The sequence below is a fragment of the Ranitomeya variabilis genome, chromosome 4, assembly GCF_051348905.1.
Source record: "Ranitomeya variabilis isolate aRanVar5 chromosome 4, aRanVar5.hap1, whole genome shotgun sequence".
Lineage (NCBI taxonomy): Eukaryota > Metazoa > Chordata > Amphibia > Anura > Dendrobatidae > Ranitomeya > Ranitomeya variabilis.
Window position 1 is genome coordinate 91,573,425 of NC_135235.1, and position 60,636 is coordinate 91,634,060.

A 60,636-nucleotide genomic window follows, 5' to 3' on the forward strand; every position below is an offset into this window, starting at 1 on the left:
AGGGCAGAGCAAAGTACTGCAGTGCGCAGGCACCGGGCCTCTCTGACCTTTCCGGCGCCTGCGCACTGCAGTACTTTGCTCTGCCCTCAACAGGACAAAGTACGCCTGCGCCGGAGCCGCGGCGTGAAGACCAGAAGAGGACGTCATGGAATGAAGATGGGAGGCGTTGTACCGGACCTGAGATGCCCATCGGAGCGGGACCGCCCCTGGGTGAGTATAATCTAACGTCTTTCTCCTCTTTCAGGTAACATCGGCGGCTTATCTACAGCATTACAGAATGCTATAGATAAGCCCCCGATGACTGTGAGCTTACCTCACTATCGATTTTGGGGGTGACAGGTTCCCTTTGCGATTTTTTATTATTTTTAACCTGGTTTGTGTTGTGTATGCGTTTTCACAGCGGAAAACCGCTGCGAAGGCGCATACACAACAGGTGCACATAGCCTCGACGGGTCCGTCAGAAAGACAGGCCCAGTGCACCCGTCACATACGTTTTGACACACGTACGTCGCTACGTCTCGGCGACGCAGCAAGACGGGAGAGTCCCAACAGAAGTGTGAAAGAAGCGTAAGCAGTACTGGCAGGTCAATCAATATGTGACGGCTTATGGCTTGGGCTGAGGCCCTCAGAACCGGTGTGAAATGGCTGAGAGATCTCCCGAACAACGTGAGCCTGACCAGGGAGGACGCTGAAGAACCGAATGGTACGATTCATCCCGGAAGCGAGCTTAGTGACAGGAACAGGAACGCAGGGAAAGAAACAGAATTGTGTACTGTGAAACCTGATGTTCACGCTGTAAAGGATATGGATGTGCTGCGTACAGAACCAAGTAAAGCTGTTGTTGTTAAAGTTGAGCTGGACTGTCTCCCTTTGTGCGGTACTGTCCATAAGGAGCCTTTGGCAGCCCAGGGTGGACGGCGCAAAGACCCAGGACACAGGTACGCAGAAGGAAAGACATTATTGTGTTGTGAAGGGAGGCCAGGGTGTGATACAGGGATTGCTCTCAGGCATGACTCCCGCCCTGGTTCACCCTTTACATACACACCATGTCACCAAAAAAAGCACGGTGAGTATCTGTATCCCTATATACAGGCCCATTCACGGTTTCCAAGATTGTAGACACCTGTGATGCTAGTTAGTGGACACATCGTGATTTAACATGTCCATTTTGTCACTTTATTTTCAGGGGTGCCATCATTTCTGTCCAGGCCTATTTCATGGGTTTTATTTTTTTTTTATTCTTTGGAAGCATGGTTGAAAAACAATGTCTGATTTAATTTGTTCATTTTCATAGATTTTTTATTTATTATTACTTTTGTCAGATTCAAGTTATTTCTGTGACCGTTGTGGATTTTTCTGTCATTAAACCAGGAGTACTGACAATTTTGCCATGGGTGTAAAGACAAACAAAATGCACCAATTATGTGGAGACCAATGCGGGAACCCATGTCTAAAATGTTATAAAAGCCCAATGTAAGATAATGGACTAGTCCAGATGAGGGTTTTATCCCACTGTTTTTTAGAGACTCCTAAATAAAACTAATTCATAAAAAGAAATAGATGCCACAACAAACATGGCGTCTGTTTTTAACTGATCCAATGTAGTGATTACGTAGGAAACTGTATTAATTTACAATTATCCATAGAGTGAGAGTAAACAGCGACATTTCTTAATAAGCAGAAATCATTGTAGAGTAGAAACCCATTTTTATTAAAAATTTGTATGCACATAAAGCAGATGAAAAAACGATTAAACATTTCTTCAATATAGCGGTCCACATTTCACACAGTTCTCTTAATCTCAACACAGTATAATAGAGCAGCCGCTGATCTGTAGCCGGACCCTCTGTAATGAGATGTGCAGGGTGACATATCTCACACAACCCTATCTGCAGGATACATCTCATTTGTAAGTTCTCCAGTTGTACAAATACCACTTATGTATACAATGTATTCTGGAAAGATGTCGGTGATGACTGTGAAATAACAATATTGTATCCCCCATTGAACAGGAATGATTAGTGAGGCCAATTCCCAGTTGCAGACAGTCAGTGATGGTGATGTAGAGTTGATCACCATTACTTGTTGGCCATTAGGATCGTGGTCATTTTCTGAAACCATCTGACTTTGAACTCGGCATCAGACGGCATTATGAAAGAGGTCAATGTCTGAGTGGTTTTTATGTCCGTTTGTCCTTCCTCCTTTGTTCTTTCTGCCAAAAGATCCTCACCCATAACCTAAGCGTTAAAGAAAAGTTGAATTGTCAACATTATTATTTTCTCTAATTTAGCACTGGAATTGAATTTCATGTATTAAATGAAAACCTTCCCTATAATGTCCGCAGGACTGAGCACCAACACATAAGCCCCCAAATAGTGTCCCATCTCTTCCCCAGTCTGTGCAGTGTACAGGACCCATTAATGGTCGTCAGTAATGGTGAAGGAAGGCAAGAACAAAGGGAAAACTGATTTTTCATGGGGCATTTGGAAAATTAAACTTATTCTCCCATCAGGATGGCCCGTATATATAAAGGCATCCCACACTATCACAGTCATGGTAGAAGAGGGGGATTGGTCAGACGGGACAACCATTACAGCCACCGGATCAGTTGTTATTGACCACTTTTCCAATAGCCTTAATCAATCTCATCTAACGTTATTTTCTCAAGAGAGAATAAAAACTGACCTAAAAAGTTAAAAAAAAAAAAAATGTTCTCACTTGCACTATGAGCGTTGTTTGCCCTTCTAATAATCCAAGCTTTTCTAATAGTTTTTCTATTTGCTCCTGGGTCTTCATATTATTTTCCAGTACAAATGATGCCTGCTGGGGCTGTAGGAGCCGTAATAGGAGCCTATGAGAAGAACAATCAGAGGTTAGGCAGACCTGTGCGAGACGTTACCAGACGCCCGTGTTGTACGCACCTGGTGTATCCGTGTTTTTCATGGACACAACACGTACCCACTATAATCTATGGCACTATTCACACCATCGTGTCCTGTCACAGATCTTGTGCCCATTTTTCTCCGGTATCATGGATGAAAAGAACCAACACAAGTCTATGGGACTGTGAAAACACGTACAGCACACGGATGGCATCGGCGTACTGTCCGTATATAATGTTATAAAGAATAAGAGAAATGTTGTAATTTATTAATTTATCTGTGAAAAACACCGATGACAAAACGGACACATGGACCAAACACTGAGGAACACGGATGGACACCGCCACCATTTTTTCATGTACGTGTTTAAACAGATACACATTGTATGACACGATGGTAACAAAATTATACAGGCGTTATCCACTGCTCTTATACTGACGATCTCTCCAGATGGGCACAACAAATGGCAGTATGGCACCCTCGCCGATTAACTGTTATCACCTCTGTCCAGATGCAGACACTGCTCAGAGTGGAAACGCTCAGTCTGCTGTCGGGCAGATCAGATATTGAGGAGGACTGGAGGTGATCTGCACCAGGCAGTGGCCACTGGTGTTACGCTCTGTACACAACTTACATCCAGCCGCTGCCAGAGCTATAACCCGCTTATTGGTGGAGGTGCCAGGAGGCCGACCTACAACAATCTGATATTGATGACAGATTCTATGGATAAATCATCTGTACTAAAGTTGTGGAGAACGCCTTTTAAGATCCCTGCATTTTCAGAGAACCTTCAGCCAATATCTGAAAAGCACTAATTAAAACGTCTTTCTTAGAGGTCTCAACAAGACAGAGGAACTGATCCAGAGTGTACAGGTAAACCTAGCAGTCCAAGTAATGGCGCAGAAGACGGCAACCATCCACATCGTGCTCCATCCCTTCTAATCTGACTGGAGTGAAAATTATGCTAAAAGTGTAAAGCCTGAGCTCAGGAGATGTGGTCTCAGACACATTGGAACTGATCAATCTCCATTCAGCATTATGAAGGTAAAGCCGCAGCACTGGCACCACTCATATATATTGTATTATGAGCCAATCATTCCCTTTCAGAAGTGATTTGTGTAATAGAGGGGGATAAGGCACCGTATATAGCAGTCTAGTCTCTGATAGGTGAGAGGGGAAGAGTCTTCATCTTCTCCTTTCAGAAAATGTTACCGTTATCCTGCTGGTCCTCGGCTTTAGCGAGTATGTGCTCTACTGACGATTCTGGAATATAGACAGAGCTGCGTGCGACCAATGACGCAGTAATGCTACAGTGGAAGGTGAATCTAACAGCTAGGTGGGTTTTATTTGTTTGTTCCACCAACTTTTCTTACCTTCAAACCCACATTCACCTCTAAACGAGGGTCACAAGCCACATCCAAAAGCCCCCACAGTAGAGACACCCAGAGCCTCCATTGTCAGTGCAATGATAGCAAAGCTTCCCCACAGAAATCCTACCAAGACATCCAGGGGCTCCTACCTTACCCCATTTGTCATTCTCGCATCAAGCATTCCCACCATACTATCGAATTCAGCTTCAATCACGTCCTCAGCCTTGCAGTATCATACTATCTCCAGCTTAGAACTCGAACGATGGGAGCCGGCCCCCCAGTGAAAGCCACTTGCAGTTTCAGAATGGCTCTCACCGAGGGTAAAATTACCATGTTTGGCTCCAATGCATTAGAAACTCTACCCAGTTCATTCACTAGCAGAGCTGGGTGAAACTGGTGTGAACACGCCAAAAAACTCTTAGCTACAAAAAAAGTTTTGAGACTTTTCAAAACATTTTAAACAAGAATTCTGGCATAATCACTTTGGTCAATCGGGACCATAGTGCTCCTAATATTTTTATACTTCATTAAAACATCATCCTCCCAAGAGCTGATTGTGTTTGGTCACTTATGCTGCAGGACTGCTCGTCCGGCCTCCCGATAAGGGAAGGCATAGAATGCAAGTCCGCAAGGACAGGGTCCTCTCCACTCTGTACCAGTCTGTCATTGAAAATTTGTTTACTGTAAACAATATCTATAACTCTGTACGTAACCCCTTTCTCATGTACAGCACCATATATATAAATAATAATAATAAGTGTTGCTTTGTATGTTAGGAAAACAAATATCTCCACAGAGTTCCAAGCTTCAGAGACTGGTAGCTCTGTAGAAACTGGGTAAGAATAGAAAAAGAGAAGAATAGAAAGACCACTATTGTACGTGTTTACTAGAGGCCACCTGGACAGACTGAAGGTATGGATGAACTCTTTACATCAAATGTCTCTGTTCTCAAAAAAGTATGACATAGTGATTATGGGAGATTTTAACTATCCAGATATTTGTTCAGAATCACTCTCAGGCAAAAGTAATGGGTCCAGAAATTCTCACTGTGCACGTGGTAATAATCCCGAATAGAAGGAAGAATTGGATGCATTTAAAGAGACCAGGATGGATGAACACCGTACCTAATCACATCTTAAAAAGGGAAAAATAAAATCTATATTAAATGGAAAGGTGGGGGGACATATCTAAAGAAGTATATAATGCTGTCTGCAGGGAATGCAGGGCAAGTGTTAGAAGAACTAAAGCCAGTAAAAAAATGAGGCTTGCAAGGGATACTAAAAGTATGTCAAAAGAAAAGTCAAAGATGCTATATTTAACAGGGAGAAATGCAAGATTCTACATCTGGGCAAGAAAAACAAAAAGTACATCTACAGAATGGGAGGAATAGAACTAAGCAACAGCACACGTGAAAAAGACTTGAGTATACTAATAGATAAAAAACTGCACGAGCCAACAGAGTGATGCAGCAGCAAAAAAGGCAAACCGTTCTAAGATGTATTAAAAGAAGCATAGAGCCTAGATCACGTAATGTAATTACTACCCTCTAGTCCTCCTTGGTCAGGCCTCATCTGGAATACTGTGTCCAGTTCTGGGCACAATATTTTAAAGAAGACATTGGAAAACTGGAGCAAGTTCACAAATGAGCTACTAGGATGGTGAGCGGACTGAAAAGCATGTCCTAAGAGGAATATTTAAAGGATCTGGGAATGTTTAGATAGATTGTAAAAAAGAAAAGAAGATTAACAGGAGACTTAATAGCAGTCTACAAATATCTGAAGGGATGTCACAGTGAAGAGGGATCGTCCTTATTCTCATTTGCACATGGAAACACAGAAAGCAACAGAATGAAACTGAAAGGGAGAAGATACAGATTAGATATTAGAAAAAACTTTTTCACAGTGAGGGTGATCAATGAGTGGAGCAGGCTGCCACGAGAGGTGGCGAGTTCTCCTTCAATGGAAGTCTTCAAACAGAGGCTGGGCAGACCGATGGTTTATTGAGTCCTGAGCTGCATTGAGAAGGGGGTTGGACACGATGACCCTTGCGATCTCTTTTAACTAACATTGTATAAAAACATTCTATATCATCTACATACCTTGCCCTAATGAAGCAGGCACATGACCACGTCCACAGCTGCTCCCCGTTTGTGTCGTCCGTCAGTGAGGAAGGGTCACTTCTATTACAGGGTCCTAGTACGGAGTTATCATCTCTGGATACAGTGGGGTCTCTTGCTCTCGCAATGTCATGTACACATTGTTGTGCTCCCAGTGGTGACTGAGCCCATAAGCTGAATCTATTGGAGTTATGTGATGGATCCTTGCAGTTAGTGATGGAGAGGAAAAGTGTTATGTAAGATTCAGCCAGACAAATCCAGAACTGTGGATTGAATGGATGCAGAGAAATCAGTTGTTGCAAACAAGACATTTCTTCTTGTAAATTCCCCAAATGATGGTGAATAGTTGCTTGGAGATTTAAGACCCCAGTCAGGTGATCAGTGTTGCTAACACCTTCCACCTACAAAAAATAAAATCTGCAGTCAATTCTGATACATTCTGCCACAGATTTAACCTTAGTCTTTCACCTACTGTAATGTAGAGTACCATGATAGCATAGACGGAAACATCCAGAGCCCACAATACATTTATATGGAAAGGAGTTTGTCACAGAAACAATCCTATTAAATAGGATCTGTCACTTGTCAGGGATATATATAATCCTTTTGTGTAAATGCCGCTTTTTTCTTCTTAATCTGGCATTGTTTTTTTCTTTTCTTTGTGCCACTCCACCCCTCTGCCTTTTATATATGGTAAATCTTGTCCCTTTAGCTAAATGGGAATGATCCAAAACTCCTCTATATATTAAAGTCTTTTAAAGAGCACTCCGATTTGGCTGAAAAGACTACTTTACACAAGGAGTAACGTGCCAAAATTCAGAAATGGAGAAAAAACAAAATGATGCAAATTTAGGAGAACAGAAACAATTACACATTTATGACAAGCAATCGCTTCTCTTCAAAGGGAATTGTTCAGCAGCAAAAACTTGTCTTATTGTACTTTAAAGCAGAGGTCCCCAACCTTTTTTGCACCAGGGACCGGCTTTAAGCAATACAAGTTTTCCATGGCCCGGTGGGGGTGGGGCAGGGGCGGGGCTTTGGTCATATGGGGGTGGGGTTATGGAGGGATGGAGCTTAGTGCATACTTATCATATAATTATGACATTTATAATGAGAATGTGATTCAACTTACCATAGGTTCAGAATGAGTGGGAGCACCATGCTTGTTTCCCTGGTGCTTTGCACCATTATTGCCCCATAGCTGTGCCATATAGTGCTCTGCACCATTATTGCCCCATAGCTGTGCCATATAGTGCTCTGCACCGTCCATTATTGCCCCATAGCTGTGCCATATAGTGCTCTGCACCATTATTGCCCCATAGCTGTGCCATATAGTGCTCTGCACCATTGCCCCATAGCTGTGCCATATAGTGCTCTGCACCATTATTGCCCCATAGCTGTGCCATATAGTGCTCTGCACCATTATTGCCCCATAGCTGTGCCATATAGTGCTCTGCACCATTATTGCCCCATAGCTGTGCCATACAGTGCTCTGCACCATTATTGCCCCATAGCTGTGCCATATAGTGCTCTGCACCGTTGCCCCATAGCTGTGCCATATAGTGCTCTGCACCATTATTGCCCCATAGCTGTGCCATATAGTGCTCTGCACCGTCCATTATTGCCCCATAGCTGTGCCATATAGTGCTCTGCACCGTTGCCCCATAGCTGTGCCATACAGTGCTCTGCACCATTGCCCCATAGCTGTGCCATATAGTGCTCTGCACCATTATTGCCCCATAGCTGTGCCATATAGTGCTCTGCACCGTCCATTATTGCCCCATAGCTGTGCCATATAGTGCTCTGCACCATTATTGCCCCATAGCTGTGCCATATAGTGCTCTGCACCGTCCATTATTGCCCCATAGCTGTGCTGCTGCTGCTGCAATAAAAATAATAAAACACATACTCACCTGTCTTGCTTGCAGCTCCTCGGCGCCATCTTCCCGGCGTCTCTCCGCACTGACTGATCAGGCAGAGGGCGGCGCGCACACTATATGCGTCATCGCGCCCTCTGCCTGCAGTCAGTGCGGAGAGACGCCGGGAAGATGGAGACAGCGCCCGGCGTGTGGAACGAGGACAGGTGAATATGACATACTTACCTGCTCCCGGCGTCCCGCTCCTTCCCCCGGACAGCTGGTCTTCGGTGCCGCAGCCTCTTCCTCTGTCAGCGGTCACCGGCACCGCTGATTAGAGAAATGAATTATGCGGCTCCGCCCCTATGGGAGGTGGAGCCGCCTATTCATTTCTCTAATGAGCGGTCCCACGTGACCGCTGAACAGGGGCGCCGCGGACCGGCTGAAAAACCCCAACGGCCCGGTCCTGGTCCGCGGACCGGCGGTTGGGGACCTCTGCTTTAAAGTAATAACTGATGAAACCTAGTTTATTTTAATTAAGAAAGCTGCCAGAATAGCGACATTCAGCACTGTGCAAAAGATTTAGGCAGGTGTGAAAAAATTCTCCACAATAATAATGGTTTAAAAAAAATAGAAGTGTTTATTTTTAACAAATAACAAAATGCAAAGTGAATAAAAAAAGAGAAATCTACATAAAATCAATATTTGGTGTGACCGCCATTTGCCTTCAATAAAGCATCAAAGCATTAATTCTTGCACTTGCAGTTTTTGAAGGAACTAGACATGGAGATTGTTCCAAACATCTTGGAGAACTAACTACAGATCTTCTGATGATGTTGGCTTGTGCAAAACCATCTGTCTCTTCGTGTAATCTCAGACAGACTTGATGTTGAGATCTGTGAGGCTGCATCATCACTTCTAGGACTCATTCTTCTTTGCACTGAAGATTGTTCTTAATTACATTGATTGTATGTTTGGGATCATTTTCCAGCTGCAAAAACACTTATGTGCCAATCAGACGCCTCCCTGATGGTATTGCATGATGGATAACTATCTGCCTATATGTCTCAGCATTGAGGACTCCGATAATCCTGAAAAAATCCCCTACTCCATTTGCTGAATTGCATGGACCATCTACCGTGCTTCCCCGCTGCCTGCAGACACTCATTACTGTGCTGCTCTCCAGGCCTTTGGCAAACAAACCCTCTTCTGTTACAGCCACATATTTCACATTTTGACTCCTCATTCCAAAGCATCTGCTGCCATGTTTCTGCACCCACATCATATGTTTTTGTGAATAGTTGAGTCACTTGGCCTTGTTACCATATTGGAGGTATGTTTATTGGACACAATTATTGCATGATGACAACTTCTGCCCAGACTCTTCCAAACTATAGATGGGTGTAGCTGGGTCCCATCAGTTGCTGCCTGTTCTGAGCTGATGACACTGCTGGACATATTCCAATTTCAAAGAGCAGTTAGACTGATCTATCTTTCATCTTTCCTTGGACGACCATTGCATCTATAGTACTTAACATTCACATTTCTTGGTCTCCTCAATGAGAAACAGTGTCAGATACTTATTCACCATTTAGTACCTATAGGGAGGTGTCAAAATTATTAACTACAGCCGGACAACGACTCTAAATATACAGACAGACAATGTCAGTAAGAGAATACAGAATGAAATACATACTACAGTACAGCAAATGAACAAGTCAATCAATATGCAGTGAACAAGGAGGGACCAATATGCAAAGAAAAGGAAAACAGACATATTCCAATGTCACATATACTACGTACACTACCATGAGGTTGTAGATTATGCAGGCCTGGGTTCAAACTAATTTATTAAGAAAAATCATCTCCTCTCGCCGAGGGCCACATAAATAGAGAATGGACCGGGCGGGCCACCCAGGACCAGACAGATGCAAAAGATCCCGGTACCCCCACAGTGCCACAAACTCTGACACCAGCTATGAGGATTGACGCTCCACCTGTCAACTAGCCCCAAAGGGCTGCAGGCAGTTAGAGGTGACCCGGGCACTCCTCAGGGTCAGTAACCAAAGGCAGGTTCCATAGTCCTATGTAATGGGCTTCTCCATATTGTCATGTAGGAATCTAACCGCCTAGGCCACTAGCCACAAATCTCCAGACAGCTTGATAGAAGGTGGAAGAACGTCTGCGGCCTCTGCAACACTTGAGGCACACATCCAGGAACTGGGGCTGGACCCTACTCATGTAGGATATAGAGTTGTGTGGCTCTGTCAGAATTGTTAGGAGAAACCAACCCTGGGGTCTCCAAAACAAGCTCCCCTTGCTTGTCTGACACTGGAACAACATCTGACTCCAAAGTTGTCCACAGATTGAAAGTACTATGTCGTCCTGACAATAGACGAAGAGCATGCAGGTAGTGATGTATCCAGCTGTTGGGAGGGTGTGGGTGATAAGTGTCCAACAACGCTCAAACTAGGAGGAAATCTTGTAGGGCAGGTGGAGCATTCGAAAGCTGAGCTTGCCTAAGCTTTAGGAAATGGAAGAGTATAGAAGATTTCACTCCAAAACATGGAATGGGGCACCGGCAGCAAAGACCAAACTCACATAAACCAAAACCAGACCGTCACTCCAAAACTAATAATTCAGTAAGAGCACTTGCTGCTATGTCAGAGAGGGGTATGGTTGTTAGAAAGAGGCACAGAAAAGTTTCCCTACCTTGATCTAGACCAGTGTTCCCCAAGTCCGGTCCTCAAGAGCCACCAACAGGTCACGTTTTCAGGATTTCCATAGTATTGCACAGGTGATAATTGCATCACCTGGACAGGCAAGCATTCAATCACCTGTGCAATACTAAGGAAATCCTGAAAAAATGACCTGTTGATGGCTCTTGAGGACCGGAATTGAGGAACACTGGTCTAGACTGACCTAGCCCGCCTGAGAATCAGTTATGTATTGAGGGGACCCTCATGGAGGAGCAAAACAGTATGTGGAAAGGGTCATAGGGTCGGACAATGACCTCAATGGTTCTTAGGGAGTCATCCCTGTTCCACCTCCATATAAGAGAGCTGAATGACCCAATAATACACAAAAGGATAATAATATGCCCAATAATAAAGTCTAGGGTCTAAAAAAGTCACCCCCCCCCCATATCCAAGTATATCACAGGACAGGGCGATGGATGTTAGTTCTGAAAATGAATGAAGAAAGTTGGAGTTCAGTATATTGAATGTATTCAAGTTCACGTATATTGGGGATATTACAGGATGTGAGCCACGACAGGCAGGAGTAACTTCTCTTATCCCCTTATCTTAGCTTTCATAACCAACAAAAGAGCGAAGATGTGTAGCGAATTGTCCTAAATTTCTAGATACTAGGACTCCTAGATAAGATTATAGATAAGAAGGATGCTTGTCGGGAGGTAGTATTCAAGATCTACAGTGAAGACAAAAGATTTATCCCAATTGAGTTTTAGACCAGAGACGAGGTCGTACTCATCAATCACACTCAGTGCTGCTGATACCGACATGTTAGCAACTTGCAGGTACAGGAAAGCGTTGCCTGTGTAGAGACTAAGTTTGCTGTGTATTGGGGCCTGGAAACTGTCTCTTCAGAGAGGAAGAGGACCTGAACTCTAGTGCCACCTATAGGAAGTAGCAATCCTAACAGTCAATGTCGACCCTTTAACGACCCTTGTCACATGACTTAGGATAAAAGCCAAAACCAGATCTCAATTTGCAGACATGGTGTTTCAGTATACTGCCCATCATCAGTGCAAAGTGTGAGATCTGGTTTGGTGTCTGACTAGGATTATTTCCTAGAGGAGCATTGAGGCTTAAAAGTCTCCTCATCTAGGCATGCTTAACAGGTCACCCTCCTCAAGGAGAAACATTACCCCTTGGATTGGCGCCTGGGTAGACACCTGAATTTCTGGGGTGGAGCGGATAAGGGCTGCCAGTGGCTGCAGTGCAGTCGCACACAGCATTGGGGACACAGGACATCCCTGCTGCTTGCCCTGGATCTGGGGGAAGCATACACGCACCACAGTGTTCATGTATAGGAGCGAACAGGGGAAAGAAAGACACAAAATGGGTTTATCTACCACACTGGTCTTGGAAACAGACCATTTCATGAGTAAACAGGGACAGTGGAGTAAGATCTGGGATGGAGCGGCAGAGGTAATAATAGAAGGTAACTGCAGCCAAGGTGAGGTCCGACGCCAGGGCAAGATCTATGGGGGAGAGGGAGTGAAAGGATAACAGGAGCGTGTCCTAGAGGAGGAGATGGGGGAGATGGAGGAGCGCCAGACCCAGGTCATTCACCATACACTGCAATATTCAAGAGGCGTCCACATCAGTATCAGGGCTTGACGACCGGCTCGGGCCTTATTTTTGTCCCAAGTAGGGTTAAAATCCTGGAGCCAGATTACTGGTGGGGCACTATTTAGTTCCATGAAAGCAATAGCTATATGTATGACTGCTGGCGTCAGTGGAGGAGGTATATAAATATCTAGATGGGCAACAAGCACCGTACAGGAGAAGAATACACGTATACCCTCTTTATCAATTTCATTGTTGTGAAGGGTGCAGCGTGCACATGACTAGGATAACAACTCTCCGAACAAAATATGGCCTTCTACGCGAGACAAGCAGAGGGGGACGCCTCGGCCCTATAGTTCAAGGATTTTACAATGATGGTGCGAGATGGAGACCCCAAGGGGAAAGGGATGGATAGGGATGTGATGTGCTCTCTGTGCAGTGAAGACAGCCGAGAAATTATCACGGCCATAGGTGGAGATCAGCGAATTTCCAAAAAAAGGGTCATGGATCTCACCCATGTGCCTATTACAACAATTCACACATTATATCGGCAAAACCTATTTCTTGGTCCTTTCTCTCATGAAGAGTAACAAGTTGGAGCGTATCTGCTGTTCGGCCTCCATCACCCATTCTCTTATTTTCGGAGCATCCTTGTAGGATAGATGTATCGCCTTAGAGCTCATCAATTCTAGATATAAGCGCTGTCTGGAATTGCTGGATAGCCAGGAGGACTTTCTGGGTGCCATTATGGAAGTCAGATGAAGGCTTGCCTGGAGAGTCCTTCTGGATGACCTATTATGCTGAGAGTAAGCGGTTGGGCCCTTAGATACCATTATAAGATAGAAATGTAGGGTGCAAGTCAAAATGTAATAAAGCAATAGAAAGTGTGTTAGCAATAACTGCATGGAGGTGAAGCAGAGGAAAAAAAGACACTACATCTCAACTAACGAGGGACGTACTAGAAAATCTCTGTCAATGATAAAGTAAATGTCCAGTGTGCATGAAAGTATAACATCCAGTGTAAAAGAAGCAGATCTCATTATTTCCCAAGGACACTGCCTCACTAATGGGGTACTCCAAAAAAACAAAGAGGACCTGATGGGGGAGGGGGTGATACAGACAAATTCATAGAGAACTGCATTTGTGTAGACAAAGTAGAACTAGAAAATGAGCTATAAAGCCTGAAAAGGACAGTCCCCACAAAGCCAGAGTTCATGTTGTAGATGTCACATGCATCAGACAATGAGAGCGGAGCACTTACTGAGAGGTCAGTGATATGTGCAGAGATAGAGAGGTTGCAGTTTTCACATTCACCACACAATGGCAGCAGAATACCACACACAGAATAAGTTCAGAACTAACAGTCTTGTGTGTTACCTGCGGCTCCTTTCCTCCTGTCAGATGTGCTCATTATTGAACCATAGGGCCACTTGTACTGGTATGGCTGACATCACTCTAAGTGCGTCCGATATGTCTGAGGGCGTTTCTGTGCCCTGCTCCTCAGGCTCCTCTTCTCCCTCTAAGCGCTGGTAAGTAGGTGATGGTATCAGGTGGAGCAATGTCTACCCTGCACCTGCAGCACACAGAACTGCACCCCTGGTCCCGGCTAACTGCGCCATCTTGTGGCAAAGGACAGCACCAATCAGTGAACAGAAGAGCTGTCAAGGGGCCATGTATTTCCAAGTCGGGTCCCACAGTCTGGGGCCGTTCACAACAGGACAAAGGCGAGCAAGGACCTCTGGTCTTCTGCTCAGCACAAGTGAGGCCGTGACTCCGAGCATTGTGTTGGCCATGCTTATGAAGAACAGCCATACTCATCTGGCAATGGGCCCACAAGCTTCTTGTCGACAAGAGGTGCAGGTCAGAGCTCACATGGACACATACGCTCCCAATGGCTGCTGGACATGCCCACCCCAACACAACACTCATTTCTGAAAGCATTCTTACCTTGCAGTAGTTTTCCCCTACACCATAACAGCGCTGGTTCCTGGCTTCTTCCCTTCCTTACCTCAGTGACATCTATGTAAGGGGCTGGTTCTAAGGATCAATTCTATAACAAAACCAGCCCCCTTTTCCATCTCTACATCAGCCATAGCACACTGAATGCTTGAACATAGTCAGTTAACCCTCGCCTCCCTCATTTTGTGCCGAGACAGGGAGGGAGAGGAGCTGCCGAGATCCTGGACCAATGTGAATATCTCTACAGTGCGATAGCTTTTACCTAGAGTATATTGGAGAGTTTCATCCATTGTTACACTTAACACAATAAAGCAACCTTTTTTTTTTTTTTTTTTTTTTTTTTTTTTTTTTAAGCCTAAGCCGGACAAATCAATGTCTCCTAATACATTACCAGCAATTCTGCAATCTCCAGCGCTTCTTTGTGCCTCCCCAAACGTATTAAACAGCGCGCCTGACTTTCCTGGACATCTCTCCTCATTGCATTGTTTGCCAGCGGTATTAGCGCATAGCAGTCGCTGTACACAGTAAATGCTTTCTGAGAGGGAAGAAGAAAAATCACCATTATTCTTCCTAAAAGAAAGAGGTTAGTATAATGCTTTTACCACTTTATAGCAAAGTCGATTTATAGGTAAAATCTTTCACACAAAACTGATTTCGTGCAATTGTACAAGTCTGGCCATTCTATAAGAAAGTCAACTAAGTAAAAAATATATTGATTTATTATAGTTCTGTGAGTACAAATCATTACATAACCCCGGGTTCACCTTTATGTTACACACAAAGCACATGGTTCACTTGCTTAAAGGGATTATTCAAGACCGTTTACAAAGTTGCAAGAGTGAATGGATCTTTATAAAAGAAATAAATGTTGAGCCCGCACCACTCCAGCACCATTGCTCCGACATCCAATCAGTGGTATCAGCAATCAGGTAAGTGAATGGACGGTACGGTACATACATACGTGACGTGGTGGACCAGATGTATTATCTGCCTCTGCGCCCACCCAATGCACATCAGCAAACAATAACTATTACTGAAAACCCCGGTTCAGTGGTATCTGGCCTGTGCATTTCTCAAGCAAATACCCTAAGCCCAGATGCCATGGACTTTTGGGTCAGAAGAATGGATCAGTGGCTAAAACTGCCCCATGCTAAGGGCATAGTGTCATGTCCATCTTCCACTGTGATGTCAGAGAGGGTATTCAGTGCGGCTGGTGGATTTGTCACAACCAAGCGGACCAGGTTATCTGCCACAACTGTGAAGAACCTAATATTAGTCAAAATGAATCGTGCATGGATCAGTGGAGACTTTCATTCACCTATGGCTGATGCCAATGATGACATTGGGGATACCACCTGCCTGCCTGCTGTCTGTCTTCTATACAATGCTACTGCCAAAGCCGATGGCCCACACTCAGCCGGGCATCTGCTCCCTGTCCATCATGTCTCCTATCCTGTAATGCTAATGCTGGGGTCGCTGTTGCAGTCCATACACTGCCAGACATCGTCTTGCCTGATCTGTCAGATTTCTATACTGTGCGGCTTCTACCACTGAATCTACACAGCCATGCCGGCCACACATCCCCTGGCTGCCCGCTATGTCTTATAGTGCTATACCAGGCTGCTGCTCCTGGAGCTGCCATTGCTGGCCCTACACTGCCAGACATCTCCGTGCCCGAACCGTCATGTCCTTACACCATGTGGCTCTGATGGTGACACTGCTGCTAGATGACCAAAAATATCTCCTGCGCTTGTCCAGTGTGTTGAATAGCTATGAAATTCTGATGATGGGGAGCGTAATCTCTTGTGGGGGCTCAAAAATGGAAAAGGTCCCAAAATAAGGATATGTTTTTCCCTGCTTATTAACAAGCCATTGCTTCCTCACTTTGAAAACAGCTAGCCTGTTCCTGCTCAGTAAGTATAGGGATAGCTTTTCACAAACAGTCCAAAAATTATAATTTCTTCATTCAGAAAAGGACAAAGCTCATGATGCTTCACAAACAAGTTCTGGTGATGGCAGAGTTCCCAGCGGACGGACCCCACTGATCTATAAGTCATCACCGATCCCATGTATGAGGCGATAACTTGTTCCAACTGAAAATACCCCGGTAATGAAGCTCACACATGTAACAGTCAATATCCCATACATTTCCCAATTCTGCCCTTCCTGCCCTTGAATTTATAGCCAATGATTCCGAGATCAAAGAAATATGAATCAGTTACCAAAACCCCTGCAGACTATTCCTGATGTCTTATAGGATTTGGATACATTTTATCAGAGAAGATGTCAGCGGTCACCATGTGGAGCAGGTATTCTGCCAGCGCTGGATCAGGTAGCTTCCATCAGTCTGTGATAACTGACCGTTCTCTACACTGCTGTTGGGTGGGCTTCTGGGGCTTCACTATATAGGGGTTGTCCATCTTTGGGGACATTTTTGTTTTTACTTAAACGCGTGTATTTTGAGGTAAAAATTATTTTTACAATGAAGTTTCATTAAATGTTTTCCACCATTTGCCTCCTATAATCTCTGTGCTGTCTACAGAATTAGCTAACTGAGCATCTATCAGTGAGCTCCTTCTCTCTTCTTAAATGCAAGTTTGTAGCTCTTTTATGTTTTTTTCCTGAGAGTCGCCTAGTAAATTTCAGTAGTGGCTTCTCTATCACATCCTCTTTGTACAGTTAGGATTGATTCTAATATCTGGTTGTGTTTTCTTCAGTTTACGTCACACCTGAGGAGCAACTGAGAAGACCGGCGTATTGTATCAAGCTTCTCCTGTCACCCTCTACAAGAAGGAGGTCAGTGAGAAAACTAAGTTCAGGTAGTTATGTACTCGGATATTCCCAGTAATCCTTCTAACTTCATCTCTTCTCTTCCTAGCGCTTCGTGCCAACCAACCCAGAAGCCCAGAGAAGGTATGCTATAAGGAACGAAGAACGGCCCGCTCCATCCATAAGCATCCGAGCCAGGGAGAAAAGGAAATGACGCTGAGAGAACTGCTGGACTATCTGGACGTAGAAGAAGGCAAGAAGGAAAAAAGAGGAGATGGCCGCACAACCTCCGCCACCAAGCTTCTCCCATGACAGGAAAGAAGAACATCATGTGGACCGTCCTGCTGGGACCTATCTGCCGATAACATCAGATATGGCATTACCGGTCCGTAAGTATAAAAAAAAACACTACAAATAATAGTAGCATAATAGTAATATAGTGGCAATATGTAAGTATTAGACTAAGAAGAGTAATTCGATTAGTGATAATAAGAAAGTCATAAAATAGTAATAAGATAACAGTAGTAATAGTAGTAGGTGGAATAGCAGTGTGATCCAGGGTTCTAGGACTGATCGCCTTTTAAAAATTTTTCCCCAATGACAAATTGGCCAAATGTGTCCAAGGTTTTTGCCTTCTTCTAGATCAACAGTGTAAGAATAGGGTAGTATTAATGGAAAGACAGAATAATATAGTCATAAAATAGTAGTATTAACCCCTTAAGCCCCGAGGGTGGTTTGCACGTTAATGACCGGGCCAATTTTTACAATTCTGACCACTGTCCCTTTATGAGGTTATAACTCTGGAACACTTCAACGGATCCCGGTGATTCTGACACTGTTTTCTCAAGACATTGTACTTCATGATATTGGTAAAATTTCTTTGATATTACCTGCGTTTATTTGTGAAAAAAACAGAAATTTGGTGAAAATTTAGCAATTTTCCAACTTTGAACATTTATGCCCTTAAATCACAGAGATATGTCACACAAAATACTTAATACCGTATATACTCGAGTATAAGCCGACCCGAGTATAAGCCGACCCCTCTAATTTTGCCACAAAAAACTGGGAAAACTTATTGACTCGAGTATAAGCCTAGGGTGGGAAATGCAGCAGGTACCGGTGAATTTCAAAATTAAAAATAGATACTCCATACCGTTCATTATGGCCCCATAGATGCTCCACATAAAGCTGTGCCACATATAATGCTCTGCACCGTTCATTTTGGCCCCATAGATGCTCCACATAAAGCTGTGCCATATATACAATGCTCTGCACCATTGCCCCATAGATACTCCACATAAAGCTGTGCCATATATACAATGCTCTGCACCGTTGCTCCATAGCTGTGCCATATATATAATGCTCTGCACCGTTGCCCCATAGCTGTGCCATATAGTGCTCTGCACCGTTGCCCCATAGCTGTGCCATATAGTGCTCTGCACCGTTGCCCCATAGCTGTGCCATATAGTGCTCTGCACCGTTGCCCCATAGCTGTGCCATATAGTGCTCTGCACCGTTGCCCCATAGCTGTGCCATATAGTGCTCTGCACTGTTGTACCATAGCTGTGCCATACAGTGCTCTGCACCATTGCCCCATAGCTGTGCCATACAGTGCTCTGCACCATTGCCCCATAGCTGTGCCATACAGTGCTCTGCACCATTGCCCCATAGCTGTGCCATACAGTGCTCTGCACCATTATTGCCCCATAGCTGTGCCATATAGTGCTCTGCACCATTATTGCCCCATAGCTGTGCCATATAGTGCTCTGCACCATTATTGCCCCATAGCTGTGCCATATAGTGCTCTGCACCATTGCCCCATAGCTGTGCCATATAGTGCTCTGCACCATTGCCCCATAGCTGTGCCATACAGTGCTCTGCACCATTGCCCCATAGCTGTGCCATATAGTGCTCTGCACCATTATTGCCCCATAGCTGTGCCATATAGTGCTCTGCACCATTATTGCCCCATAGCTGTGCCATAGTGCTCTGCACCATTGCCCCATAGCTGTGCCATATATGCTCTGCACCATTGCCCCATAGCTGTGCCATATAGTGCTCTGCACCATTGCCCCATAGCTGCGCCATATAGTGCTCTGCACCATTGCCCCATAGCTGTGCCATACAGTGCTCTGCACCATTGCCCCATAGCTGTGCCATATAGTGCTCTGCACCATTATTGCCCCATAGCTGTGCCATATAGTGCTCTGCACCATTATTGCCCCATAGCTGTGCCATATAGTGCTCTGCACCATTGCCCCATAGCTGTGCCATATATGCTCTGCACCATTGCCCCATAGCTGTGCCATATAGTGCTCTGCACCGTTGCCCCATAGCTGTGCCATGTAGTGCTCTGCACCGTTGCCCCATAACTGTGCCATATAGTGCTCTGCACCATTGCCCCATAGCTGTGCCATATAGTGCTCTGCACCGTCCATTATTGCCCCATAGCTGCTGCTGCTGCAATAAAAAAAAAAAAAAAAAACACATACTCACCTCTCTTGCTTGCAGCTCCTCGGCGCCATCTTCCCGGCGTCTCTCCGCACTGACTGATCAGGCAGAGGGCGGCGCGCACACTATATGCGTCATCGCGCCCTCTGCCAGAACAGTCAGAGCGGAGAGACGCCGGGAAGATGGAGACAGCGCCCGGCGTGTGGAACGAGGACAGGTGAATATGTCATACTTACCTGCTCCCGGCGTCCCGCTCCTTCCCCCGGACAGCTGGTCTTCGGTGCCGCAGCCTCTTCCTCTGTCAGCGGTCACCGGCACCGCTTCATTAGAGAAATGAATAGGCGGCTCCGCCCCTATGGGAGGTGGAGCAGCCTATTCATTTCTCTAATGAGCGGTCCCACGTGACCGCTCAGAGGAAGAGGCTGCGGCACCGAAGACAGTGTGACAGGCAGGGGGAGCGTCAGGAACGCCGGAACTAGGTGAGTATATGACAGTGCTCACCCGCCGACCCCACCACCGATCATGACTCGAGTATAAGCCGAGAGGGGCACTTTCAGCCCAAAAATTTGGGCTGAAAATCTCGGCTTATACTCGAGTATATACGGTAAGTAACATTTCCCACATGTCTACTTTACATTAGCACAATTTTGGAAACAAATTTTTTTTTTTTTGTTAGGGAGTTATAAGGGTTAAAATCTGACCAGTAATTTCTCATTTTTACAACACCATTTTTTTTTTAGGGACCACATCTCATTTGAAGTCATTTTGAGGGGTCTATATGATAGAAAATAACCAAGTGTGACACCATTCTAAAAACTGCACCCCTCAAGGTGCTCAAAACCACATTCAAGATGTTTATTAACCCTTCAGGTATTTCACAGGAATTTTTGGAATGTTTAAAAAAAAAAAAAAATGAACATTTAATTTTTTTTCACAAAAAATTTACTTCAGCTCTAATTTGTTTTATTTTACCAAGTGTAACAGGAGAAAATGGACCCCAAAAGTTGTTGTACAATTTGTCCCGAGTACTCCGATACCCCATATGTGGGGGTAAACCACTGTTTGGGCGCATGGAAGAGCTCGGAAGGGAAGGAGCGCCATTTGACTTTTCAAGACAAAATTGGCTGGAATTGAGATGGGACGCCATGTTGCGTTTGGAGAGCCACTAATGTGCCTAAACATTGAAACCCCCCACAAGTGACACCATTTTGGAAAGTAGACTCCCTAAGGAACTTATCTAGATGTGTGGTGAGCACTTTGACCCATCAAGTGCTTCACAGAAGTTTATAACGTAGAGCCGTAAAAATAAAAAATAATATTTTTTCACAAAAATGAACTTTTTGCCCCCAATTTTTTATTTTCCCAAGGGTACCAGAAGAAATTGTACCCCAAACGTTGTTGTGCAATTTGTCCTGAGTACGCTGATACTCCATATGTGGGGGTAAACCACTGTTTGGGCGCATGGCAGAGCTCGGAAGAGTGCTGTTTGACTTTTCAATGCAAAATTGGCAGGAATTGAGATGGGACGCCATGTTGCGTTGGGGAGCCCCTGATGTGCCTAAACATTGAAATCCCCCACAAGTGACACCATTTTGGAAAGTAGACCCCCTAAGGATCTTATCTAGATGTGTTGTTAGAGCTTTGAACCCCCAAGTGTTTCACTACAGTTTATAACGCAGAGCCGTGAAAAAAAAAATATTTTTTTTTTTCCACAAAAGTTATTTTTTAGCCCCCAGTTTTGTATTTTCCCCAAGGGTAACAGGAGAAATTGGACCCCAAAAGTTGTTGTGCAATTTGTCCTGAGTACGCTGATACCCTATATGTGGGGGGTAACCACCGTCTGGGCGCATGGCAGAGCTCAGAAGGGAAGGAGCACCATTTGGAATGCAGACTTAGATGGATTGGTCTGCAGGCGTCACGTTGCATTTGCAGAGCCCCTAATGTACCTAAACAGTAGAAGCCCCCCACAAGGACCCCATATTGGAAATTAGACCTCCCAAGGAACTTATCTAGATGTGTTGTGAGAACTTTGAACCCCCAAGTATTTCACTACAGTTTATAACGCAGAGCCGTGAAGATAAAAAATCATTTTTTTCCCACAAAAATGTTTTTTTTAGCCCCCCCAATTTTTCTTTTCCCAAGGGTAACGAGAAATAGGACCCCAGAAGTTGTTGTCCAAATTGTCCTGAGCACGCTGATACCCCATATGTTGGGGTAAACCCCTGTTTGGGTGCACAGGAGAGCTCGGAAGGGAAGGAGCACTATTTTACTTTTTTAACGCAGAATTGGCTGGAATTGAGATCGGACACCATGTCGCGTTTGGAGAGCCCCTGATGTGCCTGGACAGTGGAAACTCCCCAATTATAACTGAAACCCTAAACCAAACACACCCCTAATCCCAACCCTAACCACACCCCTAACTCCAACACACCCCTAACCCTAATCCCAACCATAACCCTAACTCTAATCCCAACCGTAAATTTAATCCAAACTCTAACCCTTACCCTAGCCGGAAAATGGAAATAAATACATTGAATTTTTTTTATTTTTCCGTAACTAAGGGGGTGATGAAGGGGGGTTTGATTTACTTTTATAGCGGGTTTTTTAGCGGATTTTTATGATTGGCAGCCATCACACACTGAAAGACGCTTTTTATTGCAAAAAATATTTTTTGGCATTACCACATTTTGAGAGCTATAATTTTTCCAGATTTTGATCCACAGAGTCATGTGAGGTCTTGTTTTTTGCGGGACGAGTTGACGTTTTTATTGGTGACATTTTCGGGCACGTGACATTTTTTGATCGCTTTTTATTCCGATTTTTGTGAGGCAGAATGACCAAAAACCATCTATTCATGAATTTCTTTTGGGGGGGGCGTTTATACCGTTCCGCGTTTGGTAAAATGGATAAAGCAGTTTTATTCTTCGGGTCAGTACGATTAAAGCGATACCTCATTTATATCATTTTTTTATGTTTTGGCGCCTTTATACGATAAAAACTATTTTATAGAAAAAATAATTATTTTTGCATCGCTTTATTCTGAGGACTACAACTTTTTTATTTTTTTGCTGAATGATGTATGGCGGCTCGTTTTTTGCGGGACAAGATGACGTTTTCAGCGGTACCATGTTTATTTATATCTGTGTTTTTGATCGCACGCTATTCCACTTTTTGTTCGGTGGTATGATAATAAAGCGTTGTTTTTTGCCTCGGGGTTTTTTTTTTTTTTACGGTTTTCACTGAAGGGGTTAACTAGTGGGCCAGTTTTATAGGTTGGGTTGTTACGGACGCGGCGATACTAAATATGTGTACTTTTATTGTTTTGTTTTTTTTATTTAAAGGAATGTATTTATGGGAACAATATAAATATAATATAATATATTTTTTTTTTAACACATCTAATTTTTTTTTTTAACTTTATAAAATTGCCCTAGGGGGGGCATCATGTTATATTGACAGATCGCTGATCTGACACTTTGCACAGCACTGTGTCAGATCAGCGATCACACAGGCTGTGCTGCAGGGTTACCAGCTTTTGCTCTGAGCAGGCACTGGTAAGCCACCTCCCTGCAGGCCCAGATGCAGCCCCGCGGCCATTTTGGATCCGGGCCTGCAGGGAGAAGGAGGTAGGAGACCCTCGGAGCAACGCGATCACATCACGTTGCTCTGAGGGTCTCAGGGAAGCACGCAGGGAGCCCCCTCCCTGCGCAATGCTTCCCTGTACCGCCGCAACACTGCGATCATCTTTGATCACGGTGTGTCGGGGGTTAATGTGCCGGGGCGGTCCGTGACCGCTCCTGGCACATAGTGCCGGATGTCAGCTGCGATAGTCAGCTGACACCCGGCCGCGCTCCCCCGTGAGCGCGGCTGATCGCGCTGGACGTACTATTCCGTCCTTGGGAAGTAGGGCCCACCCCACATGGACGGAATAGGACGTCCAATGGTAGAAAGGGGTTAATAGTAAGAATATAAAATAGTAATATCTATAAAAAGGCAAGAACTTAAATTACAATAATTAAAGTCGTAGCTCAGTCAGTGCTGTAATGTGAAATAGTTATAGAAAAGTAAGAATAGTACTGAAATAAGATGAGGACGTAAATAATAGATATAAAATCTTTAAAAAGAACAAAACCCTATATATTATAATAATAACTATAGTAGTAGTAGAATTAGCATTGTAATATTAGTTAGATAATGAACAATAACATAATTACCGTATATACTCGAGTATAAGCCGAGATTTTCAGCCCATTTTTTTAGGCTGAAAGTGCCCCTCTCGGCTTATACTCGAGTCATTGTCCCTGGGGGTCGGCGGGGGAGGGGGAGCGGCAGCTGTCACATCATACTCACCTGCTCCCGGCGTGGTCCCTGCTGCCGGCAGCTTCTTCCTGCGTTCAGCGGTCACGTGGTACCGCTCATTAACGTAATGAATATGGACGCGACTCCACTCCCATAGGGGTGGAGCGCATATTCATTACTTTAATGAGCGGTACCAGTGACTGCTGAACACAGGAACAAGCTGCCAGCATCAGAGACCATTGCGGAGAAGCTGCCAGGGACCGCACCAGGAGGGCGAGTATAACGGGGGAGGGTGAGCCATGCGATATTCACCTGTACCCGTTCCACCGCCATGCGCCGCTCCATCTTCCGTGTCCTCTGGCTGTGACGTTCAGGTCAGAGGGCGCGGTGACGTGTTTAGTGTGCGCGCCGCCCTCTGCCTGAACAGTCACTGCAGAGAGAGCCGGAAGAAGGAGCGACGTGCGGCGGTGGAACGGGGACAGGTGAATATTGCAAGTGCCGGTATCCCCGCCTGCTCAGGACAAGAGGTATGTCATTTTTTATTTTATTTTTTTTAAATCGCAGCAGCAGCAAATGGGGCATAATATTCTATGGAGCATCTTATGGGGCCATAATCATCCTTTATGCAGCATTATATGGGGCAAATGTTTCTATGGAGCATCTTATGGGGCCATAATCAACCTTTGTGCAGCATTATATTGGGCAAATGTTTCTATGGAGTGTCTTATGGGGCCATAATCAACCTTTATCGAGCCTTATATGTGGTGTATTTTGTATGGAGCATTAAATGGGGCTCCTAATTCAATATGGATATTCAAAAACATTTAACCTACTGATGTCTCAATTAATTTTACTTTCATTCGTATTTATTTTTATTTTTGACATTTACCGGTAGCTGCTGCATTTCCCATCCTAGGCTTATACTCGAGTTTTATTTTTAATTTTTAATATTATTTTTAATTTTATTTTTATTTTCATTTTTATCTTTATTTTCATTATTATTGTTATTTATTATTTATCATCATTTATTATTTATTATTTTTTACTTTTTTCTGTTCCATGTACAGATTTCTGTTACATATATATACTTATATTAGATTTGTATACATATATATATATTTTTCCATACATATATTAAACCTGTATACATATATATATATAGATTTCTTCAGCGAAATCTGTATATCCATTAGTCCATTATAACTCCTCCTTGTTTTTCTGTATTTATCATCATCAGGACTCTATTGTTTCATTGTATTATCCCCTCTTCCCCCTTTACTCTTCCAGGACCTGTGGTTATATGTTTCTTTTTGTCCCACTTTACCCTTCCAGGACCTTAGATCACATGTTCCATGCCAGCCAATGACGGCAGACCGGATGGTACGCACATTGTTGCCGGATTCCTGGCATCCCCGCTTTCCGGTCTCATGTCCCCCAGCGCCGCGTCATCTGTACGCGTCCCTGGGGATCACATGGTCCGGCGGCGGCGTGTGTGCCTGGATTCCATCCAGCAACACTGTGCGTCGCTCCACATGCGTGTCCTCCGTTCATTGGTTGTTCCTTCTTTATAATCTCCTTCCCTGCTGGATGTTGCCACCCCCTGACGAAGGCTAGCGCCGAAACGCGCGTCGGGGACTGGCACATCCTGGATACAGCAGCATTGCAGGTACAAACTTGCCCTGGGCACTTTCCCTTGCTCCACTCTTTGCTTCCTTCTATTAGGATTGTTACACCTGTAAACATATTAACCATTTATGGGGAGCAATTGGAGCTTGTTTTGGATTAGTGCCTAGACTTTAGTTGGCAGCTTCCTGCAGTTAATTGTTACCCGAGCAGTTTACCTCATCATCATTTTTTGCACCTGTGCACTCTATTTATCTTTGCACTAGTGTTTGCACTTTTCTCACACATATACATATTTATTTATATATTTTATTAATTTTGGGGTATTGTATGCTAAGTAGCAAACAAACTTAAACCTATATTTTTCAGTCTTTGACTATATGATACATATATATTTATTTATTTATTTATCTATTCACATAGTACTGTTATATTTTAGACTGTGTATTTCATGCTGCTGTATCCCTTTTGTGCCATACTTTTTTGGTTTCTTTCTCGTCCCCTACCAATTTATGTATTTTTTTGTTACTAATATTTAATAAAATTAATTATTTTATGGACATCAGTTCGGTTTTTGTTCTTTATGTTTTTATACTCGAGTCATTACGTTTTCCCAGTTTTTTTGTGGCAAAATTAGGGGTCTCAGCTTATACTCGAGTATATACGGTAGGTTTGATCCAGGGTTCTAGGACTGATCGCCTTTTCTCGGGGTCAAGAAGGAATTTTTCCCCTGTGACACAAATTGGCTGAATGTGTTTTGCGGTTTTTGCCTTCTTCTGGATCAAAAGCTTTTAACATAGGGACCTTAGTAATAGTAGGGACAGAAGTCTAAAAGACATGACAGCCTATAAATCATACTAATATTAGTCAGTGATAATTATAATAAAATATTAGCAGTAATTCAAAATTATATTAATAGTGATGAGCAAAAAGGTTTGGGCTGCCCTGGTCCAGCAGCCAGTCCAGTCCTAGGTGGCAGCCAGATCAGGGAAGTCATCATTTTTGTGTCCGCCATCCTGGACGCTTCTTGCGCTTATTAGATCCTGCGACATCATAGCGTGTTAGTGCAATGCTTGACATGACGTTGCCTGTGGAATAGTGACACATAAGTGCAAGAGGGTTCCAGGAAGGCAGAACTGGCCCCGGATCAGGCAGCACAAAGGTTTTTGGTCAACAACTAGCAGTAAAAATTAGTCATCTCTTAATAGAGGTAGGTAGGGTTTGATCCAGGGTTCTAGGACTGATCGCCTTTTCTCAGGATCAAGATGGAATTTTCCGCCTGTGACACGAATTGGATGAATGTGTCCTGGGGTTTTTGCCTTCTTCTGGATCAAAAGCTTTAGACATAGGGACCATAGTAATATAATTATTAGAGTAATAAAATGATAAAATATTAAATAAAAAATAATCACCTGTATGTAGCAGAATACCTCACTTGCTATGAGCACCGACCACGAGGCGGCGCTCACAGGAATCCGGCAGTGATAACTATAGAGATCTGCGGGAGACCTCTGGTTGTCATGCCAACCCATCGGTGACTCGCAATCAAGTGACGGGGGTCACCGGTGGGCAGATTTTTGGCGCGCTTGCCGCATGCGCGTGTTAAATGCCGCTGTCAGAGTTTGCCAGCAGCATTTAATGGGTTAACAGCGGCACACAAAAAGAAAAAGGAGGGCACCATAAAAGAGGCAATGAGCACTAAATAATGAATGGGATCTCCTGCAGAATGTTATTCGCACAACATGAAAAAACAAAAGGGAGAGACACATGCTGAGAAATAGGGATCACCAGAAAACATAAAAAATGCTTTATTTAGCAATTAAAAGTGCAGACAGAAGACAACATTAAAAACCAAATCATTATAAATACACATGGCCTGCCCATAATACGGCATTGACACTTCTCCAGAAAACCATTCCTGAGCATACGTGACTAGTGATGAGTATACTCGTTACTCGGGTTTCCCCGAGCATACTGAGGTGTTCTCCGAGTTTTTGGATGTGCTCGGAGATTTAGTTTCTGTTTCCGTAGCTGCATGATTTACAGCTGCTAGACAACCTGAATACAGGTGGGGGTTGCCTGTTTGTTAGGGAATTCCCATATGCATTTAGAGAGTGTCTAGCAGCCGCAAATCATGCAGCTGAGGCAAGGAAAACTAAATCTCCAAGCACATGCAAATACTCGGAGACCACCCAAGTTAGCTCGGGAAATCTCGAGTAACGAGTATACTCGCTCATCACTATACATGACCCCAAATATGACTATATACAGACTGAGCAATATTAAACGCTTGAATGGATGGATATGCCAAGCTGAAAAAAATAAGCATAAATTAGTAAGCCCAGTATGTGATGGGTCTAAATTCACAGCACCATGTAGAGAAAATAAACAGCGTCTGTAATAAAACCGCTATATAAACAGGAGCCAAAAACTGTACATAGATCCTAAAACACCATAGTGTGGTGAAGGAGGCAGGTCAGTGAGGGATCAGTGACTTGACAGAAGCCATACAGATGAATACCTAATCACAGCACCACATGAAGACCCCCCACAGGCCGCCCCGGAGAACGAGCATATCATTAACTCAAAACTGAAAATACAGATTCAACAACAACCACAAGGATTACATCAACCAAGGTATCATTATAATCAGTACAACGGCTCCGACCGGACACTGTCTGTAGGTTACTGGGCACAATCCTGCTGAATGGTTCCCGTTAATAACTAAATATAAACACAACTGTCCACCTCACAAAGTGCAAGTTGCAAACAAATATTTTTTTCTCCCTAAAACACGACACTGGAAAACTGTGTGATTTGATAGGTGCTTGTTTTATGGACGTGAATCTACCTATCTTCCTTTACGCAAAGGCCAGAGGGTGGTATTATTTATGTATTCATTAAGAAAAAAAATTATAATCATACATTTTAAATATTAAATACCTATTTTAATAGACTAACATAACAACCATATACCCCATTCCCACTGAATGCTGTTGCCACATGTTCCTTTCAAAGCGCAAGTCTACATTGGATTTAAAGTCTACACAATCCTGTTAAAATGTCAGGTTTTATAAGGTGAAAAAGTTACGACCAAGAAGAATTATTTCAAAACTTTTTCCACCTTTAATAAAAAATATATATTAATGTGGTATCACTTAACTGTACTGATCCAAAGCATAAAGCCCTTATATATGTGGTATGATGCTCCCCACAGCCCCCTTATATACAGTGGGGAAAAAAAGTATTTAATCAGCCACCAATTGTGCAAGTTCTCAATTAAAAAGATGATGGAAGGAGGTTTGCACTCAAAATCTCACGATACATGGCCCTTTTCATTCTTTCATATACACGGATCAGTCATCCTGGTCCCTTTGCAGAGAAACAGCCCTAAAGCATGATGTTGCCACCCCCATGCTTCACAGTAGGTATGGTGTTCTTTGGATGCAACTCTGCATTCTGTCTAATCCAAACAAGGCGAGTTTTGTTTCTACCAAACAGTTCTACTTTGGTTTCATCAGACCATAAGACATTCTCCCAATACTCTTCTGGATAATCCAAATGCTCTCTAGCAAACTTCAGACGGACATGTACTGGCTTAAGCAGGGGGGACACCTCTGGCACTCCGGGAATATGTACTTGATAAAGGAGTTCTTACCTCCACAGTGTAATAAGATGCAATTGTTCAAAAGGAAAACCTTTGAAATAACAGTTTTTAAATGACTTTTATATGCATTTAAACTAAACATGTTTTCTTTTCTTTTTTAGATGAACAAAAATATATGGCACAAGAAGTCACGTATGAAAATTAGCCCAGGGGGGACACACTAACATATGGAGGATAAGTTTTGGATTTTTTTCTTATTTTTTTTCTTATTTTTTTCCTATTTTTTATGTTAAAAAACCTATTAAGCCACAAACACTTAAGGTATATGTGTTCAGAAATTAAAACCCATTTATGAACGAGGAGGATATGAAGCACTATATAAAAAATTCATATATAAAAAACAATAAGAAACAACAATAAGGGCTGAGATAAATGGAGCTGGATGAAGCAATGACACCTATATGGACTTTGAATGGGACACTTTGGCCTTAACAAGCTGAATTTCTCCCAAAGATACGATTGATTGCAGGAGGTGACCTGCATAAGGCACCTTCAGGCATACCAGGGTGTACTATAAAATTTATTAGCTCAAGCATATATACTCATACCCATTCTTCACAAAAATAATAAGAAAGAAAACAAAAAGATTTTTTATAAATCGCTATAGAGATGGTACAAATAAAACCTCAAAGAATGTGATACAATATGCAGGAGCAAATTGAGCCAGTTCTGAGTTCTTTATAAGTTCCACTTTATAAAAGTGCGTTTCCACACTCAAGATGGCGCTTGGACGTCTGGAATGATGAAATACGCATTAGCAAAACTGGGTATCTGACACACATTGATTCCAATTGGCTGAGAGCGTTCAGGAACGCTATGAGACATTAGCGCCTGCGCAGTGAAGATTATTACACGCCAAACGTTACTAAGTAGCATCCTCCATGTGTCTCGTGGTAGTCCCTTAAGGGTGAGTTTTCTCCTAATTACAGTTGAGCACAGCTGCACTTTATTGATGAGATTTGAAAGATGATTGTCTTGTTTAAAATATATGTTGCACCAGAAATAATAAGCACTAAATAAGAGGTATATAACCTTACGAGTAGGTCACAAAATTAAGCACAAGATAAGAAAGTATAGTATGGGCACAGATAATATGAAAAAAAATTATGTTTTTATCACAAATTTGTAAAAGACTAGAGCAATTAATGTATGTATTTAAACCCACAATTGTAAATGATTCACTGCTTGAGAAAGGCTCCATAGGAGCCGAAATGTCGCCTGCCATGTGGATCTGAAGTAAACCACAGATTTTTTCACTTGAAAAGGAGTGCTGCCTTATTTATTTTTATTTTTTCTAATGTTATTGGAACAATTGCAAAGTGGTTAGATTGCAATGAAGGCTTGTGCACCCGAAAATATGTATTGTGCAGTTCCGTTTTCATTGGTTTATAGGTAGGTAGGTAGGTAGGTAGGTAGATAGATAGATAGATAGATAGATAGATAGATAGATAGATAGATAGATAGATAGATAGATAGATAGATAGATTAAAAAAAGAACACACCAGCACTCCTAATGTGAACACGTGCACACTGCAAACTGCATAATATAGATAAAAAGAACACAGCAGCACATGTACATGAATCTAGGCCATGTGAAAACACAGACAAAAATTCAATATGAATTATACTTCTCAAAAATATTTTTTAACAAATTGTTTCCAAAAATTTATTTTTCATAAAACTTACAGTAATAGATGAATTGAGGAGATATATATATATATATATTGTGGTATGGCGACTGGTCATGTGATTAATGGGCGGTATGTATCACAGAGGTGGGTGGCCCTGTGATGGAAGCCTGGGTGTGTTTTGCTCAGCAGATCTACTGCTGAGGGTTTTACTATACATTGGGAGGGCTTCCAGGTGACTTGGAGAGATGGTAGGGTCCAGTCACCTACATACCCACCCAAAGGGGTGTGTCTGAACACCTAAGATGGTTGTATGTTTGAGGACCTATGGTGATGTCACCATCACCTTACGAGCCATGTGATAGGTACCTGGGTGTGGTTACAACTATGTAATGGAGGTGTGTTTGGCCCATGTGAGTGTGAGTGTTTGGGAGTCTGTCAGTGTCAACAGATTTCCATGTGTCCCGGCTGGACACTGCAGAGTGGCCTGGGTGTTGGACGGTTCCAAGTGGGGACGGACGTCTTGAACAGCACACAGAGAGACCGTGTTTAGGCTGTAGAGCCTGAGTGCTGGACATGGCACAGCCTGTGTGCCCACAGACCTGAGAGCAGAGCTCTACTATGGACATTGAGGATTCGTCTGTCTGATGTAAGACTGTTCGCCTTTTGTTCATGTTCCTATGGTTTACGGAGAAAATAAACCACATTGACTGTTTTAAGTGAAAGATCGTTCCTGTGCGCCTGACTATGGCAGCCAAGCGAGTGTCCCCCAAGACACGCAGTAAGCGCTATCTCACAATATATATATATGGTATGACGCTCAACACAGCCCCCTTATATACGGTATATGGAACGATACTCACTGCAGCCCCTATAATAAATATATATATATATATATATATATATATATATATATATATATATATATATATATATATATATATATATATATATATATATATATATATATATACACACACACACACACCATATATAGGTCCCCTATATATGGTATGATGCTCCCCACAGCCCCCTTGTATATGGTATGACGCTCCTAACAGCCCCCCTATATATGGTTTGATGCTCCCCACAGCCCCCTTATATATGGTATGACGCTCTCCACAGCCCCCTTATATATATGGTATGATGATCCCCACAGCTTAGTATATGCATTAGGATCACAAAAACACCCCTCTTCTGTGTCTTGCTCCTCTTCTTTCACCATCATTATTTCCAGTCACGTCACATGAGACTGACATGCAACTCAAAAGTCCAGGCAGGACTGCTCAGCCTACAACTGCTTCATTGCATTATGTGCAAGCACAGGGAGGCTAAAGGAGGGTCTGGCAGAGACTGGGTGTGGCGTCTGTTGTGATGTTACAAATAGTCTCTGAACAGAAAAGCAAGAGACTAGTCGGGATAATATCAGCTAGGAGTTTGTATGTTCTCCTTGTGTCTGCGTGGGTTTCCTCTGGGTTCTTCGATTTCCTTCCACTCCTAAGACATACTGAATGTATGGGATTGTAGACTGTGAGCCCCAATGAGAGCAGTGATGTCTGTACAGCGCTGTGAAATATTATAGCGCTATATAAGCAAAGAATAATCAATAAATACCGCATAGTCCTCCCGCCTGTAGGACAAGTCCGCCCTGAACTTCAGCACCGTGTGCGCCTCCAGCAGGTCATCTTGATTCACATTTGCGATAAACCACTGAGAAGAAAAAAAAAAATCATCATCAGGGTATACAATCAGTAACGCGCAGATCAGAGTTGATTTTTTTGAGGAATTATGTCATCGTGTCATCGGAAGGGGCGGGGGGCGGCGCTGCACCATGGAGCCGTGTGAGGGGAGGACCAGGGGGTGCACCATGGAGCCGTATGAGGAGAGGACTGAGGGGCTGCACCATGGAGCCGTGTACAGATGGGAATGAGGACACAGGACTCCGTGTGACTGCTCTGAGGATGTATTTTGGAATAGGGGTGATGTTACCTGAGTGGGGCTGCATAGGGAAGGTAATTATGATGAGGGACTGTGAGGAGAAGGGGGATGATGAAGGGGCTGCGTGCAGGAGTGGATGATAAGGGGATGTGTGGAGAAGGGGAGATGATGAGGGGTTATGTGGAGAAGGGGGATAATGAGGGGTTTTGCGGAGAAGGGGGGGATGATGACGGTCTGTGGGGAGAAGAAGGATGATGAGGAGCTGTGCGGAGGAGGGGGGATGATGAGGGGCTGTGCGGAAAAGAGGGGATGATGAGGGGCTGTGCGGAAAAGAGGGGATGATGAGGGGCTGTGCGGAAAAGAGGGGATGATGAGGGGCTGTGCGGAAAAGAGGGGATGATGAGGGGCTGTGCGGAAAAGAGGGGATGATGAGGGGCTGTGCGGAAAAGGGGATGATGAGGGGGATGTGAGGAAAAGGGGGGATGATGAGGGGCTGTGGTGAGAAGGGGGGATAATGAGGGGCTGTGGTGAGAAGGGGGATAATGAGGGGCTGTGGTGAGAAGGGGGGATAATGAGGGGCTGTGGTGAGAAGGGGGGATAATGAGGGGCTGTGGTGAGGAGGGATAATGAGGGGCTGTGCTCAGAAGGGGGATGATGAGGGGATGTGAGGAAAAGGGGGGATGATGAGGGGCTGTGGTGAGAAGGGGGGGATGAGGGGCTGTGGTGAGAAGGGGGGATAATGAGGGGCTGTGCTCAGAAGGGGGATGATGAGGAAAAGGGGGGATGATGAGGGGCTGTGCAGAGAACGGGGGATGAGGGGCTATGCGAAGGGGGGATGATGAGGGTCTGTGAGGAGAAGGGGGGATGATGAGAGGCTGTCCAGAGAAGGAGGGGTGATGATGAGGGGCTGAGTGGAGAAGAGGGATCATGATGAGGGGCTGAGTGGAGAAGGGGAGGTGATGATGAGGGGCTGAGTGGAGAAGGGGAGGTGATGATGAGGGGCTGAGTGGAGAAAAGGGGATGATGATGAGGGGCTGAGTGGAGAAGGGGGATTATGATGAGGGGCTGAATGGAAGAGGGTAATGTAACACCCTTGTGGCTGTGTCAGGAAGTGGGTAATGTCACTTTCGTGGGGCTGCATGTTGAAGGGACTTACACGACTCACATGGGGTGGCATAATGAAGGTCGCAATGTCACTCTCATAGGGTTGCATGCTGAGTGCCTGTGTGGAGAAGGGGGGGTGACACTACTAGCGTGGGGATGCATGCTGGGGGGCTGCCCAAGGAAAGGGATGATATTACTCACATGGGACTGCATTCTGGGGGTTGTGAAAGGGAGTGATCTCACTCATGGGGGGGCTGTGTGGGGATGGTGTTAATGTTACTTTCATGGGGCTGCAGGCTTGGGGACTGATGCATGACGGTGCTGCGTGGAGTTGCATGCTTAGAGGCTGCAAAAGTGATTAAGTTAATCACACGAGGCTGTGTGGTGAATGGGAGTAATGTCAGTTGTGCGGGGCTGAATGCTATACAGTTGCTCGGGGTAGTGGGTGATGGGAAGGGGTGGAATTCACATGCATGGGGCTGCATGTGGGGGGGTTGGTCTGCATGCTGGTGGGGCTGTGGGGGAGTAGAGGGTGAGGTCATTCATGTGCTTTTTATTTTCATCATTACTTATCCCCAACGAGGCTTAATTCTGTGCACTGATTTGTAAAATCATTGTCATAGACTTGTATGTATAAATATACTTATATCTTTCTCTATTTTGTAATACTTATTTATATATGTGTTTTAATAAAACTGTTTGAGAACTATGGGTTGATTTTCAATTCTATATTTCTAAAGCTCGGGGTATGTTCACACATTGCAATTTGCTGGGTAAACTAACCGCAGCGAAGTTCTCAGCAGTAGACCCATGCTAAATTGTTCAGATCTTGCTGGCCATTTAATCCCTGTACTTAGCAGCATTTATTGTATTTTTCCGATTAAGGCTACATTCACACTAGCGTCGTGCACTGCACGTCGCTATGCGTCGTTTTGTAAAAAAAAACGCATCCTGCAAAAGTGCTTGCAGGATGCGTTTTTTTTCTCCATTGACTTGCATTAGCGACGCATTACCACACGTCGCAACCGTCATGCGACGGTTGCGTCGGACCGTCGCCACCAAAAAACGTTGCATGTAACGTTTTTTGGTGCGTCGTCTGCAGCATTTCTGACCGCGCATGCGCGGCCGGAACTCTGCCCCCTCCTCCCCGCACCTCACAATGGGGCAGCGTATGCGTTGAAAAACAGCATCCGCTGCCCTCGTTGTGCGGCGCTTTCACTGCTAGCGTCGGTGCGCCGCAACATCGCATAGCGACGTGCAGTGCACGACGCTAGTGTGAAAGTAGCCTAAGACGCACATTCACATACATCTTCCAACCACCCCCACCCCCACAAATTTAGAAGGAAAATTGGGGTGCGTCTTATAGTCCAAATATAGCTTACGGGGCGGCGCGGTGGTGTAGCAACTTCTGTGAAATCAAACTGTCCACTTAGGAAGCAACACTGATTGACAATCAATTTCACATGCTGTTGTACAAATGAAATAGACAACAGATGGAAATTATTGGCAATTACCAAGACACACTCAATAAAGGAGTGGTTCCGCAGGTGGGGATCACAGACCACATCTCAGTAGCAATACTTTCTGGCTGATGTTTTAGTCACTTTTGAATGTTGGTTGTGCTTTCGCACTCGTGGTAGCATGAGACGGACTCTATAACCCACACAAGTGGCTCATTTAGTGCAGCTCATCCAGTATGGCACATTAATGCGAGCTCTGGCAATAAGGTTTGCTGTGTCTGTTGGGTGGCACTTCTTTGGAGGGCTGCACAGCCCTCCATGTGCTCGCCAGAGCTAGCCTGACTGCCATTAGGTACCGAGATGAGATCCTCAGACCCCTTGTTAGACCATATTTTGGTGCGGTTTGCCCTGGGTTCCTCCTAATGCAGGACAATGCCAGACCTCATGTCGCAAGAGTGTGACAGCAGTTCCTGAAAGATGAAGGCATTGAAGCTATGGACTGGCCCGCCCGTTCCCCAAACTTGAATCCAGTTGAACACATCTGGGACATCATGTCTCGCACCATCCACCAATGTCACGTTGCACCACAGACTGTCCAGGAGTTGGCGGATGCTTTAGTCCAGGTCTGGGAGGAGATCCCTCAGGAGACCATCCGCCACCTCATCAAGAGCATGCCCAGGCGTTGTACAGTAGGGAGGTCATACAGGCACGTGGAGGCCACACACGATAATGTGCATCTTTTCCTTGTCATGAGACATTTCCACTGAAGTTGGATCAACCTGTAATTTGATTTTCCACTTTGATTTTGAGTATCATTCTAAATGCAGACCTCCGTGGGATATTCATTTTGATTTACATTGATAATTGTTATGTTTTAGTGTCCTTAACACATTCCACTATGCAATGAATAAAAATTTGCAACTGGAATATTTCATTCAGAGATACCTTCGATGTGGTATTTTAGTGTTCCCTTTATTTTTTGGCGCAGTGTATTTTAGGCTTCATGTCTTTTTTGGCTAGGTGGTACGCAGCATGCATGGTGCTGTGAATATAGTCCAACAGCATGATAGGCTGTTAGGACATTTAATCTTGACTTTATTGCTGTTCTTGCATTTAGTTTGGTATATTTAGTGCATTTAATTGCCTGAGCCTCGTCACAGTTATATGCTAAACGGTTTTGACAAACATTGAGGGCTATTAACTGTTTAACAACAGCGACTATTGGAGGATTGCCATTGCGGATCCGCAGCAAAATCCGCAACGTGTTAACATAGCCTAAAGGGCATATATATAACATTATGGAAAAACAAAAAATGTGCCTAAGCACTAACAAGCAGGTAGTTGCTACTTACCTGCCTGTTGCGCCCGGCGCCGTTCTTCACTGGAACAGAGTGGTCACAGACACTCCTGCCATTGATTCAGCTGACTTTACTGACGCGACGGGGCAGACTTCCAGCGTCATTCTGATTGACAGCCGGCTCCCAGTTAGACATCGGGAATCTGGCTGTCAATCATAATGACGTCGGCAGTCCTGCCCTGTGAACAGAGCGGAGAAGAAGCCTCCACTCTGCTGAGGTGATGTTAGCAGAGGCAGCTGAATCCCTGGCAGGAGCGGCTGTGACCGTTCTGTGCTGGTGAAGAACGGCGCCGGGCACAACAGGCAGGTAAGTAGCAATTACCTGCCTGTTAGAGCTAAGGCACAGGTTTGTTTTTCATAAAGTCCCGGATATTCCGTTTAATGAAAGTTGAGAGGGAATCATCACAATTTACATCACAAGTGGTAAATTACAACAGAAATGTTCACCAGTGACCCCGGACACAGCTGTGATAATGCAATAAATATATATATATATATATATATATATATATATATATTATATATATTATATATATATATAGCACAATTCCTATTCAAGAAAACATACCACCTGTAGTGTCATTTCTTCCTCATGACCCCTCACTGCAGGGACTGCATTCTGGCCGCTTCTGTGATGAGCCGTAGTTGATTTATTTCAAGACCTCGCTCTGCTCTCCAGTCACCTCAGTACTGACCTGTGTAGAGCGAAGGCAGCGGCGACAAACCCCAAACATCACCTCCTATCTAGACCCCGACACAGCCTGTCCGCAGCCTCCTGCTTGTGACCACACGGGCTCCTTACCCGGGGCTCGCACTGCCTGGCGGGATAGGACAGCCCTCTCTGACTGGTTCGCTCTCGGGTTTCCGAAAACACGGAATCCTCAAAGCAAAAATCGCACTCCATGTTCCTTCCGTCCCTACTTCATCGTTGCACCGCAGCGTCCTTCAATGAAATCTCGGTAAATGCTAGACTAGACTGTCACTGTATGGGAAATGCTAGAGTGTATGGGCTCTTTCCGGGTGTGACGTCATTTCCGGGGGCGTGTCCTATCGGGAGGGGCGTGTTCTGAGTTCACATCATGGGCTTATTCCCTATTTACCAAGGCGGCAAAGAAAGCAGCTTGATAGCTTGTGGACGCCATGGAGTTAGTGGTTTCAGGGTGAAAAAATGCTACTTGCTGATCGCTATTGGGGGCAGGCCCTGTGGTGGTCGACCTGCTTGTCTGTGTGGGGAACCCCTGTGGTGGGATTTTGGGGGGCTCTGCTGCTGCTACGGGCTATTGTGGGGGACCCCTGTGGTGGGATTTTGGGGGGCTCTGCTGCTGCGGGCTATTGTGGGGGACCCCTGTGGTGGGATTTTGGGGGGCTCTGCTGCTGCGGGCTATTGTGGGGGACCCCTGTGGTGGGATTTTGGGGGGCTCTGCTGCTGCGGACTATTGTGGGGGACCCCTGTGGTGGGATTTTGGGGGGCTCTGCTGCTGCTGCGGGCTATTGTGGGGGACCCCTGTGGTGGGATTTTGGGGGGCTCTGCTGCTGCGGGCTATTGTGGGGGACCCCTGTGGTGGGATTTTGGGGGGCTCTGCTGCTGCGGACTATTGTGGGGGACCCCTGTGGTGGGATTTTGGGGGGCTCTGCTGCTGCTGCGGGCTATTGTGGGGGACCCCTGTGGTGAGATTTTGGGGTGCTCTGCTGCTGCGGGCTATTGTGGGGGACCCCTGTGGTGGGATTTTGGGGGGCTCTGCTGCTGGGGGTTATTGTGGGATTTTGTGGGGGGGGGGGGGACTGCTGCTGGCTGTTGTGGTGGACCCCTGTGGTAGGCGACCTGCTTGTGTGTGGGGGGCGACCTGCTGCAGGCTATTGGGGGACCCCTGACTTACTTGTGGGGGATAGACCTGCTGCAGGCTATTGGGGGTGACCCATTTTAGTGGGGGGCAACCTGCTTGTGGGGGGGGGGGAGACCTGCTGCTGGCAATTGGGGGGACTCCTGTGGTGGGATTTAGGAGTTGACCTGCTGCTTATGGGGTGACCTGTTTGGGGTGGGAGACCTGCTGCTGGCTATTGGGGTGACCCCTATGGTGTGATTTGGGGGTGACCTGCTTGCGGGGGACCCCTTTTAGTGAGGGTGACCTGCTTATGGTTGGGTCTGGGGAGGCGACCTGCTTGTGGCGGGACCCCTTTTAGTGGGGGCGACCTGCTTGTCGTGGAATGTGGGGAGGCGACCTGCTGCTGGCTATTGGAGATCCCGTGGTGGGATTTGGGGACGACCTGCTTACGGATGGAACCCTTTTATTGGGGGGTGACCTGCTTACTGGGGGATCCCTTTTATTGGGGGGGCGACCTGCTTATGGGTTGGGTTTGGGGGGGGCTGATGAGGGTTTAAGTTGGGTGGGGGGGTGGACATCCGAAGGGGGTGTGTGCTGGGTGGGGGGGTCCGCGTCCGATGGGGGTTGGACGTCCGATAGGGGTTTGTGGGGGTTGGACGTCCGAAGGGAGTGTGTGCTGGGTGGGGGTCCACGTCCGATGGGGGTTTGTGCTGGGTGGGGGGTCCACATCTGATGGGGATTTGTGCTGGGTGGGGGGTTTGCATCTAGGGGTTTGTGCTGGGTGGGGGGTCCGCATCTGGGGGTTTGTGCTGGATGGGGGTCCGCATCTGGGGGTTTGTGCTGGGTGGGGGGTCTGCATCCGATGGGCGTTGGACGTCCGATGGGGTTTGTGGGGGTTGGACGTCCGAAGGGGGTGTGTGCTGGGTGGGGGGGTCCACGTCTGATAGGGGTTTGTGCTGGGTGGGGGGTCTGCATCTAGGGGTTTGTGCTGGGTGGGGGGTCCGTATCTGGGGGTTTGTGCTGGGTGGGGGGTCCGCATCTGGGGGTTTGTGCTGGGTGGGGGGTCTGCATCCGATGGGCGTTGGACGTCCGATGGGGTTTGTGGGGGTTGGACGTCCGAAGGGGGTGTGTGCTGGGTGGGGGGGTCCACGTCTGATGGGGGTTTGTGCTGGGTGGGGGGTCTGCATCTAGGGGTTTGTGCTGGGTGGGGGGTCCGTATCTGGGGGTTTGTGCTGGGTGGGGGGTCCGTATCTGGGGATTTGTGCTGGGTGGGGGGTCCGCATCTGGGGGTTTGTGCTGGGTGGGGGGGTCTGCATCCGATGGGGGTTGGACGTCCGATGGGGGTTTGTGGGGGTTGGACATCCGAAGGGGGTGTGTGCTGGGTGGGGGGTCCACGGCTGATGGGGGTTTGTGCTGGGTGGGGGGTCTGCATCTGGGGGTTTGTGCTGGGTGGGGGTTTGGTGGGGTTGGACGTCCGGTGGGGGTTTGTGGGGGTTGGATGTCCGATGGGGTTTGTGGGGGTTGGACGTCCGATGGGGGTTTATCCTGGGGGGGGGGTTAAGCTGGGGTGGCGTTCAATGGGGTGGTGTCTGATGGGATTTATGGTTGGGGCTGGGGGCGTCATATTTGGATTTACGCTTGAGGGGAGGGAATGTCTGGTGGGCTTTGGATTTATCCTGTGGGGTCTGCTGGTTAATATGAGGTGGAGGTTTCTGACTGGGGGAGCGGGGTTTTGCTGTGTGGCCCGCTGGTTGATGTGAGGTGGAGGTTTCTGACTGGGGGAGCGAGGTTATGCTGTGTGGCCCGCTGGTTGATGTGAGGTGGATGTTTCTGACTGGGGGAGCGAGGTTATGCTGTGTGGCCCTCTGGTTAATGTGAGGTGGAGGTTTCTGACTGGGGGAGCGACGTTATGCTGTGTGGCCCGCTGGTTAATGTGAGGTGGAGGTTTCTGACTGGGGGAGCGAGGTTATGCTGTGTGGCCCTCTGGTTAATGTGAGGTGGAGGTTTCTGACTGGGGGAGCGAGGTTATGCTGTGTGGCCCTTTGGTTAATGTGAGGTGGAGGTTTCTCACTGGGGGAGCGAGGTTATGCTGTGTGGCCCTCTGGTTAATGTGAGGTGGAGGTTTCTGACTGGGGGAGCGAGGTTATGCTGTGTGGCCCTCTGGTTAATGTGAGGTGGAGGTTTCTCACTGGGGGAGCGAGGTTATGCTGTGTGGCCCTCTGGTTAATGTGAGGTGGAGGTTTCTGACTGGGGGAGCGAGGTTATGCTGTGTGGCCGTCTGGTTAATGTGAGGTGGAGGTTTCTGACTGGGGGAGCGAGGTTATGCTGTGTGGCCCTCTGGTTAATGTGAGGTGGAGGTTTCTCACTGGGGGAGCGAGGTTATGCTGTGTGGCCCTCTGGTTAATGTGAGGTGGAGGTTTCTGACTGGGGGAGCGAGGTTATGCTGTGTGGCCCTCTGGTTAATGTGAGGTGGAGGTTTCTGACTGGGGGAGCCGGGTTATGCTGTGTGGCCCTCTGGTTAATGTGAGGTGGAGGTTTCTGACTGGGGGAGCGGGGTTATGCTGTATGGCCCTCTGGTTAATGTGAGGTGGAGGTTTCTGACTGGGGGAGCGGGGTTATGCTGTGTGGCCCGCTGGTTAATGTGAGGTGGAGGTTTCTGACTGGGGGAGCGAGGTTATGCTGTGTGGCCCTCTGGTTGATGTGGGGGGGGGGGGCTAATGCTTCATTGGGGTACACAAAAAAAACATGGGTGTATGCTGCTTATGCTATGCAAACATTTTTTTTTTAGGTATTTCCCAGTAGAGTAGGCTACACCACCAACTGGCACTAAGCTAATCCGTTTTAGCTTAATGTCAGTAGGAGGCAGACATGGGTCTGGACCGCCCAGCCCAGCTTCAGACTTAGGTTTTGGGGTTTTTTTTAATAACGATTTTTCTTTTTAATTTTTTTTTTTTTTTTCAGATACGGCTTTTGAAGGCGACAGTGGAATTGTCACTCTAATCTCCCACCTAGAATTGTCACTACCGTATCATCTGTGGTCTACGAGGCAAGGCCCTAACACATCAAGAGTGTTTGTGGTTCCCCAGAGGACGTTCCATGCCACGAATCCCCCTACCCTCTCGCCCCCCCAGAGCCAGATAATGTAGGGAGGGAAGACTAATCCGTTATGTGCCAGCCGCCGAAAAGTCTGCATCCAGACTTCATCATCAGTCTGCGAAGAATGATTTGTGATCTTCAGGACAGGTATGTCCTACCAGGCAGTGAGGGGGCTACTTTAAAAAAAAAAAAAAAAAAAAAAAATGGAAAGGAAGGACAGGACAAATATGTCCTAGTTTTCCCCTGAGCAATATGGACGTCTCCTGGGGAAACCTTCCTATTCATGCAGCCTCCATGTTTTCCAGAGGCTCCTGTGACCCTTCTCTTAAAATATCCAGGCTTCGGTCTAGGCCTTCTCTGGTGGCCGGTCCACACCGCCAGTGCCCTGAACAATCATGCACGCCAACTTTCTAGTGCTTCCTAATCTGCGCCTATCAGTTTAAGAGTACTTCGCTTCTGCAACAGAGGACTAAAGTCTGCCTCCCAAGAGATCTGCTGTTCAATTTTGGTTGTTTTGGAAATGTTCTGTCCAAAAAAACAACGGGACAACTCTGGGACCCGCCAGGAAAAGACGAGACCTTCCTTTAGGCCAGGCCCCTCCTGGCATCCATGAACCCACCAGCACTGGTCTGCTAGGCCTGGATCTAGCAGACTCTCTTCGACATGATGGGGCTTTCCCACCTTGGATGTTTCGTTTCTCAGGGTTGGCTGCCGTGTCCTTCACTATTCAAGGCCGGTATTATGATCTCTGGTCCGGGACACCGAAACCTCAGACACCAGAGGCAGGCCCGGGGGAGGGGGGGGGGGCAGAGCCACATACCAAACCGACAGTCCGGCCCGCATGCACCAAAAGCATATTACAGTTTTACAATACTTTAGAAATGCATAAAATTAAACAAGCAAAGGCAGAAAGTTATTCAATGCAAAAAAATTAAGTTTTATAAAATTAGAAATGTTTCTATATCTAATGTTAAAATGATATTTATCCAGTATTTCTATAAGTAAAAGTCTGAGATTTCTGTGGGAAATGGTAATTTGTTCCTCTTAAACCTGTTCTGAATGTAAATAAAACATTGCTCTGATTAAGTCTCCACATTGTATTTTAGCCTTTCATTTCATGCGTAGGGCAGGACAAGCCCATGATGTATCTGTGTAACACATGTAAGGTGCTATAATAACAGCCTTGGGCTGGTTTCACATCAGCGTTCGGCAGGGCTGCAGATGGCAGCCTTCTTACTCCGTTAAGGCTACTTTCACATTAGCGTCGTGTGACGCACGTCTCAATGCGTCGTTTTGGAGAGAAAAACGCATACTGCAAGGATGCATTTTTTCTCCATAGACTTTCATTAGCGACGGATTGCCACACGTCACATCCGTCGTGCGACGGATGCGTCGTGTTTTGGCGGACTGTCGGCACAAAAAAATGTTACATGTAACTTTTTTTGTGCGTCACGTCCTCCATTTTCAACCGCGCAAATTCAGGAATTGCTGTTTTTTGTTAATTCTGCCTCCCCAAATTCGAATTAAAAAGCGATCAAAAAATGTCATGTGCCCGAAAATGGTACCAATAAAAACGTCAACTCGTCCCGCAAAAAGCAAGACCTCACATTACTCTGTGGGCCAAAATATGGATAAATTATAGCTCTCAAAATGTGGTGATGCAAAAACTAATTTTTGCAATAAAAAGCATCTTTTAAAAGGTGTGTGACAGCTGCCAATCATAAAAATCCGCCAAAACCCCCGCTATAAAAGTAAATCAAACCCCCCTTCATCACCCTGTTAGGAAAAAATAATAAAATTTTAAAAAATGTATTTATTTACCGTATATTTTCCCATTAGGGTTAGGGCTAAAGTTAGGGTTAGGGCTAAAGTTAGGGTTTGGATTACATTTACGGTTGGGATTAGGGTTATGGGTGTATTTGGGTTAGGGTTTCCGTTAGAATTGGGTTTCCACTGTTTAGGCACATCAGGGGTTAAAATATCATTTTTGTGGAAGAAAATATATTTTTTATTTTCACGGCTCTGCGTTATAAACTTTAGTGAAACAATTGGGGGTTCAAAGTGCTCAACACACATCTAGATTAGTTCCTTAGGGGGTCTACTTTCCAAAATGGTGTCACTTGTGGGGGGTTTCCACTGTTTAGGCACATCAGGGGCTCTCCAAAGACAACATGGTGTCCCATCTCAATTCCAGCAAATTTTGCATTGAAAAGTCAAATGGCGCTCCTTCCCTTCCGAGCTCTGCCATGCGCCCAAACAGTGGTTTACCCCCACATATGGGTTATCGGCGTACTCAGGACAAATTTTACAATGACTTTTGTGTCCAATTTCTCCTGTTACCCTTGGTAAAATGAAACAAATTGGATCTGAAGTAAAAATTTTGTGAAAAAAAGTTAAATGTTCAATTTTTTTTTTAACATTCCAAAAGTTCCTGTGAAGCACCTGAAGGGTTAATAAACTTCTTGAATGTGGTTTTGAGCACCTTGAGAGGTACAATTTTAGAATGGTTTCACTTTTTTGGCATTTTCTGTCATATAGACCCCTCAAAGTGATTTCAAGTGTGAGGTGGTCCCTAAAAAAAAATGGTTTTGCAAATTTTCTTGTAAAAATTTAGAAATTGCTGGTCAGCTTTTAACCCTTAACTTCCTAACAAAAAAAATTATGTTTCCAAAATTGTGCTAATGTAAAACAGACATGTGGGTAATGTTATATATTATTAACTGTTTGTATGATATGACTCTCTGATTTAAGGACAAATTTCATTTTTTTTCACAAATAAACGCAAGTCTAATTGAAATGTTACCACTATCATAATGTACAATATGTCACGAGAAAACAATCTCAGAATCAGCAGGATCCGTTGAATCGTTTCAGAGTTATGACCTCATAAAGTGACAGTGGTCAGAATTGAAAAAAATGACCTGGTCAGGAAGTTGAAAACAGGCTTCGGGGAGAAGGGGTTAACAATTCTTTAAATTGCGTATCACTGCTGTAGCTTATTCCCACAAGTTGTAGAGAGACACACAGCTAGCCAAATATTGTACATCAATGTATTTATTACAACAATAAAAAGGCACGGGATTTGTTCAACTTCCAAAAAAATACAAAAAATAAAATCATACAAAATGAATATAAAAGCTTTAAAAGTGTACATAGGTTGTGTACAATACTGTTCGAAAGGAGGCACTTGGTACAAAAACAAGAAAACTCAGAGCATGCTATTGATCCACTATGTGCAAGAATATACTTTTTCAAATTTTTTTTCCAAGCATAGTTCATTTTGCTATAAGATTGATAAAACCCCAAACCTTCATTCTATCAAGTCTATAAGGCTTCATGTGAAGATAAATGGACCTTTTTTTTTTTTGCTTGGGATACAAAGTGAAATGGCACTTATTTGATGGTAAACATTTTACATTAAAGAGCAAATACCAGTGATGAGCGTTGTTATTCGAGTATCGAGAGTGCTAGAGTAACATGTCCGTGTCCCCGTGATGCTAGACTGCCCAACACATGCGGGGATTGCCTAACAGGCAGGCCTACCAAATAGGCAATCCCCGAATGTGTTGGGCTGTCTAACAGCCACGAATCATACAGCTGCAGGGACTCGAACACATTACTCGATGACCCATGACACTCTGATAACACCCGAGCATTCTCGGATACCGCTATATCAGAGCACTCGCTCATCACTAGGAGATAATGATATCAAGGCTTGACCTTTCAAACCAATAACATATCAAGCCAGGATTAAGATGGACACATGAAGGGTTAAAAACTAACACTGAACACGACAGAAAAGATAAAAAAATACTAAAGTATCAAGGAGGTGGAATTAGTGGCTTCATAGTTCCACAGAATATCTGATTAATAAGGCAAAATTATCTGAGTATTGTCAAGACTTTTCACTTCTCTACGCGCGATTGTCATTTTGGACTTGAGTGGAAGGACGGAATAATCTGAGATAGTAACCAATCTGAGGATGAGCTGCCCGACTATCCCATACTAATGGCTGTAACTCTGGCAGCAGTCCAGCCATTAGACTTACTTTCTCAGCCTGCTTTATTAATCAGATTTTCTAAAATTACATTTAGTTGAAGACCTCTTGAGACTGTAAAATGCCTGGAGTTCCAAGTTGCCGTGTCAGATTTTTCTCTCCTTTGACATATCTTCTGTCCATGTTTATTGTGTGGCTAGAGCACAAATATACCAATTATAATCTACGGGATGTTCAAATGTCCACCTCATTTTACGGATTGCAAGAAAATAAAACAGATACAAGTTTATTTTTGTTCATTGTTGATCACCTTTTTGCTCTGTGTCCACTTTGACCAGCAGTGTGGCATCCGCTTGTCTTGTATTTGGGTAACTGATTGATTACCCTGGCAGGCTGGGGCAGACTGTAGGCTCCTACAGCTGCCATCTGCTTACTCCTGTGTAGCTCAGCCACAGGCTGGGCTTCATAAGAGATGGTGATAGACTGCACTACATTGGTATTGCTGTATATACTGTGAGCGATTGAACGGAAGTAGTAGAAAAAAAATAAAGTGCAAAAAATTTTAAAAATGTTCAAAAACACAAATTCAAACCACGCTTCACAATAGACAATTTTGGTATTTTTGGTTCCATAAAAGTTCAGTTAAATAACCCATACGGTAAATTGAGTAAAAATAAAATGCTGGAGTGCTGCTTTAAGCTCTATACAATAAAACTTTTTTGGAATTACCGTAATTACCAACCATTAATTGTTACGTGTCAGATTTTCAGACACGCCAACAATAATACTTCAGATATTGTAGACATCACTTTTATTTCACAATAAAAACTTAAAACTCGGTAATGGATATAAAACAAAGGATTGCAAATTTAGGTATAGGGTCACAAACTTGTATGTAAACTATTATGATGTAAATCGGATACTTGTACCCAGGGAGCTTCGAGAAGACGTAGAAAAAGTTATCACTCAAAAACAAAAATTAAACTATTTTGTGTGTCAAAAAGTAGGAACTTTTGTGGTCTCTAATATTTCAGTGAATATCTTACTAAATCTAACAATCATCTTCATTGACATACATCTGTTTGTTCCCTGAAAAACAGCCATCTCAAGTTGTAATGAAAAGCTTCCAAAACCAGATTTCCTTTGGTAAAGATGAAAATCCCATATGAAATATAAAGGCATAAAACAACGTTTAGCATGGGTGGTGATCATGACACTAGTCAACATGGGTATTGAGGGAGTTATGACCCACGTAACAGAAGATATGAAGACTAGGGTTGAGCAAAACGGGTCGGCAATTTTCAGAAGTCGCCGACTTTTGGCAAAGTCGGGTTTCATGAAACCCGACCCGACCCCTGTGTGGGGTCGGCCATGAAGTCGGCGATCTTCTGAATCTGGAATCGGAATTCCGATACCGATTCCCGATATGTTTAAGATATCGGGAATTGGTATCGGAATTCAGATTTAAGTGTAAAATAAAGAATTAAAATAAAAAATATCGCTATACTTACCCTCTGATGCGCCCTGGTACTAAGCGGGAACCTTCCTTCCTTAGAATCAGCCATCCAGGACCTTGCGGTGACGTCGCGGCTTGTGATTGGTCGCGCGGCCACCCATGTGATCGCTCGCGCGACCAATCACAAGCCGCGACGTCACCGTGACGTCACCGAAGGTCCTGGAAGGGCTGATTCTTAGGAAGGAAGGCTGCCGGAAAGAAGCAGGGCGCGTCCGAGGGTGAGTATATACCTAATAGGAATATACTCACCCTCGGCTTCTTTCCGGCAGCCTTCCTTCCTAAGAATCAGCCCTTCCAGGACCTTCGGTGACGTCACGGTGACGTCGCGGCTTGTGATTGGTCGCGCGAGCGGTAAGGTCCTGGAAGGCTGATTCTAAGGAAGGAAGGTTCCCGCTTAGTACCAGGGCGCATCAGAGGGTAAGTATGGCGATATTTTTTATTTTAATTCTTTATTTTACACTTAAATATGGATCCCAGGGCCTGAAGGAGAGTTTCCGCTCCTTCAGACCCTGGGAACCATTGGAAACCCAATGCACTGCATTGGGTTTCGAGTTTCGGCCGACCCCGACCCCGACTTTTTTATAGGATCGGCCGATTTCACTCGACCCGACTTTTGAAAAAGTCGCGTTTCGTGAAACCCGACCCGATCCTATAAATGTAAAGGTCGCTCAACCCTAATGAAGACACCTCACAATTTTTGATTACATGAACCTTGGGCTAAATACATGCTTATCCCATTGTGAATATCAGATTGCATTCATATTTTTTGTTTACATTAATGCCTCTCTAATTGTCTCTGCTGGTATCGGAAACGATGGCGTCCCTTTCATTAGTCTCATTACCGCTGCAGTATACAGGCAGGCCAGGTCATCACGAAGGGAAGATTTGTTGACACAATCAAAAAAATCCAGATCTGATGATAGATCTGAGGTTAGATTTATTTCCACCTCGAACTGCCACTGGGATCAGATCCGTGAGATACTCAACAGACACTGGCCTGTTTTACATACCGACAGTGCTTTGAGACCATATCTAACCAAGTTTCCTTTAATGACACAGCGCAGGGGAAGAAACCTTAAACACAACCTGGTTAAGGGCCATTATGTGGCTAAAAAGCAAAATCCTTTCAATATGGGAAGTCCTAGAAAGGGTTGCTTCCACTGTGGTTCTTGTGTCGCGTGCCCTAACATCTTGAGGTGTGGGACCTTTAAAACATCAGATGGGAGCTGTGAATTTAAAATTCGTGATTTCATTTCGTGTAATACCACATTTGTGGTCTATTATGCCACTTGTCCCTTCTCCCTTATCTATGTAGGTCTCACAACTAGAGAACTAAAAGTTAGGACACATGAACACGTACGGGATATTGAGGCAGCAAAAGAAGTGACAGACATTTCCAGCTTAAAGACACTGCCGAAGCATTTTCGGATGTTCATGGATCCGATCCCAGTGGTTTGAGGGTACGGGGCATTGATAAAATACATGGAGGTATCAGGGGTAGCAATTTGGCCAAAATATTGGCGCAATGTGAATGTAAATGGATTGTCACCCTTGATACTATGGCTCCGGAGGACGCAATGAGAAGCTGAGTTTTGTTCCCTTCCTGTGACATGGTGCAAATTTAAGTAAATCGTAGTGCTGTTTATGATATCCACCACTTTTTCGTCTTTTGTGAATGGATTTTATTTAAGATATAAGAAATACCAGTCTCTCCTCTCTCTATTGAGTCTGGTTCCCATAATTTTTTATTTATGTTGCAAATTATGTCCTTCTCTTTGTTTTTCCTAGTTTGTTTTTAATCTGTTAAGTTGCCGCAGTTTTAATTGCGATATGATGCACGATGGACTCACTTTCCTCGACACGGAGAACTTTAGAAATGAAGAAAAAAATTTATATGTATTTTTTTAAGTATTTCTTTATTTTTCATTATTTTTTCATTTTTATTTCTTATTTTTTATTTCATATTCTTTTTTATTTATACTTTTTATTTATTGTTTCTTTTTTGATTTATGTATTACTTTTCAACGTTTTGGTATAATATTATTATGACTTGCATCTTTGCAAGTGGTATGCATCACTTTTATTCTATTACACCTATTGTCGTCCATGATATATTTATAACATATGCTCTCTTGTCACTTTAACTTATTAATTGATGTTATAATTATTACATTTTTCTTCACTATGTTTCTATATATTAACACTGTTCACATATATATATATGCATACAATTTTTCACGGGGTTCAGATGATGCGGTTTAAGTGTTTTTGTCCTTGTGCTCTTTTGGGTATGGCCGCACTGCTGGTCTTCTTTAAAATGGCTGCCACCTAGGTGCGCATGCGCTGTTCTCCCTTGAGGTCCGTCTTCGCCGCAGCTATCAAGGGATGAGGAGTGCGCATGTCACTTGACGTCATTCGGCGGATTTCCGCCCACATGTGCGCCCCTCTGTGACGGCTGCGGTGATGATGTGCTCTGGGTGCCGGCGCTTACTGGCCGCACTTCCGGTTTATCCAGATATATAAACCAAAGAGACTGGTGTGTTATTAACCCCTTGTGAAAAAATTAAAACCGAAATGCGCATCAGGGGCTGCGGGGCAAGGTGGGGACACTCCCTTGACACATAATGGGTAAGCATTTCTCTAAAATCTACTTTTGGTCTGAGTTGGCTTAAGACTTATGAAGGCACTATGTGTATATGTGATGGCTAAAGCCAGTAGACCATCCTATTAGTTTAAGTACTATTGATTTGCTTCCCTGGGATATATTGTACTATAGTTTTTTACCTCAGTCCTGCTTATGTGCAGATTTCCTCCACTAAAAATCCCTTTCTGTATGCAATATTTGTATTTAAATATTTTGTATGTGATTCTTTCAATAAATTAACTTTTTATATATCTATGATGTTGCTTTGGACATTTTTGCTCTATTTCTCTTTGTTGTTCATAGGATATAATGCAGCCCCCTCATAGAGTATACTGAAGCCCCCATAGAATATAATGTAGTCCTTTCATAGGATATAATGCAACCCCCATAGGGTATAATGTAGCCCCCACCTAGGGTGTGATGCAGCCTCCCTCTTATAGTATAATGCAGCCCCTATAGAATATAATGCAGCCCCCTCATATAGTATAATGCAGCACCCCTCATATAGTATGCAGCCCCCACATAGAATATAATTGTAAATAAAAATCCCAGTTGCATTCTAGATGCCAGAGTGGTACCGCTAATTGCCATCGACCCCTAAAAAGGGAAAATCAACTCCACATAACATAGGATAAATAGGAGGAAACAGGAGTATCAGATCATTGTAAATTTTATTAAAGCATTTTTATAAAATGACAATCAGGTAGAATGATGAAATACAAAAAACTGACACATGCAAAAGGGTCATACATAATAAGAAAATATGTACTTACTGAGACATTACACTTATACTTAAACGGTGTAGAAACAGGAGTACAGCAGTTTCAAGTAATATACCCCAGTAAAAACTGTCCCACTGTCTGAGGAGTGCATGGTAATGAGAAATCCCAATATAGTAATAGATATATGGCAGGGGCAGAGCTTACCAGTGGAAAAGAGAAGACCCTGAGCCAGATGGCAAAGACCCCAACACACGTTTTGCGTGTTCCAGACGTCTTTGTACATATTTTCTTATTATGAATGACCCTGTTGCATGTGTCTGTTTTTTGTATTTCGCTATTCTACCTGATTGTCATTACAGAGAATATAATGTAGACCTTCATCGAGTATAATGCAGCCCCCCTTCCATACAATATAATGTAGCCCCGTCTACAGTATTATGACCATCAGTACTCACTGATATATATATATATATATATATATATATATATATATATAAAACACAATATTCACCTCTCCGCTGATCCTGGCTCTGCTCTGGTCTCAGCAGCTGCACTGTTGTCTGCCTGGCATACACAGCATGGTGCGCGATAAAGTGACCTCATCGCCCGCCGGCTGTGTCAGAGGCAGAGAGGAATGAGGGGGGATGGAGCATCATCTGACGCCCTCTCCTCCATTATGGCTTTCAACTGTATTAGCATCTATGGTGCCGATACAGTTGAATATGGCAAGCGCTGGGGGACAGCAGTGGTGGAGCAGCGAGTGACAGGAGGCAGGAGCCGGCTGCTGCGGCTGAAGCCTGTGCCTGCTGCTAAAGAGAAATGAATATTCAATGCATGACCATGAGCATGGAGAGGAATGAATATTAGTAAAGAAAATGAATATTCACTCCTCTCCACGCCCATGGACGAGGGGAGCAGTTAATATTCATGTCTCTTTAGTAGCAGGCACAGGCTTTAGCCGCAGCAGCCGCCTCCTGCCTCCTGTCATCCCTTGCTCCACTGCTGCTGCTCCTCTGGTGCCAGGCGGGCCCCCCTGACTTACAGGCCCCATAGCAGCTGCATAGTGTGCCGCTATTAGCGACATGCCATGGGCTGGGGGCCCCTGGGGCAGCAGATGTCATTGCCTGGGCCCACAGGAGAATCCTCCAGTTCTCTGATGGGGCAGTCCGACCCTGGACTCCGCGATTACCTCACGAAGTCTCCAATCCAAGGGCAGGAGGGCTATCTTCCCTCTGCATCGTCCTGCTGTGATCGATCGAGTTTGATCGCAGCATTTAGGGGGTTAAAGTGCCACAAAATCGTCAGGATGTAGCCATATGTCCCAGGTCAATAAATACCAGGTCGCAGGGACGTATAGATACATCTCAGGTGGGAAAAAGGTTAAGCACAGCAGAATTTTTGTGCAAAAACAGCAGCAAAAAATACGGAGCATTTACACTCTCTGTGGTCTGAAGATGTTGTTGAATACTGTGGTTTGGGTGCATTTTTTCTCTATAAGCTTCTTCTGAAAAAAATGCATGAAAAAAAACCCTGTTGCATTTTTAAACGTAGAATCAAAACTGTACGATTAAAAAGCTTTATAAACTCTGCTTCATATCTGCCCAAACATCACATCAAATAAGGGGGAAAACGCAAAAAAGAAAAGTAGCAAACATGCAGTAATCAGAAAGATTGTTATGGCATCTTCTGGTGCGGACACCTGCAGAAGAAAAAGCAGCAGAAAGAATGCAGCATTTACATTGCGTGTTAACACGGCCTCTGCATTACAGCTTTATTACATTTTTTATGGGTGTAATAGATAAAAATATCAATCACTCTTTTTTTTACGTCATTTATCGATTCCCATAAATAATCTGATTGCGGTGTTGTGCGGGTCATTATGAATACAGAAGCACCAAATATGTCCTTTTTATTTGCTCATTTGTGATGTTTATTATTTTTTAAAGTGTTTTTTATTATTATTTTTTAGCAATTTTATAGGACGAAAAAATCTCATGCTAAATCTAGAATGCAAATACATACATTGGGAGCAAAAAAATATTTTTCTTAACCTTAGTATACAGGGAACAGAGAAATGCATTGTTATACACAATGTATCTCTATGGAAATGTATAACCTGCTTCAGGATTCGTTGCCAGCAACAGAGGTCAAGATTACCAAATTCTCCTACCTACAGTGTTGTGAGCTGTGTCTCATAGGTAGAGCAACATCCTGGGAACAATGAGATATGTGAAGATGTGAGTTTGAGTCCTTAAAGACCTGATCACAGGAGAAAGAAGAGTCGAGTCGAGTAATTTAAGTTATGAAGAGAGCAGCCCCACACCCCGGAGAGGAGGCACTATGGGGGAAGAGATTAAGATGTGTCAGAGAGGTGAGTATAGAAGACGGGAGAAGAGCTGTGATGTGATGGGAGCTATAGATCTATGTGCCTAGTGACGCCCATGATGGCCGCCATATTGGTTGTCATTCTGCATTCCCAGATGCAGATCACTAGGAAATGACACAATAACTGCTCCTACCACATTTCTCGCTGTGGACGCCTTTCTACAGCCGGGATCACACTTGCGAGAAACTCGCACGAGACTCGCATCTCAATATGTAACACCCCAGGTAACCGGTTGTTACAGTGGCATTGCTTTCCTTTTGGAGGAGGGTCATGCCATGCTTGGAAGTGAGGAAGGATCCCTTTAAAAGGTAACCAGTACATGCAATACTGTTCTGACTCCATGCCAGAACGGGGGCTCGAGACCGGGGGCCTATAGGGGATTCTCCTTCATGAATGTTCTCTAGAGGAACTGATCACGGGGTGTCCATGGGGGTCTTGACTGCAGAAGGCATAGCCACATCCCCCACTGTATCCAGAGTATCCAGTTCAGGCAATGCTCTGTGAGCTGATTAGTTCCCAGCTGCACTTACACACTGTAACAAACCCTCTTCTCTATTATATAATAACTGTTGTCTGGTTTAGGAAACCCATTCTTCTCTGTCCTGTTAGGAAGTTCTGAGGTAATAGAGGACGGAGCGACTCAGTGTTCTCATTTACTACCAGAAATGGAGGAAGGCCCCAATGTCTCCTGCTCCGGACCCGACTCTCCCAGGAATCAGAGCAATTAGCTGATTTATCCCCATAGGATATAATGATATCGGGGGTTATCCAGCTTTATCTCATGTGTGACAGTGATCCCCAAACTCCAGTCCTCATGGCCCCAATTATTATCGAGGCCTCAGAAGCTGCCGCAGGTTCTCTCCCCTGAGAAATACGAAGGAAATCCTGACACCATGATGTGTTGGGGCCATGAGGCCTGGAGTGTGGGGGACACTGCTGTATGCGCCCACAAGACATAGGGGGCAGTATAATAATGACTACATGGACGAGCAATGGAGTAAAGACAACACAAAGATATAGGGGTAAAAAAGATTTTATTTATAGATAAGGTTATTATATATTATATAGCATGTATATGTGTAAATTATTAATCTATCAGACTAAACCTATTTATGGGCCGCATTGGTCCAGAGGAAGGCGAAAACCCCCTGTGAGGAATCGGCCAATTATCCTCATATCAGGGGGGAAAATCCCTTCCTGACCCCAAATAAAATATGGCGGTCAGAATAAATCCCAGGATCAATGGCTGATACTGAAGAGATGAGATTAAAGTAAAAATTATATAGTATTTTACTATTTCTTTTAATTGACTTTAAACTAATGTATGCCTATATTTGCCTTAACTAACTTTTTCATTAACTAATAAATATTCTATTAATAATTATTATTATTATTTATTTTTACTTAATTTTTATTTTGGTTATTTTGTACTTTTTTTCTTATGTTCTGAAAGTATGCACCTACTTATTAATCTATCACACTAAATGTATTTATGAGCCGTGTTGATCCAGAGGAAGGCGAAAACCCCCTGTGAGGAATCGGCCAATTATCCTCATATCAGGGGGGAAAATTCCTTCCTGACCCCAAATATGGCAATTAGAATGAATCCCAAGATCAAAGGCTGATACCTAACCTGTGTAATGAACCTAACCTGTGTAATGTAACTGTCCAGTAAAAAAAATGTTTTATTTCCTTAGTCTAATTATTGATTATATTCATTGGATCTAATTTTTATTGTAAACTAAGGTATTTTTATCTTATTATAACTTGTTTCTTACGCTACTAGTGTGTGATTCTACTTATTGATCTTTTATTCTAAACCTATTTATGGCCGTGTAGATCCAGAGGAAGGCGAAAACCCCCTATGAGGAATGGGCCAATTGTCCTCATATTAGGGGGAAAAATTCCTTCCTGACCCCAAATATGGCGATCGGATTAAATCCCAGGATCAGAAGCCGATCTATGTCCTACATCAATGTGCTGATATGTACTGTGTGCTATGTGTGTGCCGGTACTGATGATGTAGTGTGGGGACCTGCACTGATCATGTAGTGTGGGTGATGTGTGATGGGTGCGATACTTACCAGGCCTGTGCTACAGTGAGTTCAGGGATAATGGCCGCTCCTTACATGCTGCTGCTCAGCGGCCCCAGGACTGAAAGGTGCGACTATTGTTCCTGAACTCACCAGATGGAAACTTAGCACAGGCCGCTCCTGGGGTAGAAGATCTTCAGGCTGGAGGGATGTTAGATGCCAGCCCAGGAGGTCAAGGGTCTGGGGCAGCAATGGCAGTGGTCCGGCATGAAGATGGTATAGAGAGATGATATTGAAGGGCAGCCGAGGTGTCATACAGCAGCAGAGACATGAGGCACGGGTCAGGAGGCATGAAGTTCTGAGCAGTTGGCACGGGCTCATCCTGCAAGACATAAGAGGAAGACAGGAAATCTATCTACCGGATCTTCTGTTACATTAGGGGAATGGTCTTTATAATGAACCATTCCGCTATATAACATCAGATACAATGTACTGATATATAGGTGTCCTTTATGTACAGCGGTCACTCACCAGATGGTCGTGGATTCTTTCACAGTCCAGATCTTTTCATCCACCTAAGAAAAAGAGAGACATAAAGTCATTGTTAGAAAACATTAAAAAAGACAAGATGGATGATGATTGCCTTAATATGAGAACAGCATCTGATGAGTGTTATCCTCAGAGGAGGAGATACTTACCGGGCCCAGCTTGGTGACCCGTACGTAAATCCGGCCACGGGGTGAAGGACTGTGTGCTCCGGCCACTGCAGATGGTGGTTCTCCAGAACTGGCCTGAATGGTGTAAATGGTGGCTCTGCTCTCCTTTCCTCCAGATCCTCCCAGCCGATGGTGGTAAAGAATGGATGCTCTCGGATGTTCCCGCTCACACCCAGGCGTGTCTGAGGGTCTTTGCGCAGCAGCTTCTTGATGAGATGTTTCACGTCAGCATCAAGCCAAGATGGAAATTTGGGCTTCTCGTTGATGATGGCTTTGAAAGCCATTTGCTTGACGGGGCCGTTGTAAAATGGGGTTCGTCCTGCTGCCATCCTGGACACCACCATCCCCAGGCTCCACCAGTCCACTGCTGCGCCGTGCCGTTTTCTACGATGCACCTCAGGGGCCATGTAATGGAAAGTGCCCGTCACTCCAGAGATGTTTTTTGAGGAGGAGACGCCATCTTGGGCAAGCCCAAGGTCGATGATACGGATGTGGCCATCTGCATCCAACATGATGTTATCCGGCTTTATGTCTCTGCAATGAAACAAGAAAACAAAATAAGAAATCTGTCCAGTAATTCAATAGATGGAAAATGGGTCACTACAAGATCAGGTAGAATAGACGGCAGGACACCAAGGAAGCCGAGGGCCATATCTACAGCATGTAAAGGGGACAGAGAGAAGGAGGAAAGTTCTGCTTACCGGTGGACGATGTTGTGTCCGTGGAGGAACTGGAGGCCACATACCATCTCTGCTGTGTAGAATCTGATGGAGAGAACAGAGTGTAGAATAAATGTCATGAAATCCTACTCTGGCAATCCCCAAATACCATGGCACCCCACCTCCTGCATCCAGCACCCTAAATATATGCCCTAGATGGTAGATTCTACATTTTCTCACCTCACATTGCCGATGTTGAGGCAGCCGCACATCCTGATCAAATCCTCCAGGCTGCCACCGGACAGATACTCCGTGATGAAATACGCCCTGTGCTGAGACTGGTGTGCGGCATAGAGGTGGCACAGGAATGGGCAGTGTCTGGCCGCCAGGAGTATCCGCCGCTCTCTCGAGATGGTGTCCTCATTGTCCCTTTTGCTGATCATTTTGACGGCCACGTTGATGTTACTGCCGGGGACAGATGCCAGGACCACCTGAAAAACACAAAAGGAGAATATTAAAAGGTGTCTGCAGGAGTGGAAGGATCTGGATGTTATAGTGCACAAGGTACATGAGAAAACTGAGTGGTCGCTCAGTCTGCTGGTGATCAGGACAATGTAGAGGAGCAGATCTATGGAGAGGTCTTAACTAATAATCATCATTTTAATTTTTAGTATTTATTTCATAAATCAAAACCACACAAGAAAATAGGAAACTTTGCAGTAATTCCTATCAGATAAATCTGCTCCTTTCCCCACCAGAACTGTATTTTAATTTTAAAAACTCTAAAGTAGTGAGATAGGAGATGACAGTTGGTGCTGATAATATTTTATGTAGAAGGTAGGGGGAGAGAGGAGGAGTGCTGCATTTAGCTCCTCCCTCACCTCCTCTACATAGAATATTATCAGCACCAACTGTCATCTCCTCTCAGTAATGTAACAATCTGTCTTCACTAAATACACAAATTGCCTCTGCTGAAAAAAAGAGGACAAATTTGCATATTTAAATTCCCAGAATAAGCCTCCTTACCTTGACAAGCCAGCTGGTATGTCACTCTCCATAAGGAGAAACGTTACCCCTTAGACTTCACTAAATACAGAAATTATCCAGAAATTAGAAAATAAAAATTCACTCCTGCTGGAGAAAGAAGCAGATTTCTCTAATAAGATTTATTACAAAGTTGCTTAGTTTTTATATTTGCTATTGATTTATAAAATAAAAATTAAAATGACAATGACTTTTAAAAGAGTTTTCCTCTGTTACCATATGAGAATAAATAGAGCAAGCATTAGTGGGGGCTTGGCGCTGGCATTAGTGTGGTCCAAATATGATTGATTACCTAGAGACCAATATATACAATATGGCAGCCTGATTGTATCCAATATTGGCAATGACATGGAAAAAAGCAATGTCCCCTGCCCCCTACAGCTGTGACCTTTGAGATGAACCCTCCAGTATAGAAGAATACCAGGTTATAGCAGCACTAGCCCTAACTATGGTGACGTTTTATATGTCATCTCACAGAAGGACCCTACAATGAGCAATAACAAAGCAAGACATGGCTGATAACAGAGAACAATACATGGGGATATAATAAAACTTCTGGTTTCAAATAAATAAAAAATATGTAGGCCTTACTTTGCCAAAGGCGCCTCTACCCAGGACCTGGTGGATGTTGAAGCGGCTGATGTTAAGCCTGGCATAGGGGCCGGATGATCCAGGGTCTCCGCTGCGTCCAGGTGTTGGCTCCTCCAATCCGTTGTCTCGTCTCCTCTTCTTCATGATCTTCTTGAATCCGGTCACGCTGTCCTCTTCTCTCTTCCGCTTCTCCTCGCGCCTCTTCTCCTCACTCCTATTCTCCTCGCTCCTCCTCTCGCTCTCTTCTCCTCGTCCTGTAGTCGCCATTCTCAGTAATCTCTTCCCGCCTGTAGACCTCAGTCCAATCACTTCAGCCGACAGTTGAAAGTAAACGGCAGTTGGTCGTGTGCAGGTGACCAGAGGTCAGAGGTGACGGAACCCTCAGGTGGTTCCTGCCAGGCAGCGGCTCCTGGCCCTGCTCTGCCCTATACACTGTGATGTGGGCATCATGGGTGACAGTTTAGAGTCCAAAGGAATGGCAGAGAACTTCATGGCGACTTCCAGTGGTTTATTTATTACATTATTAATCCCTCTATGTGTTTCATCATCGTTCCATTTTATAACTTACATTATTTTTGTATTGTAAAGTTAATATTTTTATTAGTTTTTCTATCTTTCTTATCACATATTTCCTCCATGTTCCTATTTACTTTATCAATTCTCCCAAGTGTCTATTCCACCAAAGTGGTGCGCACCTATTACCCCCAGTGCCACCCAGCTGGCTCTACTGCACCCCATGTACAGAATACACGGAGCTGTAAACTCTTCCTGAGCTTTTATATTCTCTGTATAACCAACACTTTCTACCAATTATTACCTCTTACCATTATCAGTAGGATTGTCCCCATATCAGTGCCAGTCATGGTGCCCAATAGATAATGGGAGAGGGGGTCATATACTTTACCTAACAGCCACACACCAGACCGGACAGGTGCCATTGGCCGTTATATGTCCAGTGTGAATGGAGTCTTATAACGCTACTGTACTGTGTATGTGGTTACTGTGTGCAGGGACACATGATGGTGCAGGCACTTATACAGAGGTCCTGACTGGTGCTGGTATACGGCACTTTGGTTGGTGCTGCTCTGCCATTTGTACATGTAATGAGCATGTGGCCGGCTGTAGATGGTGATGTTATGTAGCCACAGTGGCTAGTATTATTACATTATACTGCCTGAGATCCTCAGTGTCAAGTTTAAGAAGAGAATGCCTTAATGGTGCTAAAAAGCAACAACATCGTTTCTCCCCCTGGAAGAAGCGTGGCTAAACGGTGGCGTCAGGGTGGGAGCAGCTGGAAACAGAGATCCCCTTTTCCCTATAGCTGCAAGTAAACACATGCTTGAAACCTTTACAATTGATCATTACAATCATGTAAATGGTAATCTCTAACCACAATTAGTTACTAGGTGAGAACACTAATCAGCACTGGCACTTTATCCTAATTGATCCTCTCTATGGGATTGTTTTTTGTATTTTTTTTAGGGAAATTACTTAAATTAGCATATAGGAAAAAAAATAAAAGTCTTGAACCTGGAGGTGGAGATCCGAGTGAAGGAGGAGATTGAGGAGGTGGATGTGGCGGTGTAGGTAGAATAGGCGCAGGAGTAGGTAACTAACACTTTTTATTTAAATTTGAGGAGGCCCCAAAATATTGAGAATGGCAAATAGAAAGAACAAACTGCAGTGAAGTATAACAATGGTTGGGTGCTCCTGGAAAACTTCTCTAGCACTGTGGTATCCTGGCCTGGCTCACTTTAATCAATGTGAGCGTGCCCACGTTGGTGGTGGGCAAGCGGATGAGCCTGTCTGTGATCACACCCCTTGCTATGCTAAACACATGGTCTGACAGTATAGTTGTCGCAGGTCAGGCCATCACCTCCAAGGCATAAAGGGCAAGCTCAGGCTATGTGTCCAATTTGGAGACCCAGAACATAAATGTGGCAGACCCATCGGTTAGTACATGGAGATGCTATTACGGACTATATTAGATGACGGTGCAAGACGTTGTGGCGGGCTGAGTAAGGATTTTCACATTTTAGCCAGGATAATTCTCCATTCTAAGGTGGTGCCTGTGCCCCAGCTGCATTGGCAACTTCCTCCTTCTCTGTCTTGTTCTATCATTGAGCCCCCACTGTCAGATGGGAACATCGTCAGTACTGCGTCTACCAGCGTGCCCTTGTATTCCCACATTTTCCAATCCCGCTCCAGTGACAGAAGTGAGGATGGTACGATGTCCTTGTAGCGGGGATCCAGCACGGTGGCCACCCAGTAATCAGAAGTGGTGACAAATCGGAGGTCATTGCGCAGGCACAGAAGCATGTATTGTCTCATGTGTGCCAGGCTGCCCAGAGGTGGTAGGTGTATGGTCTGGGTCCTCTGTATTTACCCAGCCATGCTCCACTGCTTTGAGGTGCACCCTGCTGTGAATACAGTTCCTCCCTCTCCTCCTCCAAAGTTGTCCCGTGGCTGGACAGTTGTGTACCTGATGGTTGTTGGCACAGGAACCACCCCTCCGAGCCATGTGTGGAAGACTGGCCTGATAATGGTATTCATGGTCACTGTTCTTCCTTCTCTTCCTCCAGTGCCACTTCATCCATCATCACTAGAAGTGTTT

At 44.6% G+C, this 60,636-nt stretch overlaps 2 protein-coding genes across 5 annotated transcripts; both read right to left on the minus strand.

Moving 5' to 3' along the window:
- Positions 1 to 1,684: 1,684 nt before the first annotated feature.
- Positions 1,685 to 37,863, minus strand: C4H8orf76 (chromosome 4 C8orf76 homolog). 4 transcript variants are annotated; one of them, XM_077258898.1, is made up of 6 exons: positions 37,598 to 37,863; positions 32,551 to 32,646; positions 14,888 to 15,031; positions 6,351 to 6,631; positions 2,719 to 2,851; positions 1,685 to 2,237 (listed from the first exon to the last, which is right to left on the minus strand). In XM_077258898.1, exons 1-6 carry the CDS (start codon positions 37,697 to 37,699, stop codon positions 2,079 to 2,081), a joined length of 915 nt encoding a protein of 304 aa, XP_077115013.1. In that variant the 5' UTR covers positions 37,700 to 37,863; the 3' UTR covers positions 1,685 to 2,078. The 4 variants fall into 4 exon arrangements, with proteins under 4 accessions (XP_077115013.1, XP_077115010.1, XP_077115012.1 ...); XM_077258895.1 differs by having other exon boundaries at positions 6,351 to 6,769; XM_077258897.1 differs by having other exon boundaries at positions 6,351 to 6,769; positions 37,364 to 37,856.
- A 16,846-nt stretch (positions 37,864 to 54,709) lies between these two features.
- Positions 54,710 to 58,316, minus strand: LOC143768441 (protein kinase C delta type-like). The gene is made up of 6 exons (XM_077257114.1): positions 58,023 to 58,316; positions 56,628 to 56,878; positions 56,430 to 56,492; positions 55,711 to 56,262; positions 55,544 to 55,587; positions 54,710 to 55,394 (listed from the first exon to the last, which is right to left on the minus strand). Exons 1-5 carry the CDS (start codon positions 58,287 to 58,289, stop codon positions 55,563 to 55,565), a joined length of 1,158 nt encoding a protein of 385 aa, XP_077113229.1. The 5' UTR covers positions 58,290 to 58,316; the 3' UTR covers positions 54,710 to 55,394; positions 55,544 to 55,562.
- Positions 58,317 to 60,636: the final 2,320 nt, after the last annotated feature.

What these genes read in the sequence shown, in the direction of transcription:
- LOC143768441 (XM_077257114.1), bottom strand. Translation starts at nt 58,289, where the DNA reads ATGGCGACTACAGGACGAGGAGAAGAGAGCGAGAGGAGGAGCGAGGAG. An exon ending in GTAGAGGCGCCTTTGGCAAA is followed by an intron (nt 56,879 to 58,022) that starts GTAAGGCCTACA and finishes TGTGTTTTTCAG; the next exon opens with GTGGTCCTGGCATCTGTCCC. An exon ending in GGGTCACCAAGCTGGGCCCG is followed by an intron (nt 55,588 to 55,710) that starts GTAAGTATCTCC and finishes TCTTTTTCTTAG; the next exon opens with GTGGATGAAAAGATCTGGAC.
- C4H8orf76 (XM_077258895.1), bottom strand. Translation starts at nt 37,699, where the DNA reads ATGGAGTGCGATTTTTGCTTTGAGGATTCCGTGTTTTCGGAAACCCGA. An exon ending in ACAGGCGGGAGGACTATGCG is followed by an intron (nt 15,032 to 32,550) that starts GTATTTATTGAT and finishes CTTCCCTCTCAG; the next exon opens with AAAGCATTTACTGTGTACAG. An exon ending in AAACAACGCTCATAGTGCAA is followed by an intron (nt 2,238 to 2,718) that starts GTGAGAACATTT and finishes TTTAACGCTTAG; the next exon opens with GTTATGGGTGAGGATCTTTT.